Here is a 71,762-nt window from a genome sequence, read left to right on the forward strand (position 1 = left end):
ACTAAACAAAGAGTCCACTCGATTGGTACCCAGCCCACATGATTTACATCTTACGAGCCTCACTCTAGATCGTATCATCCATGCAGGGACCAACGGTGTGCCTGAAACCTGTAAAAACAACATAGTCGTCCTAACTAGCATGACCTCGTCCCGAGAGTGACCATGTCACCCTGTCACTAGTACTGCAGACTCTTTGGTAGCATCGACCAAAGTAATCAACAAAGCCCCATCCCACAAGGAGTATTGTGGTCGCACATGTAAGGTTGGGATGGTCGAAACTGCTGGGGAACGTCGCATGGGAAACAAAAATTTTCCTACGCGCACGAAGACCTATCATGGTGATGTCCATCTACGAGAGGGGATGAGTGATCTACGTACCCTTGTAGATCGTACAGCAGAAGCGTTTAGAAAACGCGGTTGATGTAGTGGAACGTCCTCACGTCCCTCGATCCGCCCCGCGAACAATCCCGCGATCAGTCCCACGATCTAGTACCGAACGGACGGCACCTCCGCGTTCAGCACACGTACAGCTCGACGATGATCTCGGCCTTCTTGATCCAGCAAGAGAGACGGAGAGGTAGAAGAGTTCTCCGGCAGCGTGACGGCGCTCCGGAGGTTGGTGATGACCTTGTCTCAGCAGGGCTCCGCCCGAGCTCCGCAGAAACGCGATCTAGAGGAAAAACCGTGGAGGTATGCGGTCGGGCTGCCGTGGAAAAGTCGTCTCAAATCAGCCCTAAAACCTCCGTATATATAGGTGGGAGGGAGGAGGCCTTGCCTTGGGGTCCAAGGACCCTCAAGGGGGTCGGCCGAGCCAAGGGGGAGGACTCTCCCCCCCCCCAAACCGAGTTGGACTAGGTTTGGTGGGAGGGAGTCCTCCTCCCTTCCCACCTCCTCCTTTTTTTTCCTTTTCCTCTTGATTTTTCTTCTCTTGGCGCATAGACCACTTGTGGGCTGTCCCACCAGCCCACTAAGGGCTGGTGTGTCTCCCCCAAGGCCTATGGGCTTCCCCGGGGTGGGTTGCCCCCCCCCCCCCCCCGGTGAACCCCCGGAACCCATTCGTCATTCCCGGTACATTCCCGGTAACTCCGAAAACCTTCCGGTAATCAAATGAGGTCATCCTATATATCAATCTTCGTTTCCGGACCATTCCGGAAACCCTCGTGACGTCCGTGATCTCATCCGGGACTCCGAACAACATTCGGTAACCAACCATATAACTCAAATACGCATAAAACAACGTCGAACCTTAAGTGTGCAGACCCTGCGGGTTCGAGAACTATGTAGACATGACCCGAGATACTCCTCGGTCAATATCCAATAGCGGGACCTGGATGCCCATATTGGATCCTACATATTCTACGAAGATCTTATCGTTTGAACCTCAGTGCCAAGGATTCGTATAATCCCGTATGTCATTCCCTTTGTCCTTCGGTATGTTACTTGCCCGAGATTCGATCGTCAGTATCCGCATACCTATTTCAATCTCGTTTACCGGCAAGTCTCTTTACTCGTTCCGTAATACAAGATCCCGCAACTTACACTAAGTTACATTGCTTGCAAGGCTTGTGTGTGATGTTGTATTACCGAGTGGGCCCCGAGATACCTCTCCGTCACACGGAGTGACAAATCCCAGTCTTGATCCATACTAACTCAACTAACACCTTCGGAGATACCTGTAGAGCATCTTTATAGTCACCCAGTTACGTTGCGACGTTTGATACACACAAAGCATTCCTCCGGTGTCAGTGAGTTATATGATCTCATGGTCATAGGAATAAATACTTGACACGCAGAAAACAGTAGCAACAAAATGACACGATCAACATGCTACGTCTATTAGTTTGGGTCTAATCCATCACGTGATTCTCCCAATGACGTGATCCAGTTATCAAGCAACAACACCTTGTTCATAATCAGAAGACACTGACTATCATCGATCAACTGGCTAGCCAACTAGAGCCATGCTAGGGACGGTGTTTTGTCTATGTATCCACACATGTAAATGAGTCTTCATTCAATACAATTATAGCATGGATAATAAACTATTATCTTGATACAGGAATTATAATAATAACTATATATTTATTATTGCCTCTAGGGCATAATTCCAACAGTCTCCCACTTGCACTAGAGTCAATAATCTAGCCCTCACATCACCATGTGAATTACATTGTAATAAATCTAACACCCATACAGTTCTGGTGTTGATCATGTTTTGGCCGTGGAAGAGGTTTAGTCAGCGGGTCTGCTACATTCAGATCCGTGTGCACTTTGCATATATTTACGTCCTCTTCCTCGACGTAGTCGCGGATGAGGTTGAAGCGTCGTTTGATGTGTCTGGTCTTCTTGTGAAACCGTGGTTCCTTTGCTAAGGCAATGGCACCAGTGTTGTCACAGAACAAGGTTATTGGATTCAGTGCGCTTGGCACCACTCCAAGATCCGTCATGAACTGCTTCATCCAGACACCCTCCTTAGCCGCCTCTGAGGCAGCCATGTACTCTGCTTCACATGTAGAATCTGCTACGACGCTTTGCTTGGAACTGCACCAGCTTACTGCACCCCCATTAAGAATAAATACGTATCCGTTCTGCGACTTAGAGTCGTCCGGATCTGTGTCAAAGCTTGCATCGACGTAACCTTTTACGGCGAGCTCTTCGTCACCTCCATATACGAGAAACATCTCCTTAGTCCTTTTCAGGTACTTCAGGATATTCTTGACCGTTGTCCAGTGATCCACTCCTGGATTACTCTGGAACCTACCTGCCATACTTATGCCCAGGCTAACATCCGGTCTAGTGCACAGCATCGCATACATGATAGAACCTATGGCTGAAGCATAGGGGACGGAGCGCATATGCTCTCTATCTTCATCAGTTGCTGGGCACTGAGTCTTACTCAATCTCGTACCTTGTAAAACTGGCAAGAACCCTTTCTTGGACTGCTCCATTTTGAACCTCTTCAAAACTTTATCAAGGTATGTGCTTTGTGAAAGTCCTATCAGGCGTTTTGATCTATCCCTATAGATCTTAATGCCTAGAATGTAAGCAGCTTCTCCTAGGTCCTTCATAGAGAAACTTTTATTCAAGTAACCTTTTATGCTCTCCAAAAGCTCTACGTTGTTTCCAATCAGTAATATGTCATCCACATACAATATTAGAAACGCCACAGAGCTCCCACTCACTTTCTTGTAAATACAAGATTCTCCAACCACTTGTATAAACCCAAATGCTTTGATCACCTCATCAAAGCGTTTGTTCCAACTCCGAGATGCTTGCACCAGTCCATAAATGGATCGCTGGAGCTTGCACACCTTGTCAGCATTTTTAGGATCGACAAAACCTTCGGGTTGCATCATATACAACTCTTCCTTAAGGAAACCGTTAAGGAACGCCGTTTTGACATCCATCTGCCAGATTTCATAATCGAAAAATGCAGCTATTGCTAACATGATTCTGACGGACTTAAGCATCGCTACGGGTGAGAAAGTCTCATCGTAGTCAACTCCTGGAACTTGTGAAAAACCCTTTGCCACAAGTCGAGCTTTATAAACGGTCACATTACCATCAGCGTCCGTCTTCTTCTTAAAGATCCATTTATTCCGAATAGCCTTGCGGCCCTCAGGTAGTATCTCCAAAGTCCACACTTTGTTCTCATACATGGATCCTATCTCGGATTTCATGGCTTCTAGCCATTTGTTGGAATCTGGGCCCACCATTGCTTCTTCATAATTTGCAGGTTCATTGTTGTCCAACAACATGATTGATAAGACGGGATTACCGTACCACTCTGGAGCAGCACGTGATCTCGTCGACCTGCGTGGTTCAACAGAAACTTGAACTGGAGTTTCATGATCATCATCATTAACTTCCTCCTCAACCGGTGTCGCAACGACAGAGGTTTCCCCTTGCCCTGCGCCACCATCCAGAGGGATGAGAGGTTCGACAACCTCGTCAAGTTCTATGTTCCTCCCACTCAATTCTCGAGAGAAACTCCTTCTCGAGAAAAGTTACGTTCTTAGCAACAAACACTTTGCCCTCGGATTTGAGATAGAAGGTGTACCCAACTGTCTCTTTTGGGTAACCTATGAAGACGCACTTTTCCGCTTTGGGTTCCAGCTTTTCAGGCTGAAGCTTTTTGACATAAGCATCACATCCCCAAACTTTAAGAAATGACAACTTTGGCCTTTTGCCACACCACAGTTCGTATGGTGTCGTCTCAACGGATTTAGATGGTGCCCTATTCAAAGTGAATGCAGCTGTTTCTAATGCATAACCCCAAAATGATAACGGCAAATCAGTAAGAGACATCATAGATCGCACCATCTCTAACAAAGTACGATTACGACGTTCGGACACACCATTACGTTGTGGTGTTCCAGGCGGTGTTAACTGTGAAACAATTCCACATTTTCTTAAGTGATCACCAAACTCGAAACTCAGATATTCACCCCCACGATCAGACCGTAGGAACTTGATCTTCTTGTTACGATGATTTTCCACTTCACTCTGAAATTGCTTGAACTTTTCAAATGTTTCAGACTTGTGCTTCATCAAATAGACATAACCATATCTACTTAAATCGTCAGTGAAGGTGAGAAAATAACGATATCCGCCGCGTGCCTCCACGCTCATTGGACCACACACATCGGTATGTATGATTTCCAATAAGTCACTTGCACGCTCCATTGTTCCGGAGAACGGAGTCTTAGTCATCTTGCCCATGAGGCATGGTTCGCACGTGTCAAGTGAATCAACGGAGTTTCTACATGCGCTTTACACCAATATGACCTAAGCGGCAGTGCCACAAAAATATGGCGCTATCATTGTTTACTCTAACTCTTTTGGTCTCAATGTTATGTATATGCGTATCGCTATCAAGATTCAATATGAACAATCCTCTCACATTCGGTGCATGACCATAAAAGATGTTACTCATAGAAATAGAACAACCATTATTCTCTGACTTAAAAGAGCAACCGTCTCGCAATAAACAAGATCCAGATATAATGTTCATGCTCAACGCAGGCACTAAATAACAATGATTTAAGTTCATCACTAATCCTGACGGTAACTGAAGTGACACTGTGCCGACGGCGATTGCATCAACCTTGGAACCATTTCCTACGCGCATCGTCACTTCATCTTTCGCCAGCCTTCGCCTATTCCGCAGTTCCTGTTTCGAGTTGCAAATATGAGCAACAGAACCGGTATCAAATACCCAGGCACTACTACGAGAGCCGGTTAAGTACACATCAATAACATGTATATCAATATACCTGATTTTTCTTTGCCCGCCTTCTTATCTGCCAGATACTTGGGGCAATTGCGCTTCCAGTGACCCATACCCTTGCAATAGAAGCACTCTGTTTCAGGCTTAGGTCCAGCCTTGGGTTTCTTCGGCGGATTGGCAACAGGCTTGCCGCTCTTCTTCAAATTGCCCTTCTTGCCTTTGCCGTTTCTCTTGAAACTAGTGGTCTTGCTCACCATCAACAGTTGATGCTCTTTACGGAGTTCACACTCTGCGACTTTCAACATCGCAAACAACTCGCCGGGAGACTTGTTCATCCCTTGCATGTTGTAGTTCAACACAAAGCCTTTGTAGCTTGGCGGCAGTGATTGGAGGATTCTGTCAGTGATAGCTTCTTGCGGGAGTTCAATCCCCAGTTCAGCCAGACGGTTTGAGTACCCAGACATTTTGAGCACATGTTCACTGACAGACGAGTTTTCCTCCATCTTGCAAGCATAGAATTTATCGGAGGTCTCATACCTCTCGATCCGGGCGTTCTTCTGAAAGATAAACTCCAACTCCTGGAACATCTCAAATGCTCCATGACGCTCAAAGCGACGTTGAAGTCCCGGTTCTAAGCCATACAAGACTGCACATTGAACTATTGAGTAGTCCTCCTTACGTGCTAACCAAGCGTTCTTAACATCCTGATCAGCCGTAGCGGGTGGTTCATCTCCTAGCGCAGCATTAAGGACATAATCCTTCTTCCCAGCTTGTAAGATTAGCTTAAAATTACGAGCCCAGTCTACAAAGTTGCTTCCATCATCTTTCAACTTAGCTTTCTCTAGGAACGTGTTAAAATTCAGGATGACTGTCGCGTGAGCCATGATCTACAACACAAATACATTCAAAGTGGACTTAGACTATGTTAAAGATAATTAGAGTTCAACTTAATCAAATTATTTTCTAAACTCCCACTCAAAAAGTACATCTCTCTGGTCATTTGAGTGGTTCATGATCCACTTACACTATCCCAAGTCCGATCATCTCGTGAGTTGAGTATAGTTTCAGTGGTAAGCATCCCTATGCTAATCATATCAACTATATGATTCATGATCGACCTTTCGGTCTCATGTGTTCCGAGGCCATGTCTGCACATGCTAGGCTCGTCAAGCTTAACCCGAGTGTTCCGCGTGCGCAACTGTTTTGCACCCATTGTATGTGAACGTTGAGTCTATCACACCCGATCATCACGTGGTGTCTCGAAACGACGAACTGTAGCAACGGTGCACAGTCGGGGAGAACACAATTTCGTCTTGAAATTTTAGTGAGAGATCACCTCATAATGCTACCGTCGTTCTAAGCAAAATAAGGTGCATAAAAGGATTAACATCACATGCAATTCATAAGTGACATGATATGGCCATCATCACGTGCTTCTTGATCTCCATCACCAAAGCACCGGCACGATCTTCTTGTCACTGGCGCCACACCATGATCATCCATCAACGTGTTTCCATCGGGGTTGTCGTGCTACTTATGCTATTACTACTAAAGCTACATCCTAGCAAAATAGTAAACGCATCTGCAAGCACAAACGTTAGTATAAAGACAACCCTATGGCTCCTGCCGGTTGCCGTACCATCGACGTGCAAGTCGATATTTCTATTACAACATGATCATCTCATACATCCAATATATCACATCACATCGTTGGCCATATCACATCACAATCATACCCTGCAAAAACAAGTTAGACGTCCTCTAATTTTGTTGTTGCATGTTTTACGTGGTGACCAAGGGTATCTAGTAGGATCGCATCTTACTTACGCAAACACCACAACGGAGATATATGAGTTGCTATTTAACCTCATCCAAGGACCTCCTCGGTCAAATCCGATTCAACTAAAGTTGGAGAAACCGACACTTGCCAGTCATCTTTGAGCAAAGGGGGTTACTCGTAACGATGAAACCAGTCTCTCGTAAGCGTACGAGTAATGTCGGTCCAAGCCGCTTCAATCCAACAATACCGCAGAATCAAGAAAAGACTAAGGAGGGCAGCAAAACGCACATCACCGCCCACAAAAACTTTTGTGTTCTACTCGAGAAGACATCTACGCATGAACCTAGCTCATGATGCCACTGCTGGGGAACGTCGCATGGGAAATAAAAATTTTCCTACGCGCACGAAGACCTATCATGGTGATGTCCATCTACGAGAGGGGATGAGTGATCTACGTACCCTTGTAGATCGTACAGCAGAAGCGTTTAGAGAACGCGGTTGATGTAGTGGAACGTCCTCACGTCCCTCGATCCGCCCCGCGAACAATCCCGCGATCAGTCCCACGATCTAGTACCGAACGGACGGCACCTCCGCGTTCAGCACACGTACAGCTCGACGATGATCTCGGCCTTCTTGATCCAGCAAGAGAGACGGAGAGGTAGAAGAGTTCTCCAGCAGCGTGACAGCGCTCCGGAGGTTGGTGATGACCTTGTCTCAGCAGGGCTCCGCCCGAGCTCCGCAGAAACGCGATCTAGAGGAAAAACCGTGGAGGTATGTGGTCGGGCTGCCGTGGAAAAGTCATCTCAAATCAGCCCTAAAACCTCCGTATATATAGGTGGGAGGGAGGGGGCCTTGACTTGGGGTCCAAGGACCCTCAAGGGGGTCGGCCGAGCCAAGGGGGAGGACTCTCCCCCCCCCCCCCAAACCGAGTTGGACTAGGTTTGGTGGGAGGGAGTCCTCCTCCCTTCCCACCTCCTCCTTTTTTTCCTTTTCCTCTTGATTTTTCTTCTCTTGGCGCATAGACCACTTGTGGGCTGTCCCACCAGCCCACTAAGGGCTGGTGTGTCTCCCCCAAGGCCTATGGGCTTCCCCGGGGTGGGTTGCCCCCCCCCCCCCCGCCCGGTGAACCCCCGGAACCCATTCGTCATTCCCGGTACATTCCCGGTAACTCCGAAAACCTTCCGGTAATCAAATGAGGTCATCCTATATATCAATCTTCGTTTCCGGACCATTCCGGAAACCCTCGTGACGTCCGTGATCTCATCCGGGACTCCGAACAACATTCGGTAACCAACCATATAACTCAAATACGCATAAAACAACGTCGAACCTTAAGTGTGCAGACCCTGCGGGTTCGAGAACTATGTAGACATGACCCGAGATACTCCTCGGTCAATATCCAATAGCGGTACCTGGATGCCCATATTGGATCCTACATATTCTACGAAGATCTTATCGTTTGAACCTCAGTGCCAAGGATTCGTATAATCCCGTATGTCATTCCCTTTGTCCTTCGGTATGTTACTTGCCCGAGATTCGATCGTCAGTATCCGCATACCTATTTCAATCTCGTTTACCGGCAAGTCTCTTTACTCGTTCCGTAATACAAGATCCCGCAACTTACACTAAGTTACATTGCTTGCAAGGCTTGTGTGTGATGTTGTATTACCGAGTGGGCCCCGAGATACCTCTCCGTCACACGGAGTGACAAATCCCAGTCTTGATCCATACTAACTCAACTAACACCTTCGGAGATACCTGTAGAGCATCTTTATAGTCACCCAGTTACGTTGCGACGTTTGATACACACAAAGCATTCCTCCGGTGTCAGTGAGTTATATGATCTCATGGTCATAGGAATAAATACTTGACACGCAGAAAACAGTAGCAACAAAATGACACGATCAACATGCTACGTCTATTAGTTTGGGTCTAATCCATCACGTGATTCTCCCAATGACGTGATCCAGTTATCAAGCAACAACACCTTGTTCATAATCAGAAGACACTGACTATCATCGATCAACTGGCTAGCCAACTAGAGCCATGCTAGGGACGGTGTTTTGTCTATGTATCCACACATGTAAATGAGTCTTCATTCAATACAATTATAGCATGGATAATAAACTATTATCTTGATACAGGAATTATAATAATAACTATATATTTATTATTGCCTCTAGGGCATAATTCCAACAGAAACATCTTAATTCTCTCCTTGTTTTCAAAACCACACACACACATAAAACCCTCTTCCGGTACACCACTTCTTTCTCAAGTGGTCACCATCTCAACCCATCACCCTCGAGCATTAGTGGCACCCGACGGGGTTTTCGAAAAGCTTTTGCAATCACATCCGTTACCATCACCATGCATATGCTCATCCTTTGCATAGAACTACTATCAACCTATCAACTTTTTATCTACGTGACCCTCATAGATGGTAGGGTCATGTTCAAATGCAAGTGCTATCGAGGAACCATCGGAAACACCATGCCGAGGGGTTTACCGATTCAGTCATGATCATATGCATCGATATGAAATAATAAACATGGCATGCATGAAAGTATTTTCTCAGACATGGTCAAAGGGCTGATTGCCTTGGTTAGCAAAGTCTCCGGGGTCTTCGAGGTCTTCGGGTCCAAGCCCTTCGTCAACCAGATGATCTATCGTCGCGATAGTAATAAATTTAATAAGAATCACAACAAAAATAGAGCACATAATCCACTTCTAAAATGTTGCTCTACTCTGTAAAATACTAACTTCACCTCTAAAAATATTTGCTTCTGGTTTTGCAGTGAAAAAGGTTTTTAAAACCATTTTAACAGAGGCTGAAATTACTCTATACTAGGTTTTAAAATAAACCTATACATAAAAGTTTCTGTAAAAGTTACACAGATAGTTTTATTAAATTCCTCTTATTTGTACAAGATTTATGGTGGAAAAATGATTGGATTTTGATGTATTTTTAATCCTGTGGAATTATTAAAAATCAGAAAAATAAAAAGAAAAAGGGCTATGTGCCCAGGCCAGAGCCAGCCACGAGCTGGGCTGGCCCAACTAGCCAGCCAGACAGCCCAGGTGCGCGCACATCGTCGGGTTTGAACCTGATGTGCGGGGCCGTGCGGCCAGTGACTGGAAGGGGGAGGAGAGAGAGACAGAAAGTGACAGGTGGGGCTCCCGTGTAAGGTCGTCTTCTACCTCGGGACAGAGAGAGGGGGAGGCTCACTAGCGACAGCACACGCGACGGGGATGAAGGGCGAGTGCAGGAATGGACCCCTTGCACTCCCGCCTTTCGGATGGCGTCCAAAGGAGAGGCTGTGGTGGTTGGAGTCGTCGGCGACGAGGTGGCCACGACGGAGGCAGGTGTCTAGTGATGACGTTCAGAGAGGGGAGAAGGTCGGGGAAGAGATAGAGCCGAAGCAGCAGTCGGCTGCGATAACAAAGGAGGTGAAATGAGCGCTGGAGCGGGCCTGTGTCCGGAGATCGACTAACCACCGCCGCAGTTGATCTCAAGCACTGGTGCTCGAATAGCTTGCTTGGGAGGTTGGGGAGGCCGATTGGAGGTGAGAGTGAAGTCCAAAAGGGTCGGAGAGTAGCAGGGGTTGTCAATTTGTAGGGGGGGCGGTCCAGCAAGAGGTGGTGCGCCAACGAGGTTGCAGCAGCGGCTAGCGAGGGAGAGAAGGTCCATGGGCGAGTCTATGGCCTTCGTGGGTGTGGTCTATGCAAGCTGGAAGGGTCAAAGGGGAGTGGGGTTCCCCTTCACGCGTCGCGGTGGCAAGCTCCGCCTGACTGACTCAGGCGCGCGCGGGCACGCGTAGCCATGTCAGGAGAAAGGGGAAAGAGGAGGGGGCCTGTGTCGTGCTAGAGTCGGCCGTTGATGCAGTCACTGTTGGACAGGTTGTGGGGGCGAAGCCAGGCCGAGGTTGGCCTCCCTTGATGCAAGTGCGCTCTGTGGCACGTCCAGAGCACAGCTTTGGCATGCCATGGCATGCTGGCACGCTCTGGCGTGTCTACGTTGTGTCTGGCAATGCCCGGGGGTTGGGGAGATGCTCTATGGATGCTTTTAGGCCGAGGAGAATAGTGATGGTCAAAGAGGGAGAGAAAACAGATGTTGCGAGAATGATTCGAGGATGTAAATTGAGGTTTTTGTCTTCCTCTCTTTGAACTGGAGTTGAGGCTCTCGGTTGTAGGTGTGGGGCTACACATGCAACTCGTGATGTTGATTTGGAGTGAAGGAGTGGGGTGGAAGGGGTGTTAGTTGCTGACTTTCAAAATCAGCAGAAGGTGTTTGATACTAATTTGGAGGAGGTAACCTACTCCAAAGGCAGTGAGAATTAACAAGATTGGATGAAGGGCAGAAATTTTAGGGTTTACCAAGTTTGAGCTCATTTGAGCAAGGTTGACAATGTAGACTTGGAAAAACCCAAAGATAGGCAGGATTACAATCCTGTGGGCAAGTGTGATCAAATCAACAACCACAAATACAAAACTTGGCATGCCCTCCTCATTTGGGGCTTTGAACACTCCTACAAAGTTTGGGATGAATTGGACAAACTTGGCAATGTAGAGTTGTTCAAACTTGGTTCTCGACAGAAGGGTTTTTTGAATTATTAGGTGAACCAAACCATCTTGGATGGAGATGAAACTTGGTATTGTCATCACATATAATAGGTGGGACATGCTGGAATTTTCCTGAAATTTATTGAGAATATTTCCTTTGGAAATATTTCAAAAGATGAGAATAGGCGGAAATGATTTTTAAGGTCTTTACCCATTATTTTGAACATGACCATGGGTTGAAACTCACATATATGGAAAATATATGTTCTCTGAGTTCCCCTAAATTTTCTCAAAATTTTCTAAAGTAGGAAAATAATTTTTCCCTATGAAAAGGTCATTAAAATAAAATAGGAGAATAATTTTTAAAATAATTATTTTATGGTCTTGGGTAGTTATTTTAATAATAGAATCAAGAGAAAATCTTTGGGGCAAAACATTTCCCTTAAATTAGGGACTTGTAGTGCAAATCCCAATCGAGGGGTTTTGGAACTTCAAAATATATAAAATGGCTTTTTGCTGGAATAATATTTTATAAAATTGGTTTCTGATTCTATACCCATGACATGATCATTGGGTAGGGGTCTGGGGTCAAAGGTAGAAGTTCTTAGAAGGAAAGTTGTTTTGGTGAGCTAAATTACAAGTAAGCACACAAGCAAGTTGCAATCAAAATAATCATATCAATCACTCAGAAGTTCTTAATCGACTCCAAATTTGAAAAGGAAAATAGAAGTGACAAAGTGGTATAAACACATGGTGTGACATAATGTAGGTGCTTCTGCATATTTTTCTCGAGATGCCAGGAACAAGGAATATGGAACACATCCAAAAGGATAGTCCGAATCGCTAGGATCATTGCAGTGTCACCGTCTGTGATTATTGACTTTGGCTTCACCTCACACTTTACCCTCACAAATGTCTGCAGCTGCCACACGTATGTCCCTTCGATCTCGTAAGAAACAATGGCACGACCAAACACTATGGTGCAATGGTGGTTGGTAACAACAACAAGCGGGATGAACGACATACCATATATGTTCATCATATATGTGTTGTCAAACACGACCACATCTCTGTAGTCCTGATAGTCCATCTCTGACTGTGCATCGCACCAGAACATACTCTTCAGTCGCCCTTCCTTATCAAGCACATACTCAAATAAAGTCAGAGTCCTTCGCCTTTCTGCTCTTCATAATGCCAATTGCCGTCTCGGCATAACCCTTTGCAATGAGCTTCATTTTCTATGTGTAGCACAGATTGTAAATGTCCCGCACGAGAAGCCCACACTTATCGTATGAACCATATCTATTGATCAAGTTGTCCATTATTATATGTTTTCTTATCCCAGCCGCTCCCAGCGCCAATATCTTAGCCCTCGTGCCATCTTCAATCCATGTGTGTCACTACAAAAAACAAACCTCATCGGGGCAAGCCATCATGTGGTTGTGATCATTCATGAATGAAGCGACGAACCAAACAGCACGTTCTGTGTCCAGCTTCACCACCATTTGTGTATCGCAATCGCAACAAGTCTTGGGGTCTAAGCCTGCGCTTGCATCCCTCCATGGTTATGAATTTTTCTCTGAATCCTCCCTGTCCTGGAGCAAAGAAACCGCTGGTACCGTATCATTCCTGAAGCACCTTTCACTCGTTTCACCTTCTGTTTCCTGATGCTAAAACCGCACTCTTTGGCGTGCTTGTTGTAGAACATGTATGCATCCCCTTGCGATCGAAATGACATAGCCATGTATTACCAATGTGTCTCCAACATCTGCTGCTGCCTTTGAGCCTCCTCAGTGTCCATCTTCCGTTGGAAATATGCCCTAGAGGCAGTAATAATTAGTTATTATTATATTTCTTTGTTCATGATAATCGTTTATTATCCATGCTATAATTGTATTGATTGGAAACACAGTGCATGTGTGGATACATAGACAGAACACTGTCCCTAGTAAGCCTCTAGTTGACTAGCTCGTTGATCAAAGATGGTCAAGGTTTCCTGACCATAGGCAAGTGTTGTCACTTGTTAATGGGATCACATCATTAGGAGAATCATGTGATGGACTAGAACCAAACTAATAGACGTACCATGTTGATCGTGTCATTTTGTTGCTACTGTTTTCTGCGTGTCAAGTATTTGTTCCTATGACCATGAGATCATATAACTCACTGACACCGGAGGAATGCTTTTTGTGTATCAAATGTCACAACGTAACTGGGTGACTATAAATATGCTCTACAGGTATATCCGAAGGTGTTTGTTGAGTTAGTATGGATCGAGACTGGGATTTGTCACTCCGTGTGACGGAGAGGTATCTCGGAGCCCACTCGGTAATACAACATCACACACAAGCCTTGCAAGCAAAGTGACTTAGTGTAAGTTGCGGGATCTTGTATTACGGAACGAGTAAAGAGACTTGCCGGTAAACGAGATTGAAATAGGTATGCGGATACTGACGATCGAATTTCGGGCAAGTAACATACCGAAGGACAAAGGGAATGACATACGGGATTATATGAATCCTTGGCACTGAGGTTCCAACGATAAGATCTTCGTAGAATATGTGGGATCCAATATGGGCATCCAGGTCCCGCTATTGGATATTGACCGAGGAGTCACTCGGGTCATGTCTGCATAGTTCTCGAACCCGCAGGGTCTGCACACTTAAGGTTCGACGTTGTTTTGTGCGTATTTGAGTTATACAGTTGGTTACCGAATGTTGTTCGGAGTCCCGGATGAGATCAGGACGTCACAAGGATTTCCGGAATGGTCCGGAAACGAAGATTGATATATAGGATGACCTCATTTGATTACCGGAAGGTTTTCGGAGTTACCGGGAATGTACCGGGAATGACGAATGGGTTCCGGGTGTTCACCGGGGGGGCAACCCACCCCGGGGAAGCCCATAGGCCTTGGGGATGGCGCACCAGCCCTTAGTGGGCTGGTGGGACAGCCCAAGAAGGCCCTATGCGCCAAAGGATAAGAAATCAAAGAGAAAGAAAAAAAAGGAGGAGGTGGGAAAGGAGAGAAGGACTCCACCTTCCAAACCTAGTTGGATTCGGTTTGGAAGGGGAGGACTTCCCCCCTTGACTCGGCCGACCCCCTTGGGGCTCCTTGAGCCCCAAGGCAAGGCCCCCCCTCTCCCACCTATATATACAGAGGTTTTAGGGCTGATTTGAGATAACTTTTCCACGGCAGCCCGACCACATACCTCCACGGTTTTACCTCTAGATCGCGTTTCTGCAGAGCTCGGGCGGAGCCCTGCTGAAATTAGATCACCACCAACCTCCGGAGCGCCGTCACGCTGCCGGAGAACTCATCTACCTCTCCGTCTCTCTTGCTGGATCAAGAAGGCCGAGATCATCGTCGAGTTGTACATGTGCTGAACGCGGAGGTGCCATCCGTTTGGCACTAGATCGGAGCAGATCGTGGGACTGATCGCGGGACGGTTCGTGGGACGGTTCGCGGGGCGGATCGAGGGACGTGAGGACATTCCACTACATCAACCGCGTTTCTTAACGCTTCTGCTGTGCGATCTACAAGGGTACATAGATCGGAAATCTCCTCTCGTAGATGGACATCACCATGATAGGTCTTCGTGCGCGTAGGAAATTTTTTGTTTCCCATGCGACATTCCACAACAGTGGCATCATGAGCTAGGTTCATGCGTAGATGTCTTCTCGAGTAGAACACAAAAGTTTTTTGTGGGCGGTGATGTGCATTTTGCTGCCCTCCTTAGTCTTTTCTTGATTCCACGGTATTGTTGGATTGAAGCGGCTTGGACCGACATTACTCATACGCTTACGAGAGACTGGTTTCATCGCTACGAGTAACCCCGTTGCTTAAAGATGACTGGCAAGTGTCGGTTTCTCCAACTTTAGTTGAATCGGATTTGACCGAGGAGGTCCTTGTATAAGGTTAAATAGCAATTCATATATTTCCATTGTGGTGTTTGCGTAAGTAAGATGCGATCCTACTAGATACCCATGGTCACCACGTAAAACATGCAACAACAAAATTAGAGGACGTCTAACTTGTTTTTGTAGGGTATGCTTGTGATATGATATGGCCAACGATGTGATGTGATATATTGGATGTATGAGATGATCATGTTGTAATAGTTAATATCGACTTGCACGTCGATGGTACGGTAACCGGCAGGAGCCATAGGGTTGTCTTTAAACTAACGTTTGTGCTTGCAGATGCGTTTACTATATTGCTAGGACGTAGCTTTAGTAGTAATAGCATGAGTAGCACGACAACCCCGATGGCGACACGTTGATGGAGATCATGATGATGGAGATCATGGTGTGACGCCAGTGACAAGAAGATCGTGCCGGTGCTTTGGTGATGGAGATCAAGAAGCACATGATGATGGCCATATCATGTCACTTATGAATTGCATGTGATGTTGATCCTTTATGCACCTTATCTTGCTTAGAACGACGGTAGCATTATGAGGTGATCTCTCACTAAAATTTCAAGACGAAATTGTGTTCTCCCCGACTGTGCACCGTTGCGACAGTTCTTCGTTTCGAGACACCACGTGATGATCGGGTGTGATAGACTCAACGTTCACATACAACGGGTGCAAAACAGTTGCACACGCGGAACACTCGGGTTAAGCTTGACGAGCCTAGCATGTGCAGACATGGCCTCGGAACACATGAGACCGAAAGGTCGAGCATGAATCGTATAGTTGATATGATTAGCATAGAGATGCTTACCACTGAAACTATTCTCGACTCACGTGATGATCGGACTTGAGATAGTGGATTTGGATCATGTACCACTCAAATGACTAGAGAGATGTACTTTTTGAGTGGGAGTTCTTAAGTAATATGATTAATTGAACTAATTGTCATGAACATAGTCTGATGGTCTTTGCGAATTACGATGTAGCTTGCGCTATAGCTCTACTGTTTTTATATGTTCCTAGAGAAAATTTAGTTGAAAGTTGATAGTAGCAAACTGTTCAGAGGATTGTCCTCGTTGCTGCGCAGAAGGCTTATGTCCTTAATGCACCACTCGGTGTGCTGCACCTCGAGCGTTGTGTGTGGATGCTGTGAACATCCGACATACACGTTTCTGATGACTACACGATAGTTCAGTGCAAAATACTTAATGGCTTAGAAGCAAGGCGTCGAAGACGTTTTGAAACGTCACGGAACATAAGTGATGTTCTAAAGAGATTAAATTGTGATTTCATGCTTGTGCCCTTGTTAAGAGGTACGAGACCTCCAACAAGATTGTTTGTCCACAAAGTAAAGGAGAAAAGCCCAATCGTTGAGCGTGTGCTCAGATTGTCTGAGTACGACAATCGCTTGAATCAAGTGGGAGTTAATCTTCCAGATGAGATAGTGATAGTTCTCCAAAGTCACTGCCACCAAGCTGTGAGAGCTTCGTGATGAACTATAACATATCAAGGATAGATACAATGATCCTTGAGCGATTCGCGATGTTTGACACTGCGAAAGTAGAAATCAAGAAGGAGCATTAATAGTTGATGGTTTGTAAAACCACTAAATTTCAAGAGAGGCAAGGGCTAGAAGGGATACTTCGTGAAATGGCAAAATAGTTGCTTCTCTAATGAAGAGACCCAAGATTAAACCCAAACCCGAGACTAAGTGCTTCTGTAATGAGGGGAACAGTCACTGAGGCGGAGCAACTCTAGATACTTGATAGATAAGAAGGCTGGCAAAAGTCGAAAGAAGTATATTTGATATACATGATGTTGATGTGTACTTTACTAGTACTCCTAGTAGCATGAGGGTATTGGATACCGGTTCGGTTGCTAAGTAATTAGTAACACGAAATGATAGCTACGGCATAAACGGAGACTAGCTAAAGGCGAGGTGACGATACGTGTTGGAAGTGTTTCCAAGATTGATATGATCAAAACGTCGCACACTCCCTCTACCATCGGGATTGGTGTTAAACCGAAATAATTGTTATTTGGTGCTTGCGTTAAGCATGAACATGATTGGATCGTGTTTTCTAAAATACGATTATTCATTTGAAGAGAATAATGGTTACTCTATTTGCTTGAATAATCACCTTCAATGGTTTATTGAATCTCGATCGTAGTGTTACACATGTTCATAATATTGGTGCCAAAAGATACGAGGTAATGATGATAGTACCACTTACTTGTGGCACTGTCGCTTAAGTCATGTTGGTATAAATTGCATGAAGAGGCTCCATGTTGATGAATCTTTATACTCACTTGATTTTGAATCACTAGTGACATGCAAATCATACCACATGAGCGAAGCCTTGTTTTCATTGAGATGAAACAAGATAGTAACTTGTTGGAAGTGATACATTTTGATGTATGCAGTCCAATGGGTGCTGAGACACGCAGTGGATATCATTATGTTCTTACTTCAATGACGATTTGAGTAAATACAAGAGTATTTACTTAATAAATCACAAGTCTGAAATATTGAAAAGTTCAATTCGGTTTCGGAATGAAGTTCGTCGTAACAAGAGGATAAACGGTCTACGATATGATCATAGAAATGAATATCTGAGTTACGAGTTTTGGTACGCAGTTAAGACAATGTGGAAATTGTTTCGCAGTTCATGCCACCTGGAACATCATAGTGTGATGATGTGTCTGAACGTCATAGCCACGCACTATTTCGTATGGTGCATGCTATGATGTCTCTTATCGAATTACCACTATCGTTTATGGGTTATGCATTAGAGACAACCGCATTCACTTTAAATAGGGCACCGCGTATTTCCGTTGAGATGACACAGTATAGACTGAGGTTTAGAGAAATCTAAGCTGTCGTTTCTTGAAAGTTTGGGGCTTCGACACTTTTGTGAAAAAGTTTCAGTCTGATAAGCTTGAACCCAAAGCGGATAAATGCATCTTCACAGGATATCCAAAATAGTTGGGTACATCTCCTATCTCAGATCCGAAAGCAAAGTGTTTGTTTCTAGAAACGGATCCTTTCTCGAGGAAAGGTTTCTCTCGAAAGAATTGAGTGGGAGGGTGATAGAACTTGATGAGGTTATTGAACCATCACTTCGACTAGTGTGTAGCAGGGCACAGGAAGTTGTTCCTGTGGCGCCTACACCAATTGAAGTGGAAGCTGATGATGGTGATCATTGAGCATCGGATCAAGTTACTACAAACCTCGTAGGTTGACAAGGTCGCGTACTACTGCAGAGTGGTACAGTAACCCTGTCTTGGAGGTCATGTTGTTGAGCAACAGTGAACCTACGAGTTATGGAGAAAGCAATGGTGGGCCCGGATTCCGACAAATGGTTGGAAGCCATGAAATCCGAGAGAGGATCCATGTTTGAAAACAAAGTGTAGACTTTGGAAGAACTACTTGATGGTCATAGGACTATTGAGTAAAGATGGATCTTTAAAAGGAAGACAGACGATGATGGTGATAAGTCACTATTAAGAAAAGCTCGACTTGTCGCAAAGATGTTTCCGACAAGATCAAACAGTTGACTATGATGAGACTTTCTCACTCGTAGCGATGCTAAAAGTCTGTTAGAACTATGTTAGTAGTTGCTGCATTATTTATGAAATATTGCGCACAGGATGTCAAAACATTGTTTCCTCGACGGTTTCCTTGAGCAAACATTGTATGTGATACAACCAGGAGGTTTTGTCGATCCTAAAGATACTAGCAAGTATGCAAGCTCCAGCGATCCTTCAATGGACTGGTGCAAGCATCTCGGAGTTGGAATATACACTTTGATGAGATGATCAAAGATTTTGGGTTTGTACAAGGTTTATGAGAAACCTGTATTTCCAAAGAAGTGAGTGGGAGCACTATGGAATTTCTGATAAGTATATGTGGTTGACATATTGTGGATCAGAAGTAATGTAGAATTTCTGTAAAGCCTACAAGGTTGTTTGAAAGGGTTTTTCAAAGGAATACCTCGATTGCGCTACTTGAACGTTGAGCATCAAAGATCTATGGAGATAGATCAAAAGCGCTTAATGGAAGTTTCAACAAGATGCATGCCTTGACAAGTTTTTGAAGGAGTTCAAAATAGATCAGCAAAGAAGGAGTTCTTGGTTGCGTTGTAAGGTGTGAATTTGAGTAAGACTGAAAACCCGACCACGACAGAATAAAGAGAATAGACGAAGGTCGTCTTCTATGCCTTAGCCGTAGACTCTAAAGTATGCCATGCTGAGTACCGCACCTGATGTGTGCCTTGCAGCAAGTCTGCTAAGAGGTACACAGAGTGATCCAGGATTGAATCACTGATCAGTGGTCAAAGTTATCCTTAGTAACTAAATAGACTAAGGAATTTTTCTCGATTATGGAGGTGGTTAAAGATTTCGTCGTAAAGGGTTACGTCGATGCAAGCTTTGACACTAATCCGAATAACTATGAGTAGTGAAACGGATTCGTATAGTAGAGTAGATATTTGGAGCATTTCCGAATAGCACGTAGTAGCAGCATCTATAAGATGACATAAAGATTTGTAAAGAACGCACGGATCTGAAAGTTCCAGAACCGTTGACTAAAACCTCTCTCACGAGCAAGACGTGATCAGACCCCATAACTATATGGGTGTTGGATTCGTTGGAATCACATGGTGATGTGAACTAGATTATTGACTCTAGTGCAAGTGGGAGACTGTTGGAAATATGCCCTAGAGGCAGTAATAATTAATTGTTATTATATTTCTTTGCTCATGATAATCGTTTATTATCCATGCTATAATTGTATTGATTGGAAACACAGTGCATGTGTGGATACATAGACGGAACACTGTCCCTAGTAAGCCTCTAGTTGACTAGCTCGTTGATCAAAGATGGTCAGGGTTTCCTGACCATAGGCAAGTGTTGTCACTTGATAATGGGATCACATCATTAGGAGAATCATGTGATGGACTAGACCCAAACTAATAGACGTAGCATGTTGATCGTGTCATTTTGTTGCTACTGTTTTCTGCGTGTCAAGTATTTGTTCCTATGACCATGAGATCATATAACTCACTAACACCGGAGGAATGCTTTGTGTGTATCAAACGTCGCAACGTAACTGGGTGACTATAAAGATGCTCTACAGGTATATTCGAAGGTGTTCGTTGAGTTAGTATGGATCGAGACTGGGATTTGTCACTCCGTGTGACGGAGAGGTATCTCGGGGCCCACTCGGTAATACAACATCACACACAAGCCTTGCAAACAAAGTGACTTAGTGTAAGTTGCGGGATCTTGTATTACGGAACGAGTAAAGAGACTTGTCGGTAAACGAGATTGAAATAGGTATGCGGATACTAACGATCGAATCTCGGGCAAGTAACATACCGAAGGACAAAGGGAATGACATACGGGATTATATGAATCCTTGGCACTGAGGTTCCAACGATAAGATCTTCGTAGAATATGTGGGATCCAATATGGGCATCCAGGTCCCGCTATTGGATATTGACCGAGGAGTCACTCGGGTCATGTCTGCATAGTTCTCGAACCCGCAGGGTCTGCACACTTAAGGTTCGACGTTGTTTTGTGCGTATTTGAGTTATATGGTTGGTTACCGAATGTTGTTCGGAGTCCCGGATGAGATCACGGACGTCACGAGGGTTTCCGCAATGGTCCGGAAACGAGGATTGATATATAAGATGACCTCATTTGATTACCAGAAGGTTTTCGGAGTTACCGGGAATGTACCGAGAATGACGAATGGGTTCCGGGTGTTCACCGGGGGGGAAACCCACCCCGGGGAAGCCCATAGGCCTTGGGGGTGGCGCACCAGCCCTTAGTGGGCTGGTGGGACAGCCCAAGAAGGCCCTATGCGCCAAAGGATAAGAAATCAAAGAGAAAGAAAAAAAAAAGGAGGAGGTGGGAAAGGAGAGAAGGACTCCACCTTCCAAACCCAGTTGGATTCGGTTTGGAAGGGGAGGACTTCCCCCCTTGGCTTGGCCGACCCCCTTGGGGCTCCTTGAGCCCCAAGGCAAGGCCCCCCCTCTCCCACCTATATATACGGAGGTTTTAGGGCTGATTTGAGACAACTTTTCCACGGCAGCCCGACCACATACCTCCACGGTTTTACCTCTAGATCGCGTTTCTGCGGAGCTCGGGCGGAGCCCTGCTGAAATTAGATCACCACCAACCTCCGGATCACCGTCACGCTGCCGGAGAACTCATGTACCTCTCTGTCTCTCTTGCTGGATCAAGAAGGCCGAGATCATCGTCGAGCTGTACATGTGCTGAACGCGGAGGTGCCGTCCGTTCGGCACTAGATCGGAACGGATCGTGGGACTGATCGCGGGACGGTTCACGGGGCGGATCGAGGGACGTGAGGATGTTCCACTACATCAACCGCGTTTCTTAACGCTTCTGCTGTGCGATCTACAAGGGTACGTAGATCGGAAATCCCCTCTCGTAGATGGACATCACCATGGTAGGTCTTCGTGCGCGTAGGAAATTTTTTGTTTCCCATGCGACGTTCCCCAACATCTTCGCCTCATCATGATCACCGCTAGCACCATCTCACTCTTACAGACTTACATATGAAACTATGTCAATTACTATCATTTATTTCATACTATTGCGCAATGTACAACATGTATGAACAAACCTGGCTCAAGTTATGTGCGAATGATTCCTGGAAACTATTTTGCACATTCTCAACATCCTCATTTCCTGCAAATTAATAAACACAGACAAATAGTTGGCCTTGCCATACTTTGCAAATTCAAATATGAAATCAAATTATACGCCACTTATGTTTTCACTATTCGCGCCATTTCATTATTATCAAAATCCTCCGAAGGTAAGATAGCATATGAGGAGCACGAATCGTTGTCGATGTTGTCATCATCTTTGTTAATATTACTGTTTTCAGTGTGAGTCACCTTATCAGTATTATTCTCATCCCCCGTAAATGCGGTTTTTTCGTCCATGTCAAGACACTTAGCTCACAAAACTACACAACATTGATAATTTATTTTGTGTTAAAAATCATACAATGGATCATGCCCAAGAATAAATTGCAACACTATTACGATTTCAAATAATTTTTTACAATAACTACATGAACTAAATCATTTCCATCCATCATGCTACGTTCAGATGCCAAACCTTGGATCGCGGTGTAGACGTTGCCGGTCTAGGACAACGGTGCCTTCAGGCAGGGGGCCTCCGGCTTGATTCTCACGGACTGCGATGTCGAAGATGAGGAAGCCATAGGATTTTTGGTCGGATCCACGGCGGGGGACGACAGCGGTCGGTCGCGGCGGAGGCGGCATCGACGTATGGCTGTTCACGCCCACGACGTCGGACGAGGACGGTGAAATGCGGCGTCAGACGGGGTTGGAACGACGTTTGAACCAGGTGCCGACGTTCTTCCACACCTTTGGCCACCGGCGGCGATCGGCCAATTGGAAAAAATGGACCGGGAGGAGCGTGATCGTCGGGCGGGCGCGAAGATCATGCAACTTCCTGTTTTTCCCCGTACGCGGGCGGTGCAAAGATCGTGCAACTTCCTGTTTTTCGTCGTACGGGGGCATCATGCTGCAAATCGTTTTTTTGCATGCGCGCGGGTATACGTATGGCGGCATGTAGTATATAGTACGAGGTGGGTATATATGCCCTTCGTATGACCATTTTGCCCTTCTATGTTTTGTTGGGGGGTCTACCAAGCACACGTCATATTTGAAAGCTTGCGGTGCCATCAAAATTGAAAGTTTCTGTTTGGCGTCTTGCTGACTTGCTGCATCACAGGTATATGTCGACCAGAAGTACATGCGAGCTTTGCGGATGTGTAGACTCTTGGCGTCATTCACTGTAAAGTGTACTATGGCCAGGTGCACGTGGGTTTTGTCTGACCCTAGTCTAACTGAACATATGATCGCATGTGCTAAACCTGGAGCGATGTACTGGTTGTTTTTCATGCATGATACAATCTCACATGCTGGCATGAAGATTGTCGTAACCATGTGGACCATATGGTTAGCAAGGCGAGAAGAAATCCATGATAATATATTCCAAAGCCCAAATCATATCAATAATTTTGTCGACTTATATACCATAGTTGCTCAACAGTCAATCGATGACTGAGCTATGTCCAATTTAGCGCCAACCCAGAGACATAAGAGAAAGATGGTTGCGGCCATAGTCGGGGCACACCAAGGTGAATGTTGACGAGGTCTTCTCACGTGATGGTAGCGGAGGAGGGACGGTGGCATTCTGCAGGAATGAATACATTGAGTATGTTGGCACTTCGGCAATCCTTGTAAGCCACATCGATGATGCTGCTAGTCTAGAGGCCCTAACATGGCGAGAGGGGATTTCACTCTTTGAGGATCTGCATGCATGAAAATAGCCTCATATTGCCAGGTGGTAAAGGATATCGAGAAGGGAGTAAGTGGTCCATATGTTGCTATTATCCAGGAGATTAATACTCGCAAATCAGTTTTCTCTAGATGTGATTTTGTGTTTGAAGGTAGAAACTTTAATTTCGAGGCTCGTTGCCTAGCAAAGCACGCTAGCTTTTTAGGTTTTGATCGTTATGTATGGCTTGAAACTTCTTATGATCCAACTATGATACCTGTAAAAATTCAGTCTGAAATTTAATAAAACATATATTTGCCTAAAAAAATTACAGAGAACAACCTCACTTGAGATGATACTATTACCATCACAAAGAAATCTAATTGTGTCCAAAAAAATCTAATTATGCATCGACTCCGTCCATTAACCACAGTATGGAAGGAATCCGTTAGCATTGCAGTTCAGCATCTATGAATTATAGCGACCGTCCTTGTAATGATCTTAACTGTCCAGATTTTGCATGATCTGTTGGATTGTTCTACATACAATATCGATGTACCTAATACAATACACTTCCCCAACCAAACTCTTCTACTTTAGTTTGTATAGGCTTGTTTGACAAGAAACACACTGTGAGTTCTCAACCAAATTTCTCCATTTTACCTTGTGTAGGCTTGTTTGACAAGGAACACACTTTGAATTATATGGACATTTGACCCGCAAAAATAAAAGGAGAATTATAGACATTTAAAAAGGGGCCGACGGATTAGACAAAACGAGGAAATCCCAAACACCAAAGTCCACTTCCCCCCGTTCCGTTTCACAGGTTCTCTTTCCTCACACCATCGACGCGAATCGAATCCCCCCGTGTACCTTCACCGTGTCGAACCGGATCCCTTCCATCCCCGTCGATCGCTCACGGTCACGCCCAACATTCGGGGAGGAGGAATAGCGGAGGAGGAGGAGGAGGAGGCCAAGGACCGCCGCCGCCGCCGCCGCCGCCATGGCCGCGCTGCCGGTGATGAAGCTGGGGACGCTGCTGCTGCGGACGCTGTCCAAGCCTATCGCCAACCGCCTCAAGAGCCAGGCAGCCGTCCACCCCAAGTTTCGCGACTTCATCATCAGCATCGCCCAGGTTCGATTCTCTTCGCTCTCTCGCATCTCCTTTCCAGGGCAAGGAAGCCGCAGAACGAAGCTGTTGGGAGGCAAATGATCTACTCCTAGTTGGCCCATGGGAGGAGATCTGATTAAGTCTTTTCAGATTTAATTGAAGTTTGGAAACTGATAACTTAGCATTCTGTAGTGTTGCTGCGGCCTGACGACACTTTTGTTCAGTGATTAACTCTGGATGGCAATGTGCCTTATGTGACTTGGGAAGACACAGTTATGTAAGATGGTTTAGGAAAGAACTTTCGGGATGTACATCTGTCAATCAGGCTTACTTGATTAGTTTATTAGAATTTAAGTAGGAATTAATTAGTGTTCTATTTACCTGCAAACCCAGATATCCTTTACGATAGGTTTGATATACGTATGTAAGAGCACTCTAGAAGATGTGCCATATCCGCAGCCTCCAAAATCGTTTTGGACGGCGCTCCATAAATTATTGGAGGCTGTGGAAACTGTGCACGAACACAGAGCCTCCATAACATTTCCCCTATCTTTTTTGGCTGCATCAACTCAATAATACTTCTAATTAGAGGGATCCAAACACTAAAACTTGATTAAACTCAAATGGCATTGAAATACAAAGTTCTTACAGGGAAATGTCGATAAAGCAACAATTTCATATATAATAAGTAGCATGGGAAGGGGGGGAGGGGGGGCAGGAGCTCGTCAATATTTACAGATATGTAACAGCTATACCTAGGGGGGAATGTCAATAAGTGGCATTTTCATAGAAACATAGACTAGATTAGTAGTACATGACAGGTCAAGGGCTAGGTGCGGCGGGCTGACGCGGGACATATAAGGGACAGGAGCAGCCTCATAGACATGGCCATGATTCTTTGTAGCATGGTAGCGCGGAATCGGGTGAGATTGCTCGCATCCCAGGTCGTCCATGTGTGATCGTTGTGGTCGGGCGTGGCTTGGCCAGCAGAGGGATGGTCCTAGAAGGTGTGCTCGCATCCAGGGGAGGGGGGGGGGTCGTCAATTTTTACATATATGTAGCAACTATACCTAGGGGGAAATGTCGGTAAGTGTCATTTTCATAGAGACGAAGACTAGATTAGTAGTACATGGCAGGTCAAGGACTAGGTGCGTCGGGCTGACGCGGGACATATAAAGGACAGGAGCAGCCTCATAGACGCAACCATGATTCTTGGTAGCATGGTAGCGTGGAATCGGGTGAGAGTGCTCGCATCCCAGGTCGTCCATGTGATCGTTGTGGTCGGGCGGGGCTTGGCCAGCGGAGGGATGGTCCTAGAAGGTGTGCTCCATCTCCGCGGTCATCGCCCATGCCACCGCCACGATGTCGTAGTTGGCCCAGATGGCACGCTTCCTCTCTACCGCCAATGCCCGTCCTACCGCGGTCTCCTTGCAGACTACGCTGGCACAAGCGGTGTGGCGGGCATCCCGAGCCTCCCTAGCAGTGAGGGAGCGGTGCGAAATGGGACGTGACCAGACATCGACGCGGTGCAACGTTAGACGGCCTTTGACGCAGACGTGTTGCGAGACTCATTGATGATATTATGGAGGAGGGGATCCTCTACTCCGTGTCGTCCTCGGAGTCCGCGTCCTCCTACACGTGCCAACGGTCCCACTACTACTTCTTGATGATGTCGGCCTCCCCTCACGCGACCTCCTCGCCCAACTGTCTTGCCTCCTCCGTCGTGAGCTCAACCCAATCTGACCTTGGTGAAGTAACCGGTCTCCTCCAGGACTACGCCAGCATGAGCGGTGTCTTGTACGTAGGCGGCATGACGGGTATCCCAGGCCTCACTAGCAGTGAGAGAGCTGTGGGAAATCGGACGTGGCCGGTCATCGGCGCGGCGTCAGGCAGCCTTTGATACAGCGGTGTTGCGGGACTCGTTGAGGACGGACTAGAGGAGGGGATCCTTCACCTTGGGTCGTCCTCGGAGTCGGCATGTTCCAGCGCGTACCAACTATCCTACTAATACTCCTTTATGTAGTCAGCCTCCTCCTACGAGGCCTACTCCCCCAATTGCCTTACCTCATCCGCTGTGGCCTCGAGCTAGTCTGGCCTTGAGTGAAGTGACATGGTGAGAACAAGAAGTGTAGTAGTCACCTAGTCGGAGAAGGAAGGGGAGAATGTGGAGAGGGATGTGGCGGTAATGGGCGGGGGCAGCTCATTTTCGGCTGGGGGATTGGTACAGAGGAAAGAGGGGACAAGGGGACACTGCTGGATGACAAGGAACGTGAAACTTCCCGCCTGGGCGGTTAGATTGCGCTCTAAAACAGCCCCCCTCCCCCCCCCCCAACATGAAGGATATGATCCCGGTTTTTGGACCGCGTTGTATATTTTTGCCGATCCAGATCCATATGGCGACTCTGCTAGAGTGGTTTTATCTGATATTTTTGCCATAAAAGTGGTTATTTTGGCGACTGTGCTAGAATTGCTGTAAGGCCAAGTATTGTTTGAATCATTAGAAATGTGAGTGTGAACCTCAGTGGCAGATTTTCTGCCTCAGGGTTATGCGTTTTGGTAGCTGTGAACAACTAGCTATTTCTAGTTACTATAGAACAAATCATCTGGAGCTAATTATACTCTAGGTCCTCATATCTATTTTCGCGTGGTTGCCTGATGGGCAGGATCATTTCTTCTCTTCTAGTTGTCAAAACAAAGTGAACTGACAATCCCTATAACAAATGTTGCAGACAAACCATCGTATCACTACAAGGATACAAAGGCGCATTTATGGGCATGCTACTAATGTGGCTATCAGACCTTTAGATGAGGAGAAGGCAGTACAAGTTGCTACAGATCTCATTGGAGAAGGCTTCATCTTTTCGGTATTTTCTAAACCATTGGTTAACTTTATGCACCTTGCTGTAATATAAGCAATTGAAATTTCACCAAACAATAATAGCCTTATGTTATGTTTTTTTTTGTAGGTTGCTGTCGCTGCTTTAATTTTCGAGGTGCAAAGGAGTGCTAGGTCAGAGGCTAGAAAGGAGGAAGCTCGTAAACAGGAACTTGAGGTAGGACTGTAATATTATTTCACTCTATTATATCATTTCTCTATATTGTCTTACTTTGAGATCTTTGCTTAGTTCTCCGGAATCAGATAAATGGACTATGCTAACATGTCCATGCATGCCACATTTGCTATTCAATCCTAATCCTATAACGGTTAAAAAAAATTCTTTAGAAACACCGTGCACCGGAAAATGGTATCTATAAGCCCCTATTGTGTAGCCATCGGACAGACCCAGTACTAGAAGCTCCCACACCAGGTGGGGTCTGGGAAAGGATTACATGAGGCAAGCCATAGAAATAAAAGAAGTTATACTTAAATTCTTCAGATGAAGCTCTTTCTGTTGCAAGTTTTGTGTTAAGAAAGTTTATTAAATGCACAATTTGATACATTCGGAGATATTAGGAATTTAGGATGTTTGTAGTGTCTTAAGAACACAGGATTTTACTGGGGATATTTTTGAACTAAATCTCAAGCAAACCTCCTCATCCAAACATTCTGATTTAGTGACTACCAGCAACTGATCATATGATCATTTCTAATTTATAATATCAGGTGATAGTTCGTACATGCTATATCACTATCAGGTCCAAATTCATACATGGAATGGACATGCATATACTAATTTAATATGCTAGAAGATCTCATTTAATCATCTGGCCACCATCTTGAATGCCTCTCTTCTGAAAACATGTGAAGGTATGTAAATACCTGGGAGGCCAGGAATTAACCCAATAAGCATACTAAGGTACTAATGACGACAATCATAGGCTGTTATTTCCATTTCCAGCTGCATCGGTCATAGTTATAGAGAATGGTTAGGGCCTACAAAATTTAATCTGGTAAATCATATTACCTTTATATGGTTGACAAATATATTTTTGATGGGTGGAATATACAAGTTGAGGAATGATGGGGTTGATAAGATAAGTGCAACTATCACATGTTATAGATTTTGTGACTAGTTGTTTAATTGGTATTTGCTCAAATATGGGGGTGGGGGGAGATCAAATTGCTGAAGCTGCGCAAAACTGAGAAAATTCAGAATTATGCTAATTAAGAATGAGATTTCTATAATTTACATTTGTTTTGTATATTATAAATTGCATACAGCCAATTAGAATGTATGTATATTAAAATAATAACATTTTGGGTAATTGACAGTAGATTAGTCTATTAAATTAATCCCTCATGGCAAGTTAGTTGCACACATAGATTTCGATCAGAACATGTGTGTTTAATTGTTTTGCTTCCCAGGTTATAATGTTTTTTCAGTCATCACAGGTTTAACTGTATACATAGGTTTTGATCAGACCATTTAGCTTAATGGTTTTCATTGATCCACAGGAACTGAGACAAAAGGAAGAGATTTTAGCTAAAGATTTAGAAGAGCTCAAGCTGAAGCTTGCTGAACTTGAGCGCCTCGCCAAAGGACGAGGCCTTTCTGGAATATTGAACTTCAAAGGTGTCAATGTGGCAGATAGCAGCAAGGAAGCAACACCTGCTTGATTTATCGATTCAACTTTGGTCAGGAGAAGGGGGGATGTTGTGTTGTCGAGTTCATGCACAAATCACCTCGAAATTGGCTAATTGGTTTCTTCTGTCACAGTTCTTTGATACTATAGCCATGCCCATTCTTTGGGTGAATGGATCAAATTTTATGGTGGTTGATCCATTAGACATCCTGATGAAATAATAGTGTGATTGTGTGAGGGAAAAGCCCGGTTACTTCTGGACGAGTGACCACAGAACAAGATATAAAGATGAGTGTATTCTTACTGTTGGGCCTTTTGGCTCGCTAACAATTAAGTGAGAAGTATGATTGTGCTGTGGGCTCCCAACAGATTACTATCCGAAACATCTCCCCAGCCATATATGTTTGTGATCCATTGTGAGAGACTGATACCAAGTCAGAATGAAACTTTGTTTTCTTTTTTGCTCAACACATATCTGAGCTGATGATTTGTAAATGGTTAATCATAATGTTGTGCTGTATAATTGAAGATGGCCTCTCCGTTTTTCTGAAGAAGACATACTTTCTCCGTCCCAAAACAAGTGTCGTTGATCTAGTATAAAATTTGTAGTAACTTAATACTAAATCTTGGACATTTATTTTGGGAGGGAGGAGGTATACAACTCACAAGTGTCTGTCCTGTTCTTTTCTGCTGATGCATTCTGGAAGGATTTGCGTTCAGGTACAAGATGCACGCATCAATGCTTTCTTATTATCTTGTTAGTTTAGTGAATCACGCATATCTCCTCTTGCAGTGTTCCGTTGAATTAAAAGCATTTCTTTTTGTATTGCATAGAAACTGAGGACACGTGGTACATGAGTTACGCCATGCATGCGTCACATGACATAATGCATGGTCTGCGAACTGACACTAGAACGTGTGCTGATTATATCTGTGGTAGAAGTTTCCATGGCCCTATTTGTTGGGTGACATCTTCCTGTGAACAACCTACAAAACCGTAGACCCTACTTCCACCTTACTGTCTTTGCGAGCGCATATATACATGTACGCTTGCACACACGCATCTCTCTCCTCCTCTGTGCACTGTGTAGAGCGCGGGCCGACATGACCGGCGGCGTGAACGGCGTAGGCGGAGGCGGCGGCGGGGCGTGCGCGGTGTGCAAGCACCAGCGGCGCAAGTGCGAGCCCAACTGCGAGCTGGCCGCCTACTTCCCGGCCAACAGGATGAACGACTTCCGCGCGCTGCACCTCGTCTTCGGGGTGGCCAACCTCACCAAGCTCATCAAGGCCAACGCCACCGAGGCGGCGCGCCGCCGCGCCGCCGAGACGCTGACGTGGGAGGCGCGGTGGCGCGAGCGCGACCCCTCCGAGGGCTGCTACCGCGAGGTCTCCTGCCTCCGCCGCGAGAACGCCGTGCTCCGCGCCGAGAACGCCGCGCTCAGGCGCCGGGCCGACCAGTGCGCGTGCTGCGCCACCACGTTGCAGCAGCACCAGCAGCAGATACTGCTCGTCTCGGCTTACAACAACGGCGCCCGGCCTCCCGGCGGCGTGCTGCACGGCGCCAGCGCCGGGGTCGTGCCCGGCGGCTACTACAACGGCAATGCCGGTGCCGTCCGCACCGCCAATGGCAACGCGCGGCCTCACGTGTCGGCTCAGGCGCCGCAGACGACGATGGCCGGGTACGCGCAGGGCGACCGGCACCACGCCGCGTCCAACGGGGCGAGGCCCGGCGCAGCAGGTCAGGCAGAGGCCAGGGAGAAGAGCAACGCGAGGTAAGACGAGGACGCTTCTCATTCTTCCGTTGGAGGTGGAGGTTCACGTTGCATGGGCTTCTTCTACTCCTTGTGTTTTGCAACTGCAGGTGTGAGGCTCAGCGTACAGCTAGCTAGCAGTGGGCTATGGGAGAAGATGAAGGCACAAACCCTATAGGCTGCCTGCAGAAATTCAACCGTTTCCTGTGAAATCCATGTCCTAAGTAGGAACATGCCCTACTAAGTATTGTTTCTTCTGGAATAAAACATAGGTTCCGTTGTTACTTCATCTTTTTTTGTGCTTTTCTTCTGCCTGAGCAGGATGACGAAAGTTCAAAGTGCAAAGCCTCAGCTCTGTATAACTTAGCTGGTGATGTTCTAAGCCATGCTTGTCGATTTAAGCAGCTGGTCATCCTGGTAGAACTTCAGTTGCTTTCACTGCTATCCATTTCGGAAAAAACGCATAGGGATTAAAAACACATGAACAGACAGTGGCTTTTTTTTTAATGCGTGATTTTGTTTTAGGGAAGCATCACTTTTTTCTTTTGTTGAACCTGAGGGAAGCATCACTTAAGGAGACAAAGAGAGGTATTGCCGTCATGCATGCCTCAGATGAAATCAATAGTAATAAGTAAATCTATGTCGGCACAAACTGGGGCTGACTAAGAATAGCAAAGCGCTGAGACCAATTGGATCAAACTGAGGGTCATTGTTCATTCAAGATGACAGAAATAAATGTGTCAAATATTTGGTATCAACACTTGGATGGAGACGCAAGTGACATTTGATATTTCTGAAAGGAACAGAACATTAGGCTTCCTTCTGCTACAACACCAAAAAGAAACTGAAAATTCTACCATGAAGCCATATAATTCAAATGTTCACCAAAACCAAGCGGGATGCTGCAGGAACAGCAATAGGGATTTAACGAGTCTCACTGGGTACTGCTGCTTCGCCGTCTTTTACCAAACCAGCATCACCATTACTAATCAAGGAGAACCAAGATAAATAAATCAGCCAATTCGTATGAGCATGACATATAAGTATATAACCATAACGATTGCAACAAACATCACAGTACGTTTAAGACAGGAGACCTCACCTTGACTGACCAGAGCCTTGCAGTGAGGGTGAGTCAACTTGCATTGTTACAGGGCCATCATTTACCAACGAAACCTGCAAAAGTTTCTATTGACATGCATTCTGGAAAGTGTAATGTGAGACAATCAGTTATAGCATCTGTTACTGAGGGGCACCTTCATCATTGCTCCAAAAATGCCATCTGCCAAGAAGAGTTGAAGTAGGGACAATTGTTAGGAATAGGTTCAATGCGACAGTAACTTGTAGCAGGGATCCTTCAAATGTACAGGAACAGATAGCAAAAGGCAGAAATAGCAGCCTCAATATTGTATTATGTGAAAACCATATAATCCATAAACTGACATACTCAGGGCAAGGTATCAGGGGAGTACAAATCTGAACAAGCAGAAAGCACCCTTAACTTACTAATATAGCAGAATATGCCATAAATTGAGTTTTTTACTTTATAATGGAACAGTCGGACAGTCGTGCCGGAACAATGAGAACTATGAAAAGGTATCCATACATCGATTACAGTGTGAAAACCTCAATAGGAAATACAGGTGAACTTATGTAAAGAAGATCGATTTGATAATGAAGCACTCAAGATGGCCAACTTTGTAAATGTATTATGCAATATTAGAAGCATGAGCATATTACCTTTAACTGAATCGGCTTTGTATGACTTTTGAAACTTCTCAACCAAAGAAGCGTAGAAAGGTTTTGCTTTCGCAGGTGGCATCGCCACATGGAAATCTGGCTTGTTACCCTTCAGGATTCCATATAAGGTAAATTGACTCACTGAATAGGATAACAGCTTAGAAAAAGAATAATTGACAACATCAATTGTTAAATCTTACGCCATTACAGAATCGGAAGTAGAGATGGCAAGTTGCATTGTATTACCTAACAGGATTTCAAAGTTCCGCTGCATAACCTGCAGAAAGTGAAACATAAAATAAAGTTCAGGAGATAATCAACATGCTGAATGCTCTCCTAAGCAGAATTGCTTATAGATGGCTCTGAGGCTTACACTCTGATCCCATGCTTTTCCAGTCTTCTCATTAGTAAACAGCCTCATATTCAGGACCTTCCGACAGCTACGTAAATAGAGTGTTAGCACGAAACAGACACCATCACAGCGAGATATATTTACTGAACATTTCGGTTAAACAAATTCTCTGTTGTCAGAAAAGCAACGGTGACAAGTGAATCATTGCTACCTCAATTGCACATAGGTTAAGCAAAACTTTCCAAATTACGCAGTCTCACAACAGAATCCTTCAAGCACCAGAATATAGCACGACGTCTAGTTACTAATCCCTCCGTCTCATAATATAAGAGCGTTCTTGACACTACATTAGTGTAAAAAACGCTCTTATATTAAGGGACGGGAGTAGCACTGTTTATTCATACGCTAACGATTGTCATCTTGATTACTGAGTCCACCAAAAAGAGTAATCAGTTACAAATCATTCACCCAGATTCCGGTGGAAAACCTCCACTGGAGAGGGAGCGGGTACCGAGGATTAGAAGGGAGACGTCAGAGGTGGGTTCATACATGTAGTCGGCGTCGGAGCTGGTGTCAGCCTCGTGAACGCCGACGAGGACGAGAAGGCCCGGGCCGATCGCCGACACCACTTTCCCTTCCACCTGCGACCCCCGCAAAGACCAATCAGCCCACATCTCTCCCAATGATTCCGTGCAGGATACAGTGGATGTGGGGAGTTGAAGAGGAAGCAATCACCTCGACGCTGGCCGAGAGGACACGCTGCACCACGGCCCTCATCTCCTTCCTTCTGGCCTCCACCGCGGCGAGCCTCCGAGCTTCCTGCGAGTGGGCGAGCCGCCGGAGACGGCCAGGAAGGCGGCGACCGTGGTGGGCGCAATGAGCAGAGGAAGCGGAGACCTCAGCGAGGGTCGACGGGCCGGTAAAAGTGCCCATGATTTATTGGGTCTAACAGGCCGGGCTTTGCCAGGATGTGCACATTTTCGACCGGGCCTTGCCAGGATGTGCACATTTTGAACCGGGCCTTGCCAGGATGTGCACTCTTGACATTTGTTTTTCCTGTTAGAACTTGATTTTTGTTTTACACTTGTTAGAGTTTTTTTTTTTTTTTTGCGATGGACACTTGTTAGAGCTTGACTTAAAAATATTCAAAGGTATCATTTAGGAAATGCTAGTGTTTTGACAACACGTAAAAGATACTACAGTATCATCACCAAATTTATCTCACTGCCATGAAATTCACATGGAAAATAGCACTAATTCCATTCACATAAATGAGTCTGGGTACGTACCGATTGTTTGGTAATCTTACATCTTTACACCTGTTTTGTTTTGTCCAAGAATCCCATCTTACAACATGCTCACTCACCTAGCCTACGAGCGCAGAGGCGCACAGCAGACTGCTGTTCGTCACATTCTGCAACCACCTCTAAATTCTTTATTTTCACCCATATGAACAACAAGCACAGAGAAAGTCTTTTACCAATTGCTGATCTTGCATCTACTCTCATCTATGAAGTCCGAGTAGTAGCATTGTCTGCTTCCACGGCGACATCCTGCACACTGCCATCTTCCGTTGTCGGATGGACATCCATCGGCTCGCCCTCGATTGTGACAGGCCCTTCGTTCACCACCACCTCACGTCCATAAGCATCGGCCTGCTCTGGGGCATCCGACGCCTTGTCATCCCGTCTCTTCATGGAGATCTTCCTGTTCAGTGTGCTTGTCAGTGATCTGCCTGGCTCCCCTGCGTTCTTCTCCACCACCTTCGCTATATCTTCTGTCAAGCTTCCCGCGTCTCCTCCTTTGCTTGCATCGTCGCTGACGACAATCTTTATCGATGTCCGCTTCTCGCCGAGCTCCTTCAGGTTGGGACGTGGGGTTCGAGGGAGCTTTGGGTCAAGCTCTGTTGCGCTCTGAGGACCAGGACTTGTGGGGATGCTTGGATCAGGATCGCGAAAGCTCCCCTTCTTCGAGTTCCTCCGGAAAAATGAGCCCATATTGAACATACCGCCACGACCACTCTTTGGTGTAGGAGTGGGAGGGGCTTCCTTTGATGCGTCAACCTCTTGGAGGATCTCCGTGTCTGGATTGCGTGCCCGCCCTTTCCGGGATTCCCATGTCTGCGGAACGCCAGTTCCAGGGCGATGTACATATACACCTCCAGGTTGTTCTTGTCCATCAAAGTCAATATGCTCAACTTCATCCATTATGACTTTCCTTTCTTCAAGCAGCTTAGCAGCATCCGACTTGCTATCAGCAGAGGTGGGCAGTGGCAGTTTCTCATCAGTTTTCACCGGCGATTCTTCCAAACCCGTTGTTGACTCCTCCTTCAAAAACATTCGGGATAGAGTTATTCTACTATAATAATGTCCTGGTGGAGAGACGGTATCTAGTTTTGCCATTCATTGAGGTGCTGCCTTGCTACCATCATCAAATGACCACCAAAAAGGTCTTAAAAGGTAGTAAAAAATATGCCCAAAATGTTAAGAGTGTTATCACCAACCTCTGGTACATCTTCGATCGTTATAGCCAGGTGGATCCTTCCTTTCTTGACATTCTTCAGCGATATCCATTTGTCATGTCTTTGTCCACCTCTCAGTTCATTTACGTCCACGGTACATTCTCTGTAAACAAATTGGAACTTATCATGTTTTTTTTTCTTTCAGCAAAGGACCTAATATATCTGATCAGTAAGAAACAGCACACGAGGGCCAATTTTCAAGCCAAGATAAAATAAATGCCAGATTGTCATCTTTTACGGACCATAACAGAATCACAACACTGCTCATTGCAAATATATTTTTTCGAGAAAAAAGCAAAAAACTTTGTGTATCGATGCATTGATAGAAAAAAAAGTTATGTAGATGTTCATTCCGAATATAGTTCTAAAGAAAAGTAAGGACATAAATCTCCAAAGATTGGCATTTATGGATTTGCTGACTGTTCCTCCATGTCTCAAATACAAGACAATACACATGTTATCCTACAGATTTCCTAGTCAAAGATTCATATAGCAAGATGAGTTCAGAAAAAAGAACATACCCAAGCGAGTCATCAAACATGTGGTCCTTATCACGAACTTCCATAACAAGTTCATTTGATGCTTCCCACGACGTGATGGGTATCTTGAATTCCTCAAACCACTTAGGAGATAGTGTTTTCCTCTGTATTTGAGTTTGGAATTTAGAAGGACCAAGACGACCTCTGACATAAGGATCCGACAGCCCTATAAAATAGAAAATGAAATGCTTTAAAGAAAGGATGAGTGATGCAAGCATTTCAGCAGGTGTAGTGACAGCCGCAGGTAATTCTCACCATTTATATCAGCTGGTTTCATGTCAAGCCCTTCCAAAATCTCAAGTTTCACATATGCAACAGGAGGCCTCTCCTCAATGTTAAACCAATTATTTTCTGCAGAATATTAGACATTAGTGGAAAGCAAGTAAATAAAATAGCAGAAAAGAGCTTGAACATTTTATCATCACAAAAAATATTAGATGAGAAGCATCATTCTTCTCAGTGATCTTAGTATTAGTTTTACTTGTACCAGCACATTCAGATAAATAAAACGAGTGAAAAAATGTTGGTTCACATTGACTCTACACCCTATCTGAACTGATTGATACTGGCATTTCGTGAAATAATATTTCTGAAACTATAATATTTAGACCAGCAGGAAGAGAGGGTGGTTTCTGAAACACAAGCATGAACAGAAGGTTACTTCTTACCAGAAGGAGTAGATGAGAACTTTTCCATGTTAATGACAAGCATATTGGGCTGGAAAAAGAAAAGATGCATCCGCAGTTAAAACATCATAATTAAAAGTGAGATCCATATTTGTAAATGCGGCAGAGTGATCTAACCTCAACTAGTGTCTGCCCAAATGCAGTATCCATCAACTTATCCTGGACAAAGAAATATAGGAGAAGAAGTGATCACTAAGAAACATATTCAACAATGTTACAAAAAGGTCTAGAAAAAGGAAAAGTATGACATGTGGGGCGCTTACCAGCCATCCTGAAATTCCTGGAAACTCAGTGACATCAAGTCCGTGACCAACGAGTGGTTTTACCGTCATTTGAAAATAAGGAGGCTCCACAAAGCATAGTCTTAGACGACCAAGAAATGGCCAACTCCGAACAAATTTCACACCAAGTAAAACCTGCACAGTGAACATATTTTTGTACTGAGAACAAGGTAAGGATAAGGGGAACAAACTGACTGGTGTCTCTAATGAATGATAATTTACAGAAATTCAGATTGAAACCTTTTCTTCTCTTCTGTTTACTCCAGAAGGATTTTGCATATCTTTTACAACTACATCAATACACTTTTAACAGTTGAGGATCTCTCCTTATTTTGGCTTCATGCACTAGCCAACGCAACCAAAAGTCCGAACTTATGGAAAGGGCTAGGCAGTCCACATATACACTTTAACACCCCCTCTCACGTGTGACGAGGAAGACAAGTCAACATGTGCAACCGGAAGAGAGCGACAGCGCGCGAAACTCACGTATGAGTCAAGAGGCCTCTACGTGGACACAAAGGGGGATACCAGCAATTTTTTAAATAAATTGCGAAAACCAGGATTTGAACTCAAAACCTTAGCTCCGATACCATATTAAGCTTCATGCACTAGCCAACGCAACCAAAAGTCCGAACTTATGGAAAGGGCTAGGCAATCCACATATACACTTTAGCAGATACATGTAGGCCACTGCTGGCTCCAAAGTTGTCATTGCCTTCGTTAGTATTATATCAGTACTAGCAACCAACCTAAAGATGCAAGAATGATATTGTATCCAGTCACTCTACATGGCTGTCGCAAACTCGCCTCCACTATGGTGAGAAATGTCCATTCCATTCCTCCACTGAGCAAAGTAAATCTACGTGTTGTATCTATTTTGAGTAAGGATAAACAGGCACCAATTTTGAGCAAGAGGAATAGTAAAAAATAATGTGCTATTTTGAAGGAACAAGAGAATTCTGCTATACATGTGTATTTGCTTAGTCTTGTACATTTTCTCCATATAATATCCGAAGAACCAGGTTTACCAATCATTTGATTAGTGATAGAATGATGGTGCTAACTAGGTGACTTGCCTTTCCTTCAACATGCATGCTAGTCAAATGCATGTTTGCGGTCATTCCAAGTCCCACACTCTTATGCAGCTGCATGGCAAGCACAACACTCATATCTTCAGCAGATAGGAAGTTCATCCCTAGCTCCAGAACCTGGGTCAATCAATCGGATGGTATACAGATCATTACAAATGTACATCCCATACAAGGGAAAGGAAAGAATCAGATCAAAATAAAGTAATGCCCACCAGATGGTCATCATCTGATGTCTCAGGCAGAACTCTCATCGAGGTAAATATTGGTGAATCCCTACCCATGTAAAGCTCCTGGACACTTGCTTTGCTCTGCACAAAAACTATATCAACTGAGCCATACTCACTTAGAGAAACTGAAGGTGACTTAAAAAAACAAGGTTGAAGTAGCAGTTTTAAGCTAAAAGCTATGCAATAGAACATCATCATGAATGTAAGACATTAGTGGAAAGGAAGTATATAAAATAGCAGGAAGCTATAAAACATACAACTGTCCAAGGTTTGAACTTATCCAAGAACCACGGTATGATGGGCCGCAAAAGTTGTGAAACAATCTTCTCCATACAGATAGGCCACATCTTTTTGACTGCATGGTTTAACCAACGTACCGATTCTCCATCAGAAAGCAGCTGACAGAGAAAACAAATGAGTTTAGTGTGGCCACAGATCACAACAAAGTTAAAAAGTGAAAAAGGGTGTGCTAGCCTAGTCAACCAAGTTCGTCCTTGTAATAATTGGCACAAACATTGATTTTGGATTGCAGAAAAGGTGCATACTCTTCGTTGGTAGGCAGATTTCATTTCCGCATGCTGTATTCGCTTCCGCAGTCTCATTGCACAGCGGGCATTTACCTACAATAGAAATAATAGTTTAAATTTTAGTTCTGGAAGGAGCAGCTATGATATACTTATATTTAGTTCTGATTTTTTGGTATCTAGCCATATTCATGCAAACATCTGAGCCAGGAAGGTTAAAATGCGTGCATCCTGAAGCTAGAACTTAGTAACAAAAGTCATATTCAAGAAGAAAAAAAACATTTCAGATGGAAACAGGGGGTAAAATAAGGAAAGAAAATAAGCGCAGTAAAGGCAGCTCAAAGCAACTACTGATTGGTGTTAATTGGCAATACCACCAATATGGGAAAATATTTAAAAAAGTGAACAGACAGCGTCTATCTCAAATACATTACATGCTTTAATTATCATAAAAGTGAGGTCAGTCCAGAGAAATTGAGCTTATAAGAATGGATGGAAATTCTTTGATCCTGCTCAGTGCTTATGAAATTATATTATTGGTGTGTTTTACCAATCCTTTAAAAGTTGGTGTGTTGCTGAGCAGCATATAAGATAACCCCCTAGGGAGTAGGGACAGTAGCTCACTATATCAAATTGTTGTAGTCAAAACATGGATAGGTGACAAATTATGCTCGGGAACTAATTTTTCTCAAAAGAAGACACAACCGTTGTGAATTACGAATTTATATGCTTATATTTCATTTAAGGCAACAAAACTTCCACCGTATCATGTAACATGTTTAATAAATTCTTCCCAGAGAACATGTTTAATAAAAAAATCCCGGAAATCTAATAGAGTATTCAACAAACTAAAAGTCAAATCCACATTTTCCCTGGAAGCATAGAACCATCAGGTTACAATTTATACAAAAAGACATCATATTGCATAAGCTGGGCTACAGCACGGCGTCCCCAATAAAATAAATGCCCAAGAAAACACATAAGAGTATATCTGTCGCCTGTTCCAAGTAACAGGTGCCAGAAATTTAGTCTTGTGTAGTCAGTTTCAGATTGTGTAGTCAAATATATGAATTTATACAATTTGTTCAACATTTCTACACCTATATGCTAGTTTCACCAAAAAACTGGGTAGTCAATTGATTACCCAGCTTGTACCACTGACATGTGGAGAAGTTATCAGTACTATGCCAAACCATAGCACCCTACAAACTCAATTTCACAAAGCATCAGAAACATCATAGCAGACCAAATATCATTCCAATAAAGAAAACCGAGTCAAACGGAGCGGCTATAACCCGCAAGCAAAGCCAGAATCGTGCACCGTGTGCCTTGTACGTCTCTGTCAGCAGCAGCTACGTCATCAAAAGTGGACGAATTGAAGGTGCCGCAGAAGTGGGGGGAAGAGCAGGAATCTGGGAGCCAAAGCGACGCGGTATAACGGTGCGGTGTAAACCCGGATGTGGCAGAGGCGAGCATGAAGTTCTAGCAACGAAGCCGTATCCGGTATCCCGGGAGGGGTGAGGCGGTGGGGCGGAGGAAAGCAGCAGCAGTAGCATACTTGCCATGTACAGGTAGAGGAAGGCGACGAGGAAGACGATGGAGTGGCAGAAGCCGAAGGAGGCTGCGGCCCACAGCGCGACCAGCACGAGGCCGATGTGGTGCACGATGGAGAGGTCGCCGGCGTCCATCCCTGCTCCGCCGCGCCGCGCCGGCGATCTTGTTTGCTGCCGCGAAAAGGAGTTGCAACTTGCAAGTGGCGGGTTTGTGAATCTGGGTGGAACGGACGAGGGGGGCCGCGGGGGGGAGGCGAGCGAGCGGGTGCGTGTCCCGGGAAAGGGATTTCGGAAAATGACGGGGTGGTGAGTGAGAGATTATTGTCATCCATGACCCCAGCCGACACGTAAGAAAGTGCCAAGTGGCGTGCTGGCATAGGAGCCCCGCACGCGCATCGGGGCTCCGGTCCGGTTCGGGTATGCTATGGCAACTCCAAGGCCGATCACCAAATCCCCTTATCCATTTACTCTCTTCGTTTCTAAATATAAATCTTTTTAAAAATTTCATTATAAGACTACATGTAAATGTATATATATATACATACTTTAGAGTGTAGATTCACTCATTTTGTTTCGTATGTAGTCCTCTAGTAAAAATTTAAAAAAAACTTATATTTAGAAGGAGGGAGTATACGGTCATCAAAATTGCCATCCGCCTCTACTTCTAATTTAGTCCTAAATGATCAGTTGATGAATAGCGATTTTTTTCGTCCTCTATTTTTACATGATTTTTTTCACCTCTCATCCCACCATCCCTCTCACCCAGGTCCGTCGGTTTATTTTTCTTTACATTCTTTATTATAAATTAAGACTTTTCTAACACTAGTTAATCACACATGACAATTGTAATTGGCTATACATGACAACTCCAATTAGTTCACACTAATGGCTGGGGCGCCACCTGATGGCGCCTCTTGAGGCGGGATTGTGCGCACTAATCAAGCTGTCATATTTGTTAACATGATTGTATGACATTAGGCTTAGTTTAGCGAGAAGACAGACATCCGAAATGATATGGCAATACAAATCTGTTAAGACGGCGCACATACATAAATGCATCTTGTTGTTGGGCTTATAAGCAAAGACAAGCACCATACATAATGATAGGCACATATGGACATAAAGGCAACCATTTTATAGCCTAGCTCGTTACAAATACCACAAGGGGGTTCAGAAGTACTTCCTCCGTTCCTAAATATAAGTCTTTAAAGAAGTTTCATTAGTGGACTACATACGGATGTATATAGACATACTTTCGAGTGTAGATTCACTCATTTTGCTCCGTATGTAGACTTCTAATGAAATATCTTAAAAGACTTATATTTAGAAACGGAGGGAGTAACTGATAGTACTGTACAACAATCTTTTGGTAGCTTCATTTGTACAACACAAAGCGCGTGAAAGAATAGATGCCCATGCCACATTTTAATTGAATATAATAATTGGGCATCTACATCTCTTACTCGTCCATGTGTACCGTCGAGCATTCGCTGCCACCACATTTTCAATGAAAGACACCACAAATGTTTGTCCCAGTTTCTTCCTTGATCGAAGAAACAAAAGAGTTGCAGGCTTGTACCGTCACACACAACTTGTGTATGGAAGACCACAAAACAATGTTAATATTCCAACGCACCATCACCTATCAGATCCATGGCTGGGTAACATCCACTAGTAGAAAACGGGTCTTTGGCCTGGACCCTTTAGTCCCGGCCTGCCTCTGGGCCGGGACTAAAGGCCCGGCCACGTCGCCCCAATTCTCATATCCTCCCTCGAGGCTTTAGTCCCGGCCCGTAAGGAGCCTTTAGTCCCGGTTCGTGTCCCAAGCCGGGACTAAAGGGCTACGCGATGGGCAGCCCGCATGTGCGCCACCTTTAGTCCCGGTTTGTGTCTCAAACCGGGACTAAAGTCCTCTGCCTATATATAGCACAGCCCCCTCTCCCCTCTTCGTTGCATTTTTCTTGGATGGAGGATTGTGGGTGGGTGCTTGCTCTCAACTTTTTTTGATGCACTAGAGGTGTTTGTTGAAATGTGTGTTAGAGCGATGCCGCTTCAGTTCACCGAACACAACTACGATATGAGATGCCCGAGCCACGCTTAAACCTCCTCCTCTTTATTTCTACTTATTCTAAAAGGTTAGCAACTATATTTCCTCGTTTAGACCGTGCGGTACTAATTTTTAGGATCGTGATTGTATTTGATATACTGTCGTATAACGCAGAGATGAGCCATCCATGGATGTACGGTGATCGACGCACAACCGCTTACAGAGAAGGTGTGCATTCTTTTCGAGATGCAGCTGATGCGAACAAGCATGGTGGTGGATATATGTTTTGTCCATGTGTTGAATATCGAAATGAGAAGGATTACACTTCCTCAAGAGTCATTCAGAGCCACCTGCTTCGGTCCGGTTTTATGTCGGGCTATAATGTTTGGACCAAGCATGGAGAAAGAGGGGTTATGATGGAAGGCGACGATGAAGAAGAAGAGAATGATGATGACAACTACCGATCTATGTTCCCTGAGTATGCTGATACCGCAATGGAAGACAATGAAGAAGAAGATCAGGATGAAGAACGGGAACCAGATGAGCCCGCTGATGATCTTGGCCGGGTCATTTCTGATGCACGACGAGGTTGCGACACAGAAAAGGAGAGGTTGCAGTTCGAGCAGATGTTACAGGACCACAACAAATTGTTGTACCCAACTTGTGAAGATGGCCAGAAGAAGCTGGGTAGCCCACTGGAATTGCTGAAGTGGAAGGCAGAGACCGGTGTGACTGACTCGTCATTCGAAAAGTTGCTGGTACTAATGAAGAAGATGCTTCCAAGAAAGAACGAATTGCCCGCCAGCACGTACGAAGCAAATAAGCTTGTCTGCCCTCTAGGATTAGACGTGCAGAAGATACATGCATGCCCTAATGACTGCATCCTCTACCGCGGTGAGAAGTACGAGAATATGGATAAATGCCCGGTATGCACTGCATTGCGGTATAAGATCAGAAAAGATGACCCTGGTGATATTGAGGGCGAGCCACCCAGGAAGAGGGTTCCTGCCAAGGTGATGTGGTATGCTCCTATAATACCACGGTTGAAACGTCTGTTCAGAAATAAAGATCATGCGAAGTTGTTGCGATGGCACATGGAAGATCGTATGAAAGACGATAAGTTGAGGCACACCACTGATGGTCGGCAGTGGAGAAAAATCGAGAGAGAGTTCCCGAGATTTGCAGCTGACGCAAGGAACTTATGGTTAGGTCTGAGTACAGATGGCATTAATCCTTTTGGGGAGCAGAGTTGCAGTCACAGCACCTGGCCCGTTACTCTATGTATCTACAACCTTCCTCCTTGGTTGTGCATGAAGCGGAAGTTCATTATGATGCCAGTGCTTATATAAGGTCCAAAGCAACCCGGCAACGATATTGATGTGTACCTAAGGCCATTAGTTGATGAACTTTTACAGCTGTGGGCCGAACCAGGTGTACGTGTGTGGGACGAGCACAAACAAGAGGAATTTGACCTTCGAGCGTTGCTTTTCTTAACCATCAATGATTGGCCTACTCTTAGTAACATTTCAGGACAGTCAAACAAGGGATACAATGCATGCACGCACTGTTTGGATCAGACAGAAAGTATATATCTCGACAACTGTAGGAAGAATGTGTATCCGTACAATCGTTGTTTTCTTCCGCCCAAGAATCCCTTAAAGAAAAAAGGCAAGCATTTCAATGGCAAGGCAGAACCCCGGGGGAAGCCTGTCATCCGTACTGGTGCTGAAGTATTTGATATGGTCAAAGATTTAAAAGTAATCTTTGGAAAGGGTCTTGGCAGCCAACCTGTTCCTAACGGCCCTGATAAGCGCGTACCCATGTGGAAGAAGAAATCTATATTTTGGGAGCTACCCTACTGGGAAGTCCATGAGGTCCGCTCGGCAATCGACGTGATGCACCTGACGAAGAATCTCTGCGTGAATATTCTAGGCTTCCTGGGCTTGCATGGGAAGTCAAAAGATACACCGGAAGCACGGGAGGACCAGGAACGTCATAAAGGAAGAGATGGCATGCATCCAGGGCAGTTTCAAGGGCGTGCCAGCTACGCTCTTACTAAGGAAGAGAAGGAAATCTTCTTTGAAGTCCTTTTCAGTATCAAGGTCCCGACTGGCTTCTCGTCGAATATAAAGGGAGTCGTAAATATGAAAGACAAAAAATTCCAAAACCTAAAGTCTCATGACTGCCACGTGCTTATGACGCAATTGCTTCCGGTTGCATTGAGGGGAATTCTACCGGAAAATGTTCGCCTGGCAATTGTGAAGGTATGTGCATTCCTCAATGCAATTTCTCAGAAGGTAATCGATCGAGAAAGTCTATCAGGGTTACAGATTGATGTGGTCCAATGTCTGGTCAGCTTTGAGTTGTTGTTCCCGCCATCCTTCTTCAATATAATGACACACCTCCTAGTTCACCTAGTCGAAGAGATTAGAATTCTCGGTCCTGTGTTTCTACACAATATGTTCCCCTTCGAGAGGTTCATGGGAGTCTTAAAGAAATATGTTTGTAACCGTGCTAGGCCAGAAGGAAGCATCTCCAAGGGCTATGGAACAGAGGAGGTCATTGAGTTTTGTGTGGACTTTCTTCCTGACCTTAAGCCGATTGGTGTTCCTGAATCTCGGTATGAGGGTAGGCTGACAAGAAAAGGCACACTAGGAAGGAAAGCAAAAGTATGAATGGACGGGCATTCTTTCTCTCAAGCACACTACACAGTTCTACACAATTCCACCGTGGTGGCTCCGTATATCGTGAGACACAAGAATATTCTACGCTCCGAAAACCCGGGGAAGGCTGACTCTTGGATTAAAGGGGAACACGAGAAGACTTTCGGCAGTTGGTTGCAGACACATCTCATGAATGACGACACCGTTGGACATGAGCTGTACTGTTTGGCCAGGCCACCATCTTCGACTATAAGTACTTTCCAAGGGTATGAGATAAATGGGAATACATTTTACACGGTTGCCCAAGATAAAAAGAGCACCAACCAAAATAGTGGTGTCCGCTTTGATGCAACAGACGAGAATGGGCACTGTTTGGAAACATATTACGGGTACATACAGAAGATATGGGAACTTGACTATGGACCTACTTTTATGATCCCTTTATTTCGGTGCAAATGGGTGAAGCTGACAGGAGGCGGGTTAGTTGTAGACCAAAAGTACGACATGACAACAGTGGATCTTAACAATCTTTCCTACATGGACGAACCATTTGTCCTAGCCAATGATGTCGCTCAGGTTTTCTATGTGAAGGACATGTCTACATTAATGAGAAAAAGAAATCAGCAAAAGAAGATATCATCCGATGAGCCAAAACGCCACATAGTCCTTTCAGGGAAAAGAAACATCGTGGGAGTAGACGACAAGACAGACATGTCAGAAGATTATAATAAGTTTCATGAAATTCCGCCCTTCAAAGTGAAAACTGACCCAAGTATCCTACTGAATGATGAAGATTCTCCATGGCTACGACCCAGAAGAAAACAGAAATAATAGATAGGAATATTGGTGCAATAATGTATTAAACCTTTTATGTAATGCATGTATGGAACGTACTAAATTTCAAACACTTTTCATTTTCATATTATCCATGTAAGAGATGAGTTCTCGTTCGAAACCCTGATACTTCGAGAGAGATTGTCCGTTTTGTACACGAAGTGCACCCAGTTTTTTTCGTAGCCCTCTCAACTTTTTAGCACATGCTATGTGGGTGAAATGATGATAGAATGCCAACTTTCAACATTTTCAGAGTTCATTTGTAGTGCTTTTCAATTTCAGGGTCAACTAGCTCAAAAAAAAAAAAGTAAATCCACGAAATATACCAAATGAAGTCAGAAATTGTTGAAATTTTGTGTTGTGCCTTTGAATGGTGCATTTTGAACACACAAAAAGTATGGAGTTCAAATAAGTTCACAAAAATGAAATCCATTTGTAAGAGATGAGTTCTCGTTTGAAACTGTGATACTTCGAGAGAGATTGTCCGTTTTGTACACGAAGTGCATCCAGTTTTTGTCGTAGCCCTCTCAACTTTTTAACACATGCTATGTGGGTGAAATGATGATAGCATGCCAACTTTCAACATTTTCAGAGTTCATTTGTAGTGCTTTTCAATTTCAGGGTCAACTAGCTCAAAACAAATAAGTAAATCCACGAAATATACCAAATGAAGTCAGAAATTGTTGAAATTTTGTGTTGTGCCTTTGAATGGTCCATTTTGAACACACAAAAAGTATGGAGTTCAAATAAGTTCACAAAAATGAAATCCCTTTGTAAGAGATGAGTTCTCGTTCGAAACCCTGATACTTTGAGAGAGATTGTCCGTTTTGTACACGAAGTGCATCCAGTTTTTGTCGTAGCCCTCTCAACTTTTTAACACATGCTATGTGGGTGAAATGATGATAGCATGCCAACTTTCAACATTTGAGAGTTCATTTGTAGTGCTTTTCAATTTCAGGGTCAACTAGCTCAAAAAAAAGTAAATCCACGAAATATACCAAATGAAGTCAGAAATTGTTGAAATTTTGTGCTGTGCCTTTTGATGGTGAATTTTGAACACACAAAAAGTATGGAGTTCAAATAAGTTCACAAAAATGAAATCCCTTTGTAAGAGATGAGTTCTCGTTCGAAACCCTGATGCTTCGAGAGAGATTGTCCGTTTTGTACATGAAGTGCATCCAGTTTTTGTCGTAGCCCTCTCAACTTTTCAACACATGCTATGTGGGTGAAATGATGATAGCATGCCAACTTTCAACATTTTCAGAGTTCATTTGTAGTGCTTTTCAATATCAGGGTCAACTAGCTCAAAAAAAATAAGTAAATCCACGAAATATACCAAATGAAGTCAAAAAGTATGGAGTTCAAAAAACCATATTATGAAATTAAATATTATCATTGGCGATTCATCTCTATTATGAAATCAAATATATCAAAAAACCATTGCAGAACATATGACCAAATTAATACAAGTTCATCATCACATTAAAGCCAAAGAACAGTAGTGATCAAATGTTATTATTGCAAAAAATAAATACATAAAGTTCTCTCATAAAACAACATACAACTATGTAAAACATTTAAATGCAACAACAAACGCGATCAAAATCGCAACTAAGGTAACAATTGACCCAACAGCATAATGATACCAAGCCTCTTTATCAATGGCATATTTTCTAATATTCCTAATCTTCAAGCGCATTTCATCCATCTTCAAGCGCATTGCATCCATCTTCAACCGCATCGCATCGATCTTCATCTTGCGATCATCGATGACATCGGCGACATGCAACTCCAGTTTCATATTCTTATCCTCAATTATTTTCAATTTTTTCTTCAAGTATTTGTTTTCTTTTTCAACCAAATTTAACTTCTCGACAAGAATTTTTATGTGGGTTGGAATTTCCGGTTCACATACCTCCTAGATTAAAAAATATATGTCATAATTGTCATAAACACTAAATAAAACAAATAGTTATAAAAGATAATATATACCACATCTGAATCATAGACAGGACGAGGGCCGACGGAGGCGGATACCAAAACCATCGCACTATATAATAACAAAAAATAATGGAAGTGAGTAATTTATACAAGTATGTATGTAAATCATACAAGTAATTTTTTTTAATTTTAAAAAGAAGATAAGAACAAGAGGCTCACCACGGTGGTGCTCGCAGTTGGTGCACGCCAAACCTAGACAAATATTAAGGAAAATGGAGCTTGGAGGTCGAGCTTGGAGAGGAGAAAGCTTAAGTAGAGTGGCTCGGGCATTTCATCGAACACGTCATGTGCATGAACTAGAGTGGCAAGAGCATGGCATGGTCACACTTCAACAACCAAAAAACAGGGGATATGGTGGGCAGGGGCGAGGGTTTATATAGGCAAAACTTTAGTCCCGGTTCTCTCCACGCCCCGGGACTAAAGGTCCCTGCTTCCCGCCTTCTGGTCAGCCGAAAAAGGGCCTTTAGTCCCGGGTCGTGGCTCCACCCGGGATTAAAGGGGTGTCTTTAGTCCCGGTTCGAGCCACGCCCCGGGACTAAAGGCCCCTGCTTCCCGCCTTCTGGTCAGCCGAAAAAGGGCCTTTAGTCCCGGTACGTGGCTCCACCCGGGACTAAAGGGTCTTTAGTCCCGGATCGAGCCACGAACCGGGACTAAAGATCCACCTGTATAAGCGGGAGTTAGAAAATTTCGAACCCAAATCGTCCATTTCTCTTCTTCTTCCTCTCGTTCTCCTGCCCGGCGCGGCAAGCGACGAACTCGACGACGCTTTCCTGCTCGCCGCCGCCTGCCGTCCTCCTCGCCGTCGCCGTCGTCCTGCTCGCCGCCGCCGTCCTGCTCGCCGCGCGCCGCCCTCCTTGCCGCGCGCCGCCCCGTCCTCCTCGCCACGCGCCGCCGTCCTCCTCGCCGCTCGCCGCCGCCTCCTCGCCGCGCGCCGTCGACACCTCCGGCCGGTAAGCCCCACGCCCCCTCCTCCCCAACACTCCGGCCAGCACAAGCAAAGAAGAAAAAGGAGAAGAAAGGAAGAAAAAGGAGAAGAAAGGAAGAAAAAGGAGATGAAAAGAAGAAAAAGGAGAAGAAAGGAAGAAAAAGGAGAAGAAAAGAAGAAAAAGGAGAAGAAAGGAAGAAAAAGGAGAAGAAAAGAAGAAAAAGGAGAAGAAAGGAAGAAAAAGGAGAAGAAAGGAAGAAAAATAGAAGAAAGGAAGAAAAAGGAGAAGAAAGGAAAAAAAGGAGAAGAAAGGAAGAAAAAGGAGAAGAAAGGAAGAAAAAGGGAAGGAGAAGAAAAGAAGAAAAAGGAGAAGAAAAGAAGAAAAAGGAGAAGAAAATAAGAAAAAGGAGAAGAAAAGAAGAAACAGGGAAGAAAGGAAGAAAAAGGAGAAGAAAGGAAGAAAAAGGAGAATAAGAAGAGGAGGAGAAGAAAAGAAGAAAAAGGAGAATAAGAAGAGGAGGAGAGGAGAAGAAGAGGAAAAATAGAAGAAGAGGAGAGGAGAAGTAGTAGAAGAAGAGGAGAAGTAGAAGTAGAAGAAGAAGTAGAAGAAGAGGACAAATAGAAGAAGAGGAAAAATTAGTTTAGGGTTACAAGAAGAAGAACTATTTTTTTTGTCATTTAATTTTGCTATTGTATAGTGTATATGCTTAAGTGTTAATAGTGTTTCTTAGATTATTGCTTAATTTTGCTATTGTATATGCTTAAGTGTTAATAGTTTAATTTTTCTATTGTATATGCTTAAGTGTTAATAGTTTATTTTTAGCAACAAAATTAATAGAACTAGTTTAATTTTGCTATTGTATATGCTTAAGTGTCCGGGACTGGGCTTCGCCCGGCTGGTATTTTAGAGTTTAGGTTCTAGCCAAGACCCGGGACTAAAGGTCCTCCTATATAAAACGAGCCTTCGAAGTTTCCAACCCCTCTTATATAGTTTGTTAGTTTATTAGTTAATCAAATGTCTGTTTTTTGCAGAACTATGGATCCACATATCAGGAACCTCGAAGAGGAAGAACTTCTCGAAGATATAATCAAAGACGGCCCCGACGTTGAACCACCTGAATCTCCGACGTCATATCTAAACGACTCCGGATATGGAATGGAGGTCGAGCGACACGAAGATGAAGCCGATGGGGCAGGAGATAGGTCCAATGATGGAGAAGGTGATAGCTCCACTGATGGAGAAGCCGGTGAAGAAATAATAAAGTCCGGCAAGGTATACATATGAAGTTCGACAATCACTTGTAATATGTGAAAAATATTGGAGATAGCTCTATATTGTATACATATACATTCATTTGACGAATGTTTCTCCCTCTTAGGCCTCCAAATCGAGCAAATCTACGAAATGAGGCCCGACTAGAAAGTTGGATGCACGGACGCATTACACCTTTGAGGTGATAATGCCTACGGGTGAACCCAAGCTTCCTAAGAATGTTGCTGACACATTCAAGAAGCAATGCGGAGTTCTCGTTAGGGATCACGTCCCGATCAGCGTTCGGGAGTGGAACAAGCGCAAAGGGGCAGCCGATAGTGACTATGTCGCCGAAAGGTACAAAGATAATCTTTGGAATGATCTCATGTCACATTTCAACCTGCCAGAATGTGAGAATGAAGACGCCACAGACAAACTAAGGGCCAAAGTCAAGCAGTGGACTCTAAAGAAGATGGCCGAACTGTTCCGTAGCTGGAAGAAGAAGCTATGGAAAAACTATCTGAAGACAAAGAAAGTGGCAGTATTCGAGGGGTATCTAGCCAAGCAGGCGAATCACTGGAAGGAATCTCAAGAGTACAAGGAGTCAGAAGATGCCCATGCATTATCAGAAAAGAACAAGATAAATGCCGACAAGAAGAAATATCACCACAAGCTGGGGCCAGGGGGCTATGAGACTGCCATCCCAAAGTGGGAAAAGAAAGAGCAAGATCTGATAGATAAAGGCATCGTACCTGAACAACTCCATGATGAGTGGGAATTGAGAGCAAGAAATTGGTTCCTTGCGCATGGTGGGTCGTACGACGAAAAAACAGGGGACCTCATCTGCAATGACAATCTTAGGATACCCAGGGAGAATTGGAAAAGGATAGTGAAAGAAATTAAGGAGGGACAAAGAAAGTTCACTGCAGATAGAGATAAAGATTTGCTCACGCTGGTCCTCGGCAATGACGAACATGGAGGACGAACGTGAGGCTTCGGTCCATCTTACCCGTGGTGGCTTGGGTTTGCCAGAGACCAAGACACTTACAGAAGCCGAGAGAGAGCAAAGAAGCGGCAGCAGGATGAGGAGAATGACAAGTTCAACCAGTTGCTTGCCAGGATTAATGAGCAACAGAAGCAGATTGATGAGCTTAGAGGAGTACCGCGCTAGGAAGATCCTGCACTTGATATTACCGGCGCCCATCTAAGCGGAAAAGCAGCGTGGCTGAATCTGAGGCCCCGCCCGCCGATGAACGAAGAATGATAGAGGGCGGTCCCGGCTACCCCGTGGATGGAATCAAGGATTCAACATCATGTGAACTTCATCAGAAATTCAAGAACATATCCATGAAGGTGGCCGTCGGACAAGCTTTACCTTCTGGCCCTAATGCACGCTGGCATGGCCGTGAGATTCTAGCTGGCTTTGCTAAAGTCGGGGTGGATGAAATCATGACGGGGTTTAATGATATGGAGCTCGACATAGCTGGACCCGAAGATGAGAGGACACTCGGAGAAGTACTGGGTGGAGTCATCCTATGGGACAAGAACTACATCAAGCTTCTAGGCTCGGCCCCAAGGACAACACCGCCTCCGAGTCATCGAGGTCACCTACACCTCCATTACCTCCAAGCCCTCCACATGACGTCGGCCAGCACAACACGAGTCCATCTCGATCACCGCCGCCGGACTTGGGTCGTCCGTCTCCGCCGCTGCCCGCTCCGGATACAAACCCTGAGCCTGCCACGGATACAAAGCGGGAGCGTGCCACCAAGAACGCTCCGCCGCCGCCCGCTCCGGATACAAACCCTGAGCCTGCCACGGATACGAAGCGGGAGCGTGCCACCAAGAACGCTCCGCCGCCGCCCGCTCCGGATACAAACCCTGAGCCTGCCACGGATACAAAGCGGGAGCGTGCCACCAAGAACGCTCCGCCACCGCCCGCTCCGGATACAAACCCTGAGCCTGCCACGGATACAAAGCGGGAGCGTGCCACCAAGAACGCTCCGCCGCCGCCCGCTCCGGATACAAACCCAGAGCCTGCCACGGATACAAAGCGGGAGCGTGCCACCAAGAACGCTCCGCCGCCGCCCGCTCCGGATACAAAGCCTGAGCCTGCCACGGATGCAAAGCGGGAGCGTGCCACCAAGAACGCAACGCCACCGCCCGCTCCGGATACAAAGCCTGAGCCTGCCACGGATACAAAGCGGGAGCGTGCCACCAAGAACGCTCCGCCGCCGCCCGCTCCGGATACAAAGCCTGAGCCTGCCACGGATACAAAGCGGGAGCGTGCCACCAAGAACGCAACGCCGCCGCCCGCTCCGGATACAAATCCTGAGCCTGCCACGGATACAAAGCGGGAGCGTGCCACCAAGAACGCTCCACCGACGATTCCTAAGCCACAGAGCACCCCAAAGCGCAAACGGTCGCCCCTCCCAAAGGTATGTCATGCTAATCTTCCTATCGAACCTTATGATCGTACCCCCGAGGAAAATGCCAGGATAGCAAAGGAACATCATGATGCGCAGATGAAAAAGAAGGAACCCGAGCCCCGTCCGGGATACACCTAGAAGCAAATAGCATTTGCAAAATACTTCATGACCCTTCCATCACAGTATGACTTATACCATAAGCCTGATGACTATACACGCACATTGCAGAAGGAAGTGAAAAAGAGAAGATCTCGATCACCGCCGCCGGACTTGGGTCGTCCGTCTCCGCCGCCGCCCGCTCCGGATACTAAGCGGGAGCGTGCCACCAAGAACGCTCCGCCGACGATTCCTAAGCCACAGAGCACCCCAAAGCGCAAACGGTCGCCCCTCCCAAAGGTACGTCTGCTAATCTTCCTATCAGACCTTATGACTTACACTATAAGCCTGATGACTATACACGCACATTGCAGAAGGAAGTGAAAAAGAGCAGTTCAACTACAAGCAAGAAAAAATCAGACGTTCCTCAGCTTGGACAACAGGCCAAACAGTCGATCCCACCCCTCAAGGTGTTAACCGAGAATGTTCCCCCTCCGGTGCAGGGGCTAGCTTTAGAAAGAGCAAAGGAGTTGGCGGCTCAATGTGGTATCTCGGTTGAAGAATTGCTGTCTTCCCAAGACGACAAGATACCCAAGGCTGTGGTAGCCCCTAAGCCAAAGTTTGTCATGGGTGAGCCTTTGGTCAGCAAAGATGATCTCCCAACAAATATGCGTTACTTGCATACATGGTACTTAAGTGAATCAAAGAAGGGGAGAACGATGATCGTGCTGAGTGTGCCACGGGAGTACTACGGCCGCCCCGAAGAAATCCATATCGACTTTGATGAACTCTTCCAGATGTACAATGGCGACGCCCTCGACAAATCGCTTATGAGTTGCTATTGTCTGTAAGTTTTTCAATTCGTTGTCTACATATAACTTGTTTAGTTATTTCAATTCATTGTCTATATATAACTTGTACTCTATTATGCAGAATGAAGATTCTGGATTGTAAAAGTAAGAGCATCATAAATATTGGGTTTATTGACCCAGATAAAATACATATAGTGACGCTAACTAATTATCCCAAGGAGACGGAGGAAAACCTTCTAAGGTTTCTAACAGATCAAAATTTCTGTGACCACATACTGTTTCCATACAACTTCAAGTGAGGGTCTTTACTCTGTTGTGTCCATTCACTTATAAGTGTAATTGATAAGTTACTGACACACACACACACACACACACATATATATATATATACACATGTGCAGCTTCCATTGGATTCTGTTGGACATTCAAATTGATAAGGGAAGAATTGATGCCTTCGACCCATTATCGAGACCCTTGGAACAGTTCCAAAGCCTACAGGACATGCTCCAAGGGTAATTTTAATCATTCTTGCGCTCTATCGGTCTCTTTCGATGATTTTCTGATATATCAATTAATGAAAAACTTAGCAAATCATTATCCTTGTCGGGCAGGGTTTGGAAGCGGTTCAAGTGCGTGACTCCCGGTAACTTTCCTGAGAAGCTGACCTTTAGAGCGGCTCAGGTAAGTAGTAGTATGATATACTTCTATTAATTTTCAATACATTTATGATGCTAGATTATTATTTTGATTATATATATTCTATTCTCGTAAAGTGCGACCAGCAGCCACGGGGAACGCATCTATGCGGATACTATGTTTGCGAGACCATTAGCACGTTTACCTGTGAGCTCAAGGATCACAGATTTGACGTAAGCAATGAACATTCACACCTCTATTTTTACCCGTCATTCTTTGTTATCATGATTGATATTCATATTCATCTCCTCTTCTTGTATAGCACACGGCCATGAGGACGAAGGTCCTACCAGAGCAACGCGCGATTGCTGTTGCAGAGGAGCTTGCGGGATTTCTGAGGACGGAAGCTATAGATGACAAAGGACGATTTAGTGTAGCTAGGGGCCATTACTGATGTTCGTCCATGTAATCGAATAGACGGGCTCTAGTCCCGATAATTCAGATCTGCATATAATTGTATATATATGCTCGCTTGTAAGATAAGTTAATCTTATATATATACGCATAATTATTTCTATTTAAATTATATGAAAACTAATTCCCGAAAACCAAACGAGGCATCACGTTAATCTCCCGAACACCTAAACCCTAAAACCCTAAAACCCAAAAATAATTTCATTCAAAAAAAAACTCAAAAACCAGCAAAATCTGAAAATCTTTAGTCCCGGCCCGTGTAACGAACCGGGACTAAAGGTCCTGCCCGTGGGGCGCTACGAGGCACCCACGTGGAGCACCTTTAGTCCCGGCTTGTAACAGGGCCGGGTCTAAAGGTTAGGCCTTTAGTCCCGCCCCTTTAGTCTCGGTTGGTGAACCGGGACTAAAGCCCCTTACGGGCCGGGGCTATAGGCCCTGTCCCCACTAGTGATCACAATCCGTCCTTTCACTTTTTGTTCATTCTTCTCTGTATCCCTTTTACATCAACAACCTACAAATTATTCCAGCTAGGTACGACACAAAAGAGTTTCCCTTACAACAAGTATCATTCCAGCCAGGTACGACACAAAGTAGTCGGCAAAAATTATTTACAAAACAAACCTCACCAACAAAACTTGTATGCATTCTCACAGTCCAGTAGGGACCATTCCACCCCAAATTTATCATGATTATGAAGAAGCCAATAGAAACGTACACGAGGAACATGGGATAGAGCGCCCACGCCTTTCTCCTTGGGTTGACGATAGTACTCATGAAGTGGATACGTAGATGAGGAGCTCCATGCTAGTATTATTGCCATTACGACTATCTTTACCATGGAGTTGTTCTTCATCAGGAAAATCAGAACTCCGACATCCAAGGACAATAAGTAGTACTCCCTTCATTCCGTTATACAAGGCCACAAATTCAAATTACACGTATCAAGGTGGAATTTAATGACTACTTTACAAGCTAACTTTTTTTTTCGTTTAGCGGGATCATTAATATGTCGCATGCATGCAAGGAATTTAGGGGAACGAAATAGCTAAGTGTCATTATGACTACATGCATGCAAGTATTAAATAAGTTACTACTATGAGGAAACATCATTAATTTTTGCCTCATTTAGTGTTAGCGGCCTTGTATAGATGAAAAATGCATTTTTCATTGAGGCCTTGTATAAGAGAATGGAGGGGGTATCCAAGAAGTCCAAGGCTTTGGAAGAAGATGAGTTGGACAACAGCAAACAGGTAACAACTCGAGTGTGTATACAATTTCAAGTACGTGTGAGTGAGATGGAGATGGTTTAAGTACCACAAGCAGCACATTCAACATGAGAATTATAGCACCGACAACAAGAATTGTAAAAGTAATAGATAATACTTCCGACTACAAAAACAAAATCATATTACCAAAATAGTAGAGATAATTAAGCTTGTTGAACCTCCAAAAAGAAAATGCTCATCAACAAAGAACAAGTTGCTATGTTGTCAAAATAACAAGAATAACCTTGCAAGTACATAACAGGTGTAAAACAACTTTTTTTAATGTTTTAACATTAAAACTCGCAAGGATGAGCTTGCAGGTACATAGATGAAATACTACTCAAAATGAGAAACGAATGTCCCTTGCAGAAGGGATCCAGGCAATCGAGTAATAGGTAAAATCATGATGCATAAAAAATGAGAATACACACAAATTTTTTCACGTCATTGTTGATGGATTGCATGTTTGACTCCTGATGGAGATTTCTTCTTCACTGAATCTGAATGATTTAGTCACAAAAAACATATTTTACAACAAAACTTAAAACTTATAAAAAGGGTTGCAAGCATGTCGCTGAAGAACCAAAAAACCATTGGAGTTTGCTATAACCTAGAAATACATGTGCTATCAAGAATAGACTGTTAGAGCAATTGTGTATTCTTGATTACCCATTTATATTTCTAGTGAGAGAAGCTTTGGTGAGTAAACTGTAAATGAGGTAGAACATTGAAATTGTTCTTGGGATCATTATACACGACAAATGGCATGAGAGTAGTTGTACCTGTGTGATTCTACCTCTGTTTGATATCCGTATGCGTCAAAATACGTTATTTAAGTATTGATTTACCTGAGAACAAGCAGATTATCACTATTGATTTACCTTGCTATTGTAACCACAATTATAAGCAGCACCAATTATTGTAATATTCTCGAATTGCAGTTTCCTGCTACTCGGAGGCACACCAATTTGCGTGAAACTAAAATTTTGTCTCCCAAAAGTGTAACAAGAGATCCCGAATACACACACAACAACGTGGAATCACCAGCAAGCACATGCATGGATCCAATCAAGGGCATGAGGATTGAGGACTGAGGTGGAGGAGGACCTTGAGCCGGGATGCCACTAGGGCCCGAGTTTGGGCGTGGGACCACCTAAGGACGGCTCGCGATGGGCTTCGACAGCAGCGGCTCCGGAGCTTAGCATCGCATGGCAGCGGAAAGCTAGGAAAAAATGGCGTGTTATACGCGGAGTGGACGAGCTCATTAGCGAGGTTTCAGATGTGACACTCGCCCTGAGAATAAGCGGTGATGGCTCCCCGCGTCCTTCTCGGATGGTGTGGCCCCCGCATCATCAGAAGCGGCGATTAGTGTCGCGCCCGTGGCGGCTCACTTATCGCGGAAACATGTAGTGTACCCATGTTGTGTGGTGGTTGCAGTCCCATGGCGTCCCCTGGTGGTGCGTTGGCGGCACTCTTGCGGCTCAATTGGGGACGGGAATGAAGGAGATGCGCAGAGAGGCTCGCATCCGGAGCGGCGACAGACAAGTGATGGGCGGGGAGGCGTGTGGCGGGCGACGGGGGACAAGGTGAGAGGCAAAGGAGAGGAGTTGTTGGTCCTGTACTCCTCATCACCATCGCCGAGTCAAGGACGATGGGGGTTCGGGAGAGAGAAGGGATCAGAAGTGTAGAGGTTGGGGTGAGAGACGTGGCAACGTGAGAGCGTGGGCGGTGGTAGTTTCTTTTTCCTAAAGCTGACGGCAGTGTAGTTAAAGCATGGTGAAATGACATGGATGTCGCCTAGAGGGGGTGAATATGCGCTTTAAAATAATTACTGTTTAGGCTTAAACAAATGCGGAATAAAACTAACATTTAATTAGTCAAGCACAAAACCTAAAACAACTAGGCCCACCTATGTGCACCAACAAATTATGCTAAGCAAGATAAACAACTAAGTGATAGCAAGATATATAACAAGAAACAATGTGGCTATCACAAAGTAAAGTTCATAAGTAAAGGACTCGGGTAAGAGATAACCGAGGCACATGGAGACGATGATGTATCCCTAAGTTCACACCCTTGCGGATGCTAATATTTGTTTGCAGCGGTGTGGAGGCACAATGCTCCCCAAGAAGCCACTAGGGCTACCTTAATCTTCTCACACCCTCGCACAAAACAAGATGTCGTGCTTCCACTAAGGGACCCTTGAGGGCGGTCCCCGAACCCGTACAAACAAGCTTGGGGAAATCTTCACAACTTAATTGGAGGCTCCCAACACCACCACGAAGCTTCAACACAATGGATTGTGGCTCCGAGATTACCTCAAATGCTTGGGGCAATCTCCACAACCTAATTGAAAACCACGACGCTAGCACGGAGCTATACACCACAATGATTGAGATCCGAGGCACCACCAAGCTTCTAGGATGCCAAAGCACCCAATAAGAACAAGCTCTAGGGTACCAAGGACCCAAGAGTAATAAGCCTCTCAAACTTCACTTCCAAGCATCACCGTGGAGAACTCAAACCGACGCAACTAGTGCAATGGCAAGAACACACGAAGTTGTCAAGTCCCTAACACTCAAATCCCTCCACAACAACAAAAGTTGTGGAGCCTAGTTTAAAAAACCGGACCAGATCGGCGGTCGGACCGAAAAAACCCGGAACCGGTAGCCTCATTGGGTTTTTAAGCTAATAAGACCGCTCGGCAATCGAACCGGAGAAATCCGGTCGAACCAGCCGGTTTTCTGGAAAACCAGTAAAAAATCGGGCCATTAATCCGGGAAAATATTTTGATAGAAACTGGGAGAAGTGGGATTCGATCCCAAGTCGTGTCAACAATACGCGAGGCCTACCCACGACCCTATAACCAACTCGGCTATGCTACTTTGTTGTCCATTACATGAAAATAATTTTATTTGACCATTGTTTCATACTATATTAGCACATATATTACTCAACATTTATTTTATTTTTTTGCTTAAAAACCCGACAATCGAACCTGTGAACCGGCGGTCCGACCAGTAAAAACCTAAACCGACAACCTTTCTGGTTCGATGTCCAGTTCGGTTTTTTAAACTATGCTATGCAGGAATATGAGAGGAAGAAAAAGGATATAAATCCAAGGGGTTCCCCTCACATAGAGGAGAAAGTGATTGGTGGAAGTGTGGATCTAGATCTCCTCTCTCTTTTCCCTCAATAACTAGCAGGAATCATTGGAGGGATTGAGAGTTATCAAGCTCCAAGAAGGTCAACAATGGGGGAAGAACACGAGCTCAAGGGTTAGAAAACCATTGGGGAAGAAGACCCCCTTAAACAAGTCTTCCCAAATCCAACCGTTATGTGAATAGGTCATGCACAAATGGTACTACCGCTTGGCGGAGCAATACGTCTGTTGGCGCTGTACTACCGCTCAGACCACAGTGGTATTTCCGCTTAAAAAGAGCAACAACGCCTCAGAAGCCACACAGGATAAATAAGAGGAAGAGGGGCTGGCAGGGGAGGGCGGAAGTACCACCGGAGCAGTACTACTGCTCTGCCCCAACGGTACTTCCGCTTAAAATAGGCAACGACGCCCAAGATGCCAGAAAGGGAAAATAAGCGGATGAGAGGCCCGCACGGAAGGGCGGCAATACCGCTTGGGCGGTCCTACCACTCTGCCCCCAGCGGTACTTCCGCTTTGAGAGATAAAAACGGCCCTGGTACTAAAATTGCCATAACTTTCGCATACGAGCTCCGAATTGAGAAAACTCAAGCTTGTTGGATAGCACACGACAAGTACTATCCAAACAACTTGTTATCTTAAGAACATGCAGTTATGAAAATGCCAATGATATAGAGATGTGAAACGTATATGAATGAAGAACCAACAAAAACTCCAACATTGAAAACATCATAGAGGATGCACATGAACTCCATTTTTTATGAACTTGAGCTTGTCATGAAGATGACCATAAGTTCAAGAACCCACATATAGAAAAGCCAACCAAGAACCAAGAAATATGATGATGCCAAGAATGTAATGGTTTGAGCTCTCAACGAATGATATGATCAAGCTACTCACTTGAGAGCCCCCTTGATAGTACGACAATCTATCCTATAACTCGATCTCCCAACTAACACACAGAGGTCGGTAAAATAGAAAATCTATCAAGGACAAACCTTTGCCTTGCGCGTAGTCCACTTGAGCTAGATGATGACGATGTTGTCCTCCTCAAGATGGACCACCTTTCTCGATTGCGCCGGCTTTATGGAGACTAGTAGATTGCTCACCATACTCCACTATGGATGAGCCACTTTTCAGCACATCTTCACAAGTCCATTGCCACCACAATGGACGACAAGCTTCAAGCATGATCTCTTGGTGATGCTCCATTTGAACTTGCACACCACAATCTTGATGACGAACACCACTTGATGTCATCCTCCATGGGTCATATTAAGTTTTCGTCTTGACGCAAGCCCATGGAAATATACCTAACCCCACACAGAACTCTCACGTAGACCATGGGTTAGTACACAAAGTGCAATGGACAATACTTCCCATACCATGGGATCACGTGATCCCTCTCGACACATCTTGTATGCTTTGTGTGTTGATCAACTTGATTCACTCTTTGACTTAGTCTTGATCAACCTTGTGTCTTTATGACAAATCTTTGGATAAAACCTTGAATACCACCTTGGTCATCATATAAACTCCTTGAAACCAACAAATGGACTTCAATAAGTGTCTATGGACAAATCCTTCAAATACAACTCAAGGCAACCATTAGTCCATAGGGATTCTTATCAATTACCAAAACCACATATGGAGAAATATGCTCTAACACATGGTTTGTGTTAAACATGGAAGCAATGTGGAGCGTAGGATCACATGCTCTCGATGGTGGAGGTGAATTGGATCTGCCCCCTCTCATGCTTTTATAGTGGTAGTAGATATAAAAAATCACGGATCTAACTTTCTTAAGCTATTCAAATTAATAGGAAAAAAAATAATGTGTGGGTTTTATTTCCATATCAAATAACTGTCATTACTTACCAAATCAAATCACTACTTACCAAATCAAATCAATACTTACCAAATCAAATCACTACTTGCACAATCAATCTCTACTGGGAGTTGCCTAAGGGCTAGTTCTTTTAGGCAATGTTGTGGAAATAAGCTCCTATGAAACTAAGCGCTAGATAAGCTAATGTGGAAATAAGCTCCAAATAATAAGCTACCCAGTTCTTTTCACTGTTTGTGTTTTTAGCTTATCTATGGTATGGCCAGTGAAAAGTCTATAATGCCCTTGGACTATATTAGTGTTCGGATTAAATGATACCGCATTATCTTTTATCATTTTGCTGCCACATGAAAATAAATTTGACTTCCATACACCATATGAAATTTGTATGGTAGCATACACACATGCCATGAATATTTATTCTATGCAAAAACACTCAATAGCAACCAGAGGGCAACAATCTTGTACTACTACTTGCACAATTAGCACATCCATATCAAAATTAGTTCTGCCATATCCATATCCAAATTAGTTATGCCATGTATAAGCAACACCTCATACCAAATACTACAGAAAACAACATACATCAGCAGTAGCTCATATCAAATCTATATGAAAATTTTGCAAAAAAGATCAGAGGACTGATGACCCACAAGTATAGGGGATCAATCGTAGTCCTTTTGATAAGTAAGAGTGTCAAACCCAACGAGGAGCAGAAGGCTCTGATAAACGGATTTCAACAAGGTAATAACTGCAAGCATTGAAAGTAGCGGTACAAGTGATTGTGTAGCGAGGTGAAGCGTAGCAAGCAAAGAGTAACAAGTAACAAGTAGTAGCAACGGTGCAGCAAGTGGCCCAATCCCTTTTGTAGCAAGGGACAAGCCTGAACAAAGTCTTATAGGAGGAAAAATGCTCTCGAGGACACACGGGAATTTCTGTCATGCTAGTTTCATCATGTTCATATGATCCGCGTTCGTTACTTTGATAGTTTGATATGTGGGTGGACCGGTGCTTGGGTGCTGCCCTTACTTGGACAAGCATCCCACTTGTGATTAACCTCTCCCGCAAGCATCTGCAACTACAAAAGAAGAATTAAGACAAAGTCTAACCATAGCATTAAACTAGTGGATCCAAATCAGCCCCTTACGAAGCAACACATAGACTGCGGTTTAAGCTTATGTCACTCCAGCAACCCATCATCTACTTACTATTCCCCAATGCCTTCCTCTAGGCCCAAATATGGTGAAGTGTTATGTAGTCGACATTCACATAACACCACTAGAGGAAAAGACAACATACAACATATCAAAATACCGAACGAATATCAAATTCACATGACTATTATCAGCATGACTTATCCCATGTCCTTAGGAAACAAAGTAACTACTCACAAAGTATAATCATAATCATGATCAGAGGTGTAATGCATAGAATCAAGGATCTGAACATAAACTGTTCCACCAAGTAATCCAACTAGCATCAACTACAAAGAGTAATCAACACTACTAGCAACCTTACAAGTACCAATCGGAGTTGTGAGACGAAGATTGGTTACAAGAGATGAACTAAGGATTGGAGAGGAGATGGTGCTGATGAAGATGTTGATGAAGATGCCTCCCCTCCGACGAGAGGAGTGTTGGTGATGACGATGGCGACGATTTCCCCCTCCGGGAGGGAAGTTTCCCCGGCAGGATCGTCCTGCCGGAGCTCTAGATTGGATCTGCTCAAGTTCCGCCTCGTGGCGGCGGCGAAACCACTAAAAAGCTCTCGTATGATTTTTTCTGGACCAAGACCCTTCATATAGAAAAAGAGGGGCGCTAGTGGGCCGTCAGGGAGCCCACAAAGCCCCCACTCCGCCACCAGGGGGGTGGCAGTGTCAGGGCTTGTGGCGCCCTGGCAGCCCCCCTCCGGTAGTTCTTTCGCCCACTATTTTTTATATAATCCCAAAAAAATCCACGTAAACTTTTAGGGCATTTGGAGATGTGCAGAATAGTGGACTAAGATTTGCTCCTTTTCCAGTCCAGAATTCCAACTGCCTGAATTCTCCTTCTTCAAATAAACCTTGCAAAATAAGAGAGAAAAGGTATAAATATGGTACCACAAGTAATATAACAACCCATAAAGAAATAAATATCAACATGAAAGCATGATGCAAAATGGACGTATCAACTCCCCCAAGCTTAGACCTCGCTTGTCCTCAAGCGAAAACCAAGTTCCATAAACATGTCCACATGTTGAGGGACGAAGGTGTCGATAAAACATAATACGGACATGAGGGCATCATGATCACACATAGAACAACAATACATCATAAATATTCTTAGGAGAAAGTAACAATTCCTTCACAAAGCAAAGCATGAAGCAAAAACCTTACCGAGAAGTAACCAACAATAGTCCATAGTCATTGAAGCAATTGCAATTTATCACAACATCAGAAAGAGTCAAATAAGAGCTTGTAAGGCAAACCCACATACTCAATCATCTATTTTGTTTTCCACAATTGTTACAACTCACGTGGTACTCATGGTATCAAAGTTTCAGCTGGACACAGAGAAAGATAGGGGCTTATAGTTTTGCCTCCCAACGGTTTACCTCAAGGGTAAAGTCAACAATAATAAAGCATAAGTACTCAACTCCAAGTTGATATATGAATATAGATCTTTCCCAAGCTTGTGACGGTAGCCAAGACAAAGGCAAAAATAGGGAATTGGTGAAGATCACCATGACTCTTACAAGGACAAAAAGTAAAGGTACAAGATAGGCCCTTCGCAGAGGGAAGCAGAGGTTGTGATGCGCTTTTGAGGTTTGAATGCGTGTCCTCTTAGTGCGGAGGAACGTCACTTTATATTGCCTCCTGTGATAAAGAACTTTATTATGCAGTCTGTCGCTTTTATGTCTTCCTCATCACAGGTTCGTACAAAGCTTATTTTTCACACACTAATAGATCATACATATTAGAGAGCAATTTTTATTGCTTGCACCGATGACAGCTTACTTGAAGGATCTTATTCAATCCATAGGTAGGTATGGTGGACTCTCATGGCAAAACTGGTTGGAGGTTTATGGATGCACAAGTAGTATCTTTACTTGGTGCGGGAGTTTTGGCTAATATGAGGTGGAAGCAATCGTCACATGCTAAGGGATCTCTAATCATATAACATTGTTTGGAACCAAGCAAACACGATTCATTATGTTGTCTTCCTTGTCCAACATCTAATCCTAAGCATGTAATAGTTTGGTGAGTGCTCACAATTGTAAAAAGTGTCTAAGATGATATATTTATATGTGAACCTCTCTTTCCTTATTACTTCTTATTAATTGCAACAATGACTGAGGTCTATGTTGATTTATTCTCAACAAGTTTCAATCATCATACGTGTCATAAGTGAAGTTATCACTTTCCATAAGATCGTCTCATGATCTTTCATGCTATCATTCTTTTCATACTTTTGATCATGGCACAAAGCAAAGCCCTTGACTAAGATACTCTTTATTATATAGCTCGCGAGCTCGAATACAACGGGGAAGAGACAAAAGCAAAAGACTCAAACTAAATACTAAAGACTTATTCCTCTGAGAGAAGAAATAAAAACTGAAAAGGAAAGAACTAAAACAAAGGTAAAACCAAAAGATATAAAGGTGATACGATACCAAGGAAACTCCCCCAAGCTTGGCAGAAGCCAAGGGGATTGCCCATACCAATGCTTAGTTGTCTTCCTTCGGTGGTGATGGTGGTGGAGTTGTTGGAGTAGTCTAATACTCCGTCTTCCAAGGCATAGGTGCTCCATCATGGCAGGATGAACGAGTCGCCAGAATCCTCAAATCTGCAGCCAACCTAATTGATTTAAATTTGTATTCATACTCACAGTTTTGGTTCTGCAGGTCATAGATCTGGCCCTGAAGTTGATCAACCCTGTCATAGAGCCTGGAGAGGTGTTTCCCAATGTCAATGGCATCCATCTTGTGATTACTAGTGAACTCTGCGATCATCGTGTGGTTGGCGTTGAGTCCACGCTCCACCATCCCTTGGCACTTGAAGACTTGTTGCTTCATTGCTTCGAGCCTCGTCTCCACACTTCCGGTCTTCTTAGGCCCCTCAATATCACGGATGTGCAACATCTCCTCGCTCATCTTGATAGATTGAGGGTGTTTCAACACTTCTGTGAGGTAGGGACTGATGACCTTCTCGAAGATCTTGTCCTTAGGAGCATTTGGGGAAGTCACGATGATCTAGATCTGTCACAGAAACAGGCTCGAAACGAAAACAGAGGAAAACTGCGTGATACGGATATCAAAACCTTCAGGCGAATATATATTGATTTCTTCTGGACCAGAAGGAGTCCTCCGCAAGAAAACGGAGTCCGGGAGGCACACGAGGTGCCCACAAGCTTGCCCTCCGCCACCAGGGGTAGGGGGCGGTGGCACGGCTTGTGGCCGCCTCGTTCGCTCTCCGGACTGCTTTTTATTTTTCTAATTTTCCAAAAATTCCAAAACGGAGGAAATTTCCTATTGGAAAAGCATCGGAGTCCAATTTCTTACCGACATAGATACCTCTTCATTTTCAGGGTCTAAAACAGGCTGATAAACATCCACTATGTACTCCTGTGGAGTTATGACATTGATGATATTGGTCTCAACATTTATGGGAGTACCAGAGATGTAATGCTTGATTCTTTGCCCATTTACCACTCTAGGAAAATTTCCTTCCGTGTTATTGATTTTGATGGCACCGGAACGATATACTTCCTCGATAACATAGGGACCTTCCCATTTAGAGAGAAGCTTGCCTGCAAAGAATCTCAAACGAGAATTGTATAGGAAGACATAATCACCTACGTTGAACTCTCGTTTCTGTATTCGTTTGTCGTGCCATCTCTTAACCTTTTCCTTGAACAACTCGGCATTCTCGTATGCCTGGGCCCTCCATTCATCTAACGAGCTGATATCAAACAACCGCTTCTCACCGGCAAGTTTGAAATCGAAGTTGAGCTCTTTGATTGCCCAATAAGCTTTGTGTTCCAGCTCAAGAGGTAAATGATAGGCCTTACCGTAAACCATTTTATACGGCGACATGCCCATGGGATTCTTATAGGCAGTCCTATAAGCCCATAATGCATCGTCAAGTTTGCTAGACCAATTCTTTCGAGATCTATTGACGGTCTTTTGTAGGATCAACTTGATCTCCCTATTACTCAACTCCACTTGATCACTAGACTGAGGATGATAAGGAGATGCAACTCTATGGTTGACATCATACTTAGCGAGCATCTTGCGGAAAACACCATGAATGAAGTGTGAACCGCCATCTGTCATCAAATATCTAGGGACTCCAAATCTTGGGAATATGACTTCTTTAAGCATCTTAATAGAGGTGTGGTGATCAACATTTTTAGTGGGGATAGCCTCTACCCACTTAGTAACGTAATCCACAACAACTAAGATGTGGGTGTACCCATTGGAACTCGGGAAGGGTCCCATATAATCAAAGCCCCAGACATCAAATGGTTCAATGACAAGTGAATAGTTCATAGGCATTTCCTGACGCTTACTGATGTTCCCTATTCTTTGGCATTTGTCACAAGACAAGACAAACTTACGGGCATCCTTGAAGAGAGTGGACCAATAGAAACCTGATTGCAATACCTTATGGGCAGTTCTATCTCCAGCGTGGTGTCCTCCGTAGGCTTCGGAATGACACTTCTGCAAGATCTGCCCCTGTTCATGTTCAGGCACACACCATCTAATAACACCATCTACTCCTTTCTTATATAGGTGAGGATCATCCCAAAAGTAGTGTCTTAAATCAAAGAAGAATTTCTTCTTTTGCTGATAGGTGAAACTAGGTGGTATGTATTTGGCTACGATATAATTTGCATAATCTGCATACCACGGTGCACTATGTGAAGTGCGGATGACATTTAATTGCTCATCAGGAAAGCTGTCATCAATAGGTAGTGGGTCATCAAGGACATTCTCTAGCCTAGACAAGTTATCTGCTAGAGGGTTATCAGCACCCTTTCGGTCAGCGAGGTGCAAATCAAATTCTTATAGCAGGAGAACCCATCTGATCAGCCTAGGCTTAGCGTCCTTCTTCTCCATAAGGTACTTAATAGCAGCATGATCAGAGTGAATAGTGACTCTGGAGTCAACTATATAAGATCTGAATTTTTCACATGCAAACACGACTGCTAAAAATTCCTTTTTCGTAGTGGCATAGTTTCTCTGAGCACTATCTAGAGTTTTACTAGCGTAGTGAATAACATTCAACTTCTTGTCAACTCTCTGTCCTAGAACAGCACCAACAGCATAATCACTAGCATCACACATGATTTCAAAGGGCAAGTTCGAGTCAGGTGGTTGAACAATAGGTGCGGTTATCAAAGCCTTCTTAAGTATTTCAAAGGCTTCCTCGCAATCCTCATAAAAAAAGGAACATCCTTCTGCAAGAGGTTGGTAAGATGCATAGAAATCTTAGAGAAGTCTTTAATGAACCTTCTATAGAAACCAACATGACCTAGGAAACTTTGTATACCTCTGATATCTGTGGGGCAAGGCATTTTCTCAATTGCATCAACCTTAGCCTTATCAACTTCAATGCCTCTTTCAGAAATTTTGTGTCCTAAGACGATACCTTCATTAACCATAAAGTGGCACTTCTCCCAATTCAAGACGAGGATGGTTTCTTCGCATCTCTGAAGACTCGATCAAGGTTGCTGAGGCAATCATCAAAGGAAGACCTGTAAACGGAGAAGTCATCCATGAAAACCTCGACAATCTTTTCACAAAAGTCAGAGAATATAGCCATCATACATCTTTGGAAGGTGGCAGGTGCATTGCATAAGCCAAAAGGCATACGTCTATAGGCAACGGTACCGAAAGGGCAGGTGAAAGTGGTTTTCTCTTGATCAGATTGTGCAACAGGTATTTGCGAGAAACCTGAATAACCGTCTAGAAAGCAAAAGTGTGTGTGCTTTGATAACCTTTCTGTCATTTGGTCGATAAACAACAAAGGATAATGATATTTCCTGGTTGCCTTGTTCAGTTTCCGGAAGTCTATCACCATCCTATAGCCGGTAATAATCCTTTGTGGGATTAGTTCATCCTTATCATTAGGAACGACGGTGATACCTCCCTTCTTGGGTACGCAATGTACTGGACTTACCCAATCACTATGAGCAATAGGATAACTGATTCCTGCTTCCAGAAGCTTTAATATTTCTTTTCTCACGACCTCTTTCATCTTAGGATTCAATCTCCTTTGATGATCAACAACTGGTTTAAAGTCAGGATCGGTTTTAATCTTGTGCTGACATAGAGTAGGACTAATACCCTTAAGATCATCAAGAGTATATCCAATAGCAGCACGGTGCTTCCTCAGAGTTTTTAGTAACTTCTTCTCTTCGTGCTCTGAGAGGAGAGCACTAATAATGACAGGATATATCTCCTTCTCATCAAGATACGCATACTTAAGAGTATCAGGCAACAGTTTAAGCTCGAACATAGGATCACCCTTTGGCGGGGGAGGATCCCCAAGCAGTTCAACAGGCAGATTATTCTTGAGAATAGGATATTGTTCTAAGACAATTTTCTCTATCTCATCTCTCTCCTCCATATGCATATCATTTTCATGCTCAAGCAGATATTGCTCTAAAGGATCCGTAGGAGGTACGACAATAGAGGCAAGAGAAATGATTTCATCTCTACCAGACGACTCTCTTCCATGGGGTTGTCTTCCAAACTTGGAGAAGTTAAATTCATGAGACACACCCTCGAAACTAAAAGTGACAGTCTGCTTAATGCAATCAATGTGAGCATTGACAGTGTTGAGAAAGGGTCTACCAAATATGATGGGACAAAAGCTATCTTGTGCAGTACCAAGGACGAGGAAATCAGTAGGACACTTCATCTTAGCACACAGGACTTCTACGTCTCTCACGATTCCCAGAGGGCAAATAGTGTCTCTTTTAGCTAGTGTAATAGTGACTCAATGGGTTCCAATTCAGCAGGTGCAATCTCATCTTTGATTTCATCATATAGAGAACGGGGTATTGCACTAACACTAGCTCCCATATCACATAAACCGTGGTAACAGTGATCTCCTATCTTAACAGAAACAACGGGCAGGCCAACTACAGGTCCGTATTTGTCTTTCGCGTGAGGTTTAGCAATTCTAGCGGAGTCCTCACAGAATTTGAAAACATGCCCATCCATGTCTTCGGCTAAGAGATCTTTGATAATAGCAACACTAGGTTCAACTCTAATCTCCTCAGGGGGTGCAAGTGGTCTAATGTAACCCCTACGTATCACAGTTGGAGCTTTAGAATAATCCTTTATCCTAGCAGGGTATGGTGGTTTCTCAGTGTAAGCACAAGGAACAACAGGATCACTAAAAGCAATGACTTTCTCCTCAACTAGATTGGTTTTTGCTATGTTGCTTTCTACAGGAGGATGATATTTAAACCACTTTTCTTTGGGAAGATCAACATGAGCAGCAAAAGATTCACATAGAGAAGCTACTATCTCAGAGTCAAGTCCATACTTAGCGCTAAAATCTCTAAAAGTGTTTGTCTCAACAAAAGATTTAACACAATCAAACTAGAAATTCATACCTGACTCCTTACCTTCCTCCAGCTCCCAATCTTCAGAGTTGCGTTTGATTCTCTCCAATAAATTCCACTTGTGATCAATATCCTTCTTCATAAAAGAACCGGTACAAGAAGTGTCAAGCATGGTACGATCTTCATGAGAAAGCCGAGCATAAAAGTTTTGAGTGATGATTTCTCTCGAGAGCTCATGATTGGGGCATGAATATAGCATTGATTTAAGCCTCCCCAAGCTTGAGCTATGCTTTCCCTGTCACGAGGCCAAAAGTTATAAATAAAGTTCCGATCACGATGTACTAAATGCATAGGATAAAACATTTGATGAAATTCCAATTTCAACCAATTGTAGTCCTATGATCCAGTATCATCACATAGCCTATACCATGTCAACGTCTTATCCTTCAAAGATAAAGGAAAGAATTTCTTCTTTACCTCATCCTCGGGCAAACCTGCAAGCTTAAATAAACCACAAACTTCATCTACATAGATTAGATGTAAGTCTGGATGTGAAGATCCATCTCTTGTAAAAGGATTAGCCAGCAGTTTCTCAAGCATACCCGAAGGAATTTCATAAAAGATATTTTCAGTAGGTACCTAGGTTGAGGAACAACTCCTCGTGCTTCCGTTCGTGGTGAAGATACCCCGAACAAACTCCTCAAAGGAACAGTTTCCATAGTGACAAGTGACAATAAATTTCAGCACAGTATATAAATGTTTCCTTACCAATTTCCACTTACCAAAGGAGCTTCACTCCCCGGCAACGGCGCCAGAAAAGAGTCTTGATGACCCACAAGTATAGGGATCAATCGTAGTCCTTTCGATAAGTAAGAGTGTCGAACCCAACGAGGACCAGAAGGCCCTGATAAACGGTTTTCAGCAAGGTAATAACTGCAAGCACTGAAAGTAGCGGTACAAGTGATTGTGTAGCGAGGTGAAACGTAGCAAGCAAAGAGTAACAAGTAACAAGTAGTAGCAACGGTGCAGCAAGTGGCCCAATCCCTTTTGTAGGAAGGGACAAGCCTGAACAAAGTCTTATAGGAGGAAAAACGCTCCCGAGGACACACGGGAATTTCTGTCATGCTAGTTTCATCATGTTTATATGATTCACGTTTGTTACTTTGATAGTTTGATATGTGGGTGGACCGGCGCTTTGGTGCTGCCCTTACTTGGACAAGCATCCCACTTATGATTAACCTCTCTCGCAAGCATCCGCAACTACAAAAGAAGAATTAAGACAAAGTCTAACCATAGCATTAAACTAGTGGATCCAAATCAGCCCCTTACGAAGCAACACATAGACTGGGGTTTAAGTTTCTGTCACTCCAGCAACCCATCATCTACTTACTACTCCCCAATGGCTTCCTCTAGGCCCAAATATGGTGAAGTGTTATGTAGTCGACATTCACATAGCACCACTAGAGGAAAAGACAACATACAACATATCAAAATACCGAACGAATATCAAATTCACATGACTATTATCAGCATGACTTATCCCATGTCCTTAGGAAACAAAGTAACTACTCACAAAGCATAATCATAATCATGATCAGAGGTGTAATCAATAGCATCAAGGAACTGAACATAAACTCTTCCACCAAGTAATCCAACTAGCATCAACTACAAAGAGTAATCAACACTACTAGCAACCTTACAAGTACCAATCGGAGTTGCGAGACGAAGATTGGTTACAAGAGATGAGCTAGGGATTGGAGAGGAGATGGTGCTGATGAAGATGTTGATGAAGATGCCTCCCCTCCGACGAGAGGAGTGTTGGTGATGACGATGGCAACGATTTCCCCCTCCGGGAGGGAAGTTTCCCCGGCAGGATCGTCCTGCCGGAGCTCTAGATTGGATCTGCTCAAGTTCCGCCTCGTGGCGGCGGCAAAACCACGAAAAAGCTCCCGTATGATTTTTTCTGGACCAAGACCCTTCATATAGCAAAAGAGGGGGGCTAGTGGGCCTTTAGGGAGCCCACAAGCCCCC

At 44.3% G+C, this 71,762-nt stretch overlaps 4 protein-coding genes and 1 long non-coding RNA gene across 6 annotated transcripts; 3 read left to right on the forward strand and 2 right to left on the reverse strand.

Moving 5' to 3' along the window:
• The first annotated feature begins 24,568 nt into the window (after positions 1-24,568).
• On the forward strand, positions 24,569-29,851 carry LOC123443335 (OPA3-like protein). Its single transcript, XM_045119670.1, has 4 exons — positions 24,569-24,968; positions 27,674-27,808; positions 27,911-27,997; positions 29,341-29,851. Exons 1-4 carry the CDS (start codon positions 24,837-24,839, stop codon positions 29,500-29,502), a joined length of 516 nt encoding a protein of 171 aa, XP_044975605.1. The 5' UTR covers positions 24,569-24,836; the 3' UTR covers positions 29,503-29,851.
• A 685-nt stretch (positions 29,852-30,536) lies between these two features.
• On the forward strand, positions 30,537-31,124 carry LOC123441588 (LOB domain-containing protein 7-like; the record flags this gene model as incomplete). Its single annotated transcript, XM_045117953.1, has 1 exon — positions 30,537-31,124. A coding segment is annotated over exon 1 (552 nt), but the record flags the coding sequence as incomplete, so codon positions are not given.
• A 1-nt stretch (position 31,125) lies between these two features.
• On the forward strand, positions 31,126-32,070 carry LOC123443338. Its single transcript, XR_006630633.1, has 2 exons — positions 31,126-31,240; positions 31,330-32,070. It is a non-coding gene; the product is annotated as an uncharacterized LOC123443338 (long non-coding RNA).
• On the reverse strand, positions 31,909-34,211 carry LOC123443337 (D-aminoacyl-tRNA deacylase). 2 transcript variants are annotated; one of them, XM_045119672.1, is made up of 8 exons: positions 34,047-34,211; positions 33,861-33,952; positions 33,333-33,399; positions 33,168-33,236; positions 32,960-33,068; positions 32,476-32,501; positions 32,322-32,395; positions 31,909-32,204 (listed from the first exon to the last, which is right to left on the reverse strand). In XM_045119672.1, exons 1-8 carry the CDS (start codon positions 34,086-34,088, stop codon positions 32,144-32,146), a joined length of 540 nt encoding a protein of 179 aa, XP_044975607.1. In that variant the 5' UTR covers positions 34,089-34,211; the 3' UTR covers positions 31,909-32,143. The 2 variants fall into 2 exon arrangements, with proteins under 2 accessions (XP_044975607.1, XP_044975608.1); XM_045119673.1 differs by having other exon boundaries at positions 32,960-33,100; positions 33,206-33,236; positions 34,047-34,208.
• A 335-nt stretch (positions 34,212-34,546) lies between these two features.
• Positions 34,547-41,050, reverse strand: LOC123443336 (C2 domain-containing protein At1g53590-like). The gene is made up of 12 exons (XM_045119671.1): positions 40,743-41,050; positions 39,202-39,276; positions 38,914-39,054; positions 38,642-38,737; positions 38,415-38,546; positions 37,321-37,473; positions 37,175-37,216; positions 37,040-37,088; positions 36,627-36,722; positions 36,354-36,537; positions 35,815-35,935; positions 34,547-35,638 (listed from the first exon to the last, which is right to left on the reverse strand). Exons 1-12 carry the CDS (start codon positions 40,866-40,868, stop codon positions 34,820-34,822), a joined length of 2,034 nt encoding a protein of 677 aa, XP_044975606.1. The 5' UTR covers positions 40,869-41,050; the 3' UTR covers positions 34,547-34,819.
• Between the last annotated feature and the right edge of the window lie 30,712 nt (positions 41,051-71,762).

The sequence above is a fragment of the Hordeum vulgare genome, chromosome 3H (assembly GCF_904849725.1).
Source record: "Hordeum vulgare subsp. vulgare chromosome 3H, MorexV3_pseudomolecules_assembly, whole genome shotgun sequence".
NCBI lineage: Eukaryota > Viridiplantae > Streptophyta > Magnoliopsida > Poales > Poaceae > Hordeum > Hordeum vulgare.

Excerpts from the sequence above, each read along its gene's own strand:
- LOC123443335 (XM_045119670.1), top strand. The coding sequence starts at position 24,837 with ATGGCCGCGCTGCCGGTGATGAAGCTGGGGACGCTGCTGCTGCGGACG. Across the intron at positions 27,809-27,910 it reads GAGAAGGCTTCATCTTTTCG|GTTGCTGTCGCTGCTTTAAT; the intron begins GTATTTTCTAAA and ends TTTTTTTTGTAG. Across the intron at positions 27,998-29,340 it reads CTCGTAAACAGGAACTTGAG|GAACTGAGACAAAAGGAAGA; the intron begins GTAGGACTGTAA and ends ATTGATCCACAG.
- LOC123443337 (XM_045119672.1), bottom strand. The coding sequence starts at position 34,088 with ATGAGGGCCGTGGTGCAGCGTGTCCTCTCGGCCAGCGTCGAG. Across the intron at positions 33,953-34,046 it reads TCCTCTCGGCCAGCGTCGAG|GTGGAAGGGAAAGTGGTGTC; the intron begins GTGATTGCTTCC and ends CGGGGGTCGCAG. Across the intron at positions 32,396-32,475 it reads TTTTTGGAGCAATGATGAAG|GTTTCGTTGGTAAATGATGG; the intron begins GTGCCCCTCAGT and ends AAACTTTTGCAG.
- LOC123443336 (XM_045119671.1), bottom strand. The coding sequence starts at position 40,868 with ATGGACGCCGGCGACCTCTCCATCGTGCACCACATCGGCCTCGTGCTG. Across the intron at positions 37,474-38,414 it reads GCATGCATGTTGAAGGAAAG|GTTTTACTTGGTGTGAAATT; the intron begins GCAAGTCACCTA and ends TTCACTGTGCAG. Across the intron at positions 36,723-37,039 it reads GTTCTCATCTACTCCTTCTG|AAAATAATTGGTTTAACATT; the intron begins GTAAGAAGTAAC and ends AATATTCTGCAG.